This window comes from Sebastes fasciatus, chromosome 12 (assembly GCF_043250625.1).
Source record: "Sebastes fasciatus isolate fSebFas1 chromosome 12, fSebFas1.pri, whole genome shotgun sequence".
In the NCBI taxonomy this organism is placed as follows: domain Eukaryota; kingdom Metazoa; phylum Chordata; class Actinopteri; order Perciformes; family Sebastidae; genus Sebastes; species Sebastes fasciatus.
The window spans coordinates 23,252,577-23,324,665 of NC_133806.1; the positions used below are offsets into that span (position 1 = coordinate 23,252,577).

At 40.0% G+C, this 72,089-nt stretch overlaps 2 protein-coding genes across 2 annotated transcripts; both read right to left on the reverse strand.

Moving 5' to 3' along the window:
* Positions 1-1,898: 1,898 nt before the first annotated feature.
* On the reverse strand, positions 1,899-31,783 carry slc6a3 (solute carrier family 6 member 3). Its single transcript, XM_074654219.1, has 17 exons — positions 31,643-31,783; positions 31,360-31,530; positions 30,293-30,461; positions 29,642-29,849; positions 27,944-28,075; positions 25,218-25,434; positions 12,487-12,625; positions 12,029-12,163; positions 10,404-10,507; positions 9,485-9,609; positions 8,833-8,945; positions 8,281-8,409; positions 8,001-8,100; positions 5,598-5,698; positions 4,688-4,855; positions 4,424-4,495; positions 1,899-3,854 (listed from the first exon to the last, which is right to left on the reverse strand). Exons 3-17 carry the CDS (start codon positions 30,377-30,379, stop codon positions 3,831-3,833), a joined length of 1,854 nt encoding a protein of 617 aa, XP_074510320.1. The 5' UTR covers positions 30,380-30,461; positions 31,360-31,530; positions 31,643-31,783; the 3' UTR covers positions 1,899-3,830.
* An 8,774-nt stretch (positions 31,784-40,557) lies between these two features.
* LOC141779409 (lysophosphatidylcholine acyltransferase 1) lies at positions 40,558-64,452 on the reverse strand. Its single transcript, XM_074654220.1, has 14 exons — positions 63,987-64,452; positions 57,347-57,486; positions 55,899-56,113; positions 51,854-51,966; positions 51,475-51,535; positions 50,844-50,902; positions 48,393-48,427; positions 46,136-46,190; positions 45,690-45,772; positions 44,927-45,052; positions 43,630-43,783; positions 43,044-43,142; positions 42,362-42,503; positions 40,558-42,123 (listed from the first exon to the last, which is right to left on the reverse strand). Exons 1-14 carry the CDS (start codon positions 64,107-64,109, stop codon positions 41,891-41,893), a joined length of 1,638 nt encoding a protein of 545 aa, XP_074510321.1. The 5' UTR covers positions 64,110-64,452; the 3' UTR covers positions 40,558-41,890.
* Positions 64,453-72,089: the final 7,637 nt, after the last annotated feature.

Sequence of the window (72,089 nt, forward strand, 5' to 3'; positions counted from 1 at the left end):
ACGCACAACAGGTGGCTCGATTGTCCTCCCAAAAATAAATATGACTGGTTCCTTTTGCAAAAGGTCAATAGTGTATGAACCTCACAAAAAACTCAAGAATGATGGTCAGGCCACACGCTGATTAGAACAGATGTCAATATATCCGAAAGCTTTTTAGACGGTAATCATCCCCAAATGTTGTCTGCTGTGGATATCGGGTCTTCTATCTGTGCCGATTGTCCCTGAGACAGTGTGTTTTGACTCTCTGGTTACTGTAATGAACACTGCTGATTCAGGGTCATGCTGACCAATCTCAAAAAAGCTCACAACAATTATAGGTACTCTTCACTCCATTAGGACTGTCCTCATGTTTCCCCATTTGTGATTTCTCTGCTTGGATGGAAGACATGTGTATAGATCTGTTTGGAGGTTACACGACAAATCTCTCATTTTGGAATATTGAACACGATATCATGATGGACCATTAATCTGTATTTATTTTTCACATTGTAAGTGATGAAGAGCGTTAAAGACAGCGAGTAGATTTTTTACAGCTTCTACTGAACGGAACATGTTGTAGCATGCATTTTACAACTCTGATGATTGTTAATGGTGTAAGTACAGTGGTAGAATGAAGTAGGCCCTAATATGTCATTCAGTAACTGGATCTAATCTAAATACTGATTCACACACCGATGGAACTTTGCATTGGGTTAAGTGTCTTGCTCAAGGACACTTTGACATGTGACCGGAGGAACTGGGGATCGAACCGCCGACCTCCAGATTGGTGGACGACCTGCTCTACCTCTACCATTGTGTTTGAATGTGCAGTTATAATGTTAAATGCCCCCCCCCCACCCCCTTTTATTTTCTATTAACTTATTTGTTTATTTAATTTATTATTATTACCCTCTTATTTTTGTATTGTTTTTTTTTTTTTTTTATTCTTTCTTTTTATTATTATTATTATTTATTTTCTTAATTTTATTTCAATTTTGAATGTTGAAGTTGTTTTCTCTAGTGTACTTAATGAGTTCATCTATAAGCTCAACTACTGAAAAAAATGGTTTATAAACTATTGTAATTACGAACTGTTAATTGCATATATGAAAACAACCTTGAAAAAATATAGTATAAAAAAAAAAAGTGTTAAATGCATTTTTAACTATTTGGGAAACGAGCTTCTCATAATCGTCAAAATGTTAGAATAGTGATGAAATGTAACCTGACCTGCCAGATGGTTTGTGCTCAGAACCATTTGAGTAGCTGTCAGAATAAACTGTTTGGAAAAAGACAGGAACATAAAAAAAAAGGAATTGGCAGGTGATTGGATAAACTATCTGTCAATCAAACTGTTGCTGAAGCCAGTCGGGAGAAGAGCGAAAAGATCTTTTCTATCGAGAAAAGCCTTCAATGCCGTTTGGTTGCTCTTCTTTCAACTGCCATTGCAGTATCTATGCTAAACTCTTCAGGAGACGCCATTGTTGTTTAGAACAAACAGTCGCATCTCTGTGTCATCACACACCTTTAAGCTACGCCCGTAGCTGCCGATAGCTCCTCACATGACACTGATTGGTCCATGATCTGGCTTGCCGGACACAAACGCATTACTTGAAACCTGACAAGATGGATTTTCATGCGATATGTGATCCCGCGATTTTCACATTATTATGTGACATCGCGAGAATCCAGCTGCCGTGCAAGGTAAGATGAAATGTACTCTCCAGGAGAAAACACAAGTGGTCATTTAGTCTTGTTGGCTTAATGTTTTATATGTGTCCCCGTCTGACCTTCTATAAAACCACAGCAGTGCCAGAGAGAAAGGGGAAAAAGTGGCACAGAGAGTTATAATTGAATCACAAAATAAAAGAAAGAAAAGGGCAAAACAGAGAGGGACATTTTAAATGTAACAATTTAATTAATTAGACTTTATTCGACAGTACAAAACAAAGTCTTACAGTCAGAAACACCACAAGGCACAGTACAGCAGCACAGGCATACAATTTGGGACATAGTTAACCCTTCAGTGTGTTACATGTACCACAAGGTGACAACAAGTCATCGCTGACCAGTTTGAAAAATGTTTTATGGTCTCCGATTTAACAGAAAAAGTTCATGAGAAGAAAGTTTATATGGATTTTTTTATGGATATGGATAATTCTCATCAAGATCCTTAAGGCTAACATGTATCAACTTCACAGTAACAAAGCAATAATCCATATATATATAATCTTGTTGGTCTTGTTATTCAATATCATACAGTACAATACAATACAAGCCCCTCTACATTACATTTACTTACACAGATATATAACTTAAATCACGTCATATATTACATTACACACTATTCATTTGCAGTTCAATAAAAAGCAGCTTTTAAACAGTCTTGAAACACTTAATACGATTCTGTAAACGGTGAAATTAAAGCTTTATGCTTTCTGGAAATGTGACAGTCATAGCTTTCAAATCACCACCTGGAACTTTGTGGGGATAAAAACACACAACTAATGTTCAACTAAACTAAAATGAAATGTGCATTGGCACTAATTTGTTAACATGGGGAAGAGAGATTGATCCGGTACGATAAAGTTAACAATCAAGTGGTCTATTGATTAAAATTAAAGAAAATGATTGGTGTCTTTGGTTGATTAAATCAGCAGTGTGGCTGATGTTATTTTTGTCAGTGTGTCAGTGACAATCATTTGGAGGTTGAGAAGTTTAGAATGGAAAAGTGTTTGTTCACTTATTTTTAGGCTGATAGGGCTTTGGGACAGCTGTTTAAACTAAGTTATTTATGTTTTTAGAATATATTCACCCATGTGATGAAATGACTGTGTTACCATAAACCAACACTTGACACCACTACTTGGTACGACTGAGTTTTTATTGGTCCATCCAATGTGACTATTATACTATTTATGAAGAAATCAGACATTGTTTTAAGTTTATTTAAATTGTGTTATTTTGGTCTATTGATGTAGCAACTGGTATTTCCTGCACATTGTTTTGATGTAAACACAAGAAGGTGCCTTTTTCTCAAAGTCTGTAGGAATTGTGTGTATTATAACAGTCTTTAAAAAGAGCAGGTAAATAAATAAATAAATATATATAACAAACAAGACATGGACATGGACTGGAATTCAGTGAAACCTGTGGCATCCATTACATGTCTGACTGCTAATTTTGTTTGTCAAATATCAAATACAAATGTCAATCATTTGTATGTATATTGTTAATTGTTTTGATCCAGAATGACAAATTGAAAAATAACTACAAAAACAATAACACCTACTGCTTGACAATAATTGACTGAGAAAATATAGAATAAGTATACATTATCTTTAAAAAAAATTGATTTCCAAAAACAATCCAATAAACTCTTCCAGATGTTGTGACTAACTCAACATCTTCACCCCATAAACATAGACAAAATATGTACTATTTTTATTGTGCATCTTATGTCAAATGAAATCCCATTCCAATTCCATTCAGGAAGAGTTTTGTATTAATGGAAGAAGCAATCGGAACACCACATTGCGTGTTTGACTGAATCCCATTCACCAGTGTCAACACAATGGTGGACAGGGTCAATGCACAGCTTCACACACCCACTGTTGAAATTAAAGCACACTACAATGTCTATGGGTTTTTTGTCGGCACTTTTAAACTGCTTCCACCACCACCACCACCATCATCATCATCATCGATTTGAATGGCTATTTCTTTCTTCTTCTTAGTTTTTCAGACCTTTGCTGTGCATGCATTCATCCACCCAATGTCCATACTCTCATATTCTCTCTCTCACTCTTTCACTCTCTTTATCTCTCTCTCTCTCTCTCTCTGTGTACTTTTCAGACCACCAACCAGTGATGCAGCTGTTGGGGAAAATGGAAGATGATCATGAAATAAAACAAAGTATTATTTTACTATTTAATTGAACAAAAGGCTAAAAATCTGTAGTATCATTTATATGAATATTGGCCCAAAACCTGCAGACATGCAAGCAATAAAAAAGTATGAGGATACGATAAAAATACTTAATAAAAATAAGTTTCTATTTGCACCTGGGTGAGAATAGTCACACGGCAGCTATTCGGCTATTTACACCAGGTAATAGTAGTAGTTTTCAGTTGCAGTTTGGTTAGGTTTGGGCAACAAAACTAGTTGGTAAGGTTTAGTCAACAAAACAACTTATTTAGGTTTAGGAAAAATACACATATAGCACATATACACATACAGTATGTTATGTGTGCCCGGGTCGGGTGCAAATAGAATTGTTTGTTACGGACACCTGGGTGCTTATCTCTGCCATGCTATATACACCCCGGTGTAAATAGCCACATTGGCTTTTTCCGCCCCAGGTGCAAATAATATTTTTGTCTGCTGACACCTGGGTGCTAACAGCATCTACCTAAAAATAAATTATAATTAGGTCAGCACTTACTGTAAACTGCCGAACCTCCCCGTTGTCTACCAAATGATGCTCTGTCTCTGGGGTGATGGCGTAAGCCAGTCTCTGTTTCAGGAGAAAAGGAAAAGTTAAATTGACATCGTTTTAAAAGTTAAAAATAAATAATTAAAAAGAATACTGAAAGGTATCTGGCAAGACAAATCTTATTAGAGATGAAAGATCAACATTTAAGCGTGAAAATACAATAACTCATTCCCCCTCTCTCTACTCCATTTTTGCCAAGAAGCTCTGACTTACGTCGCAAAACTTTCCAGGCAGTATGCAGAGTTTGTACATGGCGTAGAGAGGCACCATGGACATTGAGGAAAGGGCGAGACACCATCCAACCAGGTTAGCCCACGGAGGAAAGAAGTAGGTGCCGTAGTTTGGAGGGTTGAACGTGGCAAAGCTCACCACCACCACAAACTATGGAAGAAAATGATTTGAATGCAGCATACCTGAGGCGGTATCAGTTCAAACGATTCACTGTTAATTTCATGTCCTCTTAGAATTTTGTAATTTTCTGCTACAGGATATATTCTACCAGCAGTAAAACATAGTGTCAATATTTCTGTTGTCAAACCATTAAAACTATCTGCAGTAAATGTTAGGAAGTGGTGGGTGTGTTGAATGCCAATCCATGTGTTCCAATTATCATCAAATCACACCTCTCAGCCTCACAGGGAAATACATAACAAAAATACTAGCATAAACAGGCACAAACAAGAGTCTGAGTGATTGTCAAAATTCTGAATCTTACCTTAGATCCTCTCCTTCCCTCAAATCAAGGATTGACGTTCTTTTCTTGAACTTGTCTATGTGTCTTGTGTGAACAAGGAGTGTTTTCCAAAATGTATCTTTTGGCCAAAGTAGTTCAGGCATCGAGTAAGAATGAACCTTACGATGGGTTTTCTTTTATACCAAAGATATACAGTAGCAGTGTATGTGTACTGACCAAAAAAAGTTGTTGGGGTAGGGGTGGGTGGGTGATGGATTGTTGGATACAAGGAAGACTGGAGTCATGGTGAAAAAAAATGGTGATTTTTGTTTGGCTGTCACTTTGTATGTGTTGAGGTTAAACTCAGTCTGAGTAGTTTCATCCTGCTATTTATTTTTAACTTGTCTTAGTTTGGGTTCTAATGTACAAAACGTCTGTGCACAGACTCACCAGGAGGAAGCAGGGGCTGACAAACTTCCAGCAAAGCCTCCAGTACCTGCCTGGTCGCTGGCCAATCATCTCCTCAATGTCATCACTGAATCGGTCCACTCCTGAAACACATGGAAATACTTGATATTACTTCCAAGTAGGGCTGGGTATCGGTACTCAATATCTTTTGTGGTATCAACCAAAATAGTATAGAGTAGTATCAAAACTTCTCCAGTCAAATGATATTATCTTATCTCCTGCTCCATCCTGCTCCAATTTCACTCCAGGACGGCTCACATTGTGAGTTTGAAACATGCCTGAGCAAGCCCGACCCAGAATGTATTTTTCTATTGCGCACAGTGGCTGTGTAAGACTGTTTCAGACTTGTGTTATCCAAACATTTCCAAGAACTCCAGAGCATTGTAAAGTCCAAAAGTCAACAGTTTTAAAAAAAGATAGATGTAATTATTTCCAAAATTTACAACGTGTTTTTATGTAAAGAAATATTCTGCTTCAATCCATATTTGTTGGCGTTTAGCCTTTCAAAAACATTTTTACTGCGCACTGGATGCACCTGTATTAATGGGCAGTCCAGCAGCAATCAAGCAAAACTGAAAAGTTATATTTATTAAAGAAAGATGACTTATAAAATAATAATAAAAAAATACATTCTGTAGGCTACAACCCTTATTAAAATACAACACAGCTTGTCTTTTTTTTGGAGAAATTTGAGTGGAGTGGCTCCATGAGCTAGCCAGTCGGACACACATACAGCTTCCATTCACATGATGGGTATCTTATGAAGTCCTCTACTGGTATTGGTATTGGCATCGTCATTTCTTAAACAATACCCAGCCCTACTTCCAAGGCATAGTTAAATACAGCCTTTGCTAAAATTGGTACTGAAAATATTATTAAGGCAATTGGTGCTTTTGCATATGGTCCCTATGCATGAGTTTAAATCAAAAGTTGGCCATGCAGAAACCCTTGATAGCTTATCACAACTTACTTTCTCTCCTAAACCTGGCTGTACATTTTTTTTCCTGCCTGGAGGGCATCTCTCACTGTAGAGGGATAGATCCAAACTGACAACCAGGTATTCAGCACAGCTAAACATACTTATGTAGTGGACAGCAGAACGAAAGACCACAGTGGCCAGGGGTCAAGGGTTCCTGTCAGGCAGTTATGAGGATGGGAAAAAAGGACCACTCAAGCCTTAGGCTTGATTTATCTGGCTTGCCAAGGTCGGGACCCACCAAAGTAGGGCAATATTCTGACCCCACCGCCTGGGGCCTGGTTAGTATTTAGCCCTTTATGGATCCCTCCACAGTCAGGTTCAGCAATCATGAGACAATAAACTCGATACGCAAGTTCAGGTCAACCATTTTCCATAACCTTAAGATTGTTTTTATAATACATGTATTTTGTGGCTGCTGGAGTTTCAAAACGTGGGTGAGTTTTTCACACTATTTGAAAAGTCATTTTTTCTTGTTTTCAGCTGATTGTGCTATAGGTGAAAATACATGCAGAGATAATTATCCATCTTAAAGCACTTGGACTTTAGCTATTAATTTACTACTACTGCTACTACTATTACTAAACAGGAAAGAAGGGAAAAGAGGAAAACCCAAATGGCTAACCAAACTGTAATTATTTACAGAACCATAATTGGTCACTAAACAGCACATGAGGGGTTGAATTCTGAGGCCCTAACATATAGTATAATGAGGTTACACATAATATGTATTCCAAGTTGTGTTGATAGAGTGCTTGAAAATTGCATTCATCATTCACTCCAGACTAACAAACTGTCTTATCTCATGCAGAGATGCACAGTAATTTATAGAGATGCTGTGTGTTTGGAAGAGTGATGCATATAACACTGTATATAGCAGTGTAGGGAAGATGGCAAAATTGTGTTAAATCAAGTGTCAATAGAATTTAGACATCTGGAGAGAAATTGACTTTGAGGTCACCCCCACTTGCCACCCACAACAATCTACAACCTAGCTATTAGACAGCTGATTCCTGTCCATGACAAATGGGAATTGCCTGTTCCCCAGCTGCAATTTTCTTTATGTGGTGGCTCACTACTGCCGAGCGAACACAGAGGTAATGCTGGCAGTGTTCAACATGCAGGCCATTTAACATTTAGCTGAGCTCTTATGAGCACCACAGCTACAGTATCTCCTTGTACCTTAACAACACATGCACAGGGACTGAAGTGGCCAACACCGTTAATGGGAATAGACTTTTCTAGCTGTGGTATCCTTACGTCTAATAGAACTATGCTGCATTGTGGCACAGCACGCCTATACCAAGAGATTTCTCATCAAACCCTTAATATAGCATCAGCTTTGCCGGCCATGAAAACATGAATCATCTGTTTTTCCTTCTTCTTTCCCAACTGTCCGTCTTTCTCACCATAAAACCATGAAATGCCGATGGCTTCAATAAGCACTCCAAAGAGAATCGATGTTCCTGCCGCAAAGTGGTCCAGCAGGGTGAACACATACATCCCACCCTAGAGAGACAGGAAAAATATAATGAATGTATAATAACTGTATTATTATAATGAGCTTTATTGTATGCTACAGTAAGAACAAATAGGAAGAAAAAAAATCTGATTATTCAGTTCACTGCATTTGCATTTGATACTTGTCATCATTTGATTAGTGGGACAGTGTTCCAACCAGATACTTACATTTGTAACACAGAAGAGGGATATGAGGAAGGTGGCAACAACGATGAAGAGGGTAAACAGCTCTCTGTGCTTGTGGAGGAATTTAAACTCATCAATCAGTCCCGTGATCACCGATTCCATCCCACCCATCTACAACAGAAGGCACAAGAGTTAGATTAAAGCACAAAGTCAGCGAGTCACTGTAGATGTCCAACTTGTTGTTGCATAATCGCCGCGCTGAAGCTCCAAAACATAACAATTTGAAATGAAAATTGTTTGCCAATGATTGTCTGAAAAGCATTACGGTACATAAACTAAATGCATCCCCATAAACACCAAAAAAATTGTTTAAAAATTGTGAATCACTGCAAACACGAGAGACCTTTGAGCATACAGTCATGAATGAGCACAGAAAATAATGAAAATAATGCTGATGGGTCCAGTAGAATGCAAGATTAGCTGTGGACAGACAGACAGATACAGACACACAAGACCAAACGCATGATCTCCCCACAGGCCTGGCGGAGATAATAATGTAAAGGTGTGTGTGTGGGTGAGTGGGTGCATACTCACAGCACTGTCAATGCCAAGTGTCAACAGCATGATGAAGAAGATAACCGCCCACACGGATGATCCAGGTAATGTTGCAATGGCTTCTGGGTAAATCACAAACACCAAACCAGCACCTACAGAACAACAAATTCAAGCAAAGGAAATAGAAGACAGCACAAATTAGCATTTGGAGCATTTAACATGGAAGCAGACATAAAAGAATAGATAGCTAAAAAGCAAAATGCATGACCATCAAGTAGATATAACTTACACGTTGTAAAAAAAAAAATCAGAAGTACAGGATAGTTTGTGCAACAGGTTTAATTTGAATCGACTTATACAGTAAGCAACACAGATCCAGTGGTATTTGAATACAGGTTTTCTTCGTTGATTACAGTCCTGCCAACTAAAGATAGTTCATCTTAAGTATCGTTGCCTTGTGGATGCACATTATCTTAACTGTCATTTAAAGCACCCGTCACAGAATAATGTCAAAAGTAGCCTGCTGTGGGTTATATATAGTAATATATGCCTTCTTTCTTATTTCACACACCGTATTACTGACGTATGAGGAGAACCTCCAACAGTAGGCTCGTAGTCAATTAACAAAGTGCAATAAAAATAAAATGTAGCTACATTGCTACATTACAAACACAGACACATAATATCATACCGTCTCTGGCAACTTTGTCCAGGGCTACGTTGTGCTTGTGGGACATGTACCCAAGGAAGGAGAAGACCACAAACCCGGAGAAGAAACTGGTCAAACAGTTGATGGAGCTGGTGATGATGGCGTCTCTGAATCAATAAAATCAAATGAGATGAAACAAATCAGTCATCAGCTAACAACGCAGTCAATATCAGCATAATTGGCCAGTCAGTCAATTGAAGAGTTTGTTATGTCGCAGAAAAGTTTAGAGACCCTGGATAGATTTTATGGATTAGTAAGATAGTCAATGATTTGCCTATTAGGCCCTATGTGACAGACTGGCAAGTCGTCCACCTGCCTTCTGTTGGGAATTAAACCTCATTCAAAATAATATTAGAAAAATATTAAGCTAGTAGATAACATTAACAAATACATTGATCAGTGTTGAATAAGGATTTGGTGTGTGAAATTGTGTGAAAGAGAAATAAAGAGACTAAATTTACACATGCAGTAGTAACGTTGCCCTACAGAAAAATGTGCAATTCAAAATTATTTTTCAAAGTCAGACATTTTTGGGCATTTTAGCGAAATATATTTTCAGTGATTTGGTGTTTTTGCTCAAGGAGGAATCCTCAAGGTGGACAGTGTCATGTGTCAGTTATCAGAAACATTAAAAAAGAGGAGATAAAAGCCTCCTGTGGGATGCTGACGATTTTCAAAGAGTGCGACAGTTTTGATTGGTGTTACGGCTGTCTGTTAAACAGCATGGTGTCAAAGACATAGCGGGTTTCAAGGAGCTTCAAAGGTTATTGTAATTCACCTGTTTATGTTGCGCGCGTGTGTGTGTGTGTGTATGTGTGTGTGTGTGTGTCTTTGGAAGCAACTCCTCGTCCTGTGTCCGTCTCTGTGAATCCCCTCCTTCCATCTGCGTGTGTGTCTTTACCTGTAACAGTTGTTGCTGAATTTGTTGTAGCTGGAAAAGGCAATTAGCACACCAAACCCCACTCCCAGAGAGAAACAGATCTGTGTCGCAGCGTCGATCCAGACCTGGGGAGCGACAGAACAAGCACACTTGTGTGAAGCGGCAAACAAAAGGCACAGGAGAGGAAAAAAGCCATTATTAGGGATAATTGCAGGAAACTCATTCAACGGCAGTAGATGAAAGACGCTAGTGAATACGGGGGGTAATTTTGCAAATTACTGCTCCATGAATCTATCTAATCTAATTCTCCAATTGCTGCCATGCATCTCTCTGTCTCTCTCCTCCATAACTGAGTCCTTTAGTCCTGCATGCTTAGAGCGGTTTTCACAGATAAGGAACATATTAGAAACAGGTTAGACAAACAATTTTCAAATTTTTTTTTATGCATCTCTAACGGTACTTAACATTGTAAATTAATCTGTTGAATTCGTTGATCTGCAACTTTTGTCATTCAACCCTGTTGATCAGAATGAAAGATGATTCGTTTCGCCAGGGTGTGTAGCGTGTGCTGGGTTTGTTGTGTGTCACCCAAGCATACGTTTTCTACTCCTTCTCTGCCCTGCTCTGTTGTTCTGTATTTTTAAATTTACTTTAACTCTTTCCTATCTTCTTATGGTTATCCGTTCTTATCCTATTTTTTTTTTTTTTTTCTGGGCTCACTGTTTGCCTGATATGGGATCCATATTTATCTTGAGCATGTGATAGTGAAACACCTACAGCAAAATCAACATAGAAAATAACGTCACTATTGGCTCCATTCCTGGCGTGGACATTTTCAAAGAGGTCCCTTGACCTCTGACCTCAAGATATCTGAATGAAAATAGGTTTTATGGGTACCCACGAGTCTACCCTTTACACACATGCCCACTTGATGATAATCCCATGCCATTTTGGGCAGGTTGTTGCCTGTTGGGCTTGAGTTTACCGTGTTATGATTTAAGCGTATTTTCTATGCTAAATGCATTACCTGTGAGGGTTTCTGGACAATATTTGTAATTGTTTTGTGTTGTTAATTGATTTTCAGTAATAAATATAAGCATACATTTACAAAAAGCAAGCATATTTTCCCACTCCAGTGTTGATAAAGAGTATTAAATACTTGACAGATCTCCCTTTAAGGTACATTTTGAACGGATAAAAAAATGTGTGATTAATTAACTATGGACAATCATGCGATTAATCACGATTGCAGAAGTTAACGAACGCTGTTAGCAATTTTAGAATGATCTAATGTCAACCTAAACTTGCTTTCTATTGTTGCTATTACTGGTATGTAAGGTGCACAGCTAATGACATAATGTTATGACGTACCATTGCCATTTTGAGTCTAGCTTAGCACATTAGCATGATATAGTCGATCAGATATGTTACAAGATACAAGCCAAGTCTATTTAGAGCAAACCCACTTTTTCAGGGGTTTTTTTACACATTGTTTGAAGTGCTAAAGTTAGGTAAAGAAAAGACAATTTAAAATGTCTTTCAGCCACAGTTACTTCTCCATGCCTCCTTTTCTTCTTCTCCTACATCCCCCCACCACTCTCACCTCACTTGTGTCCCCCCTCTCTCTCTCTCCTGACGACACTCACCTTGGCGTCACAGAGTCTCAGGAAGTCCACGGAGAGGTAGGCCTTAATGCCATCGATGGCTCCGGGCAGAGTGACTCCGCGGATCAGCAGCACAGTCAAGACAACATAGGGCATCGTGGCTGTGATCCACACAACCTGAAAGGGTCGAATGAGGTACACACACAGATACAGATACACACATACAACACGCATTTACACAGAGAAACAAAGGCCACACACAAACACAGAGTCACACATATGCATGAATGCAAGACAGTAAAAATGCAAATGCACATTTGTATACACACATACAGTGGTCTTAAACTGCTTAGTGGACTTAAACTGGACTAGAAGCATTTCATTTTTCCTTGGGGTCATTCCATAGCTTAAATTGAGTCACTTAAAGATTCTTGGATAGGATTCATAGTACTTTTGTGGTTTTTACATAAAGAAACTACTGGCTACTGTGTCATTCCCACCTTGCCAGAAGTCTTGACACCCTTCCAGAGGCTGAAGTAGAGCAAAACCATCACTACAGCTAGACAGGAAGTCAACTGCCAGCGTGGACGGCCCAGGTCATCGATACCATTACTGTCCTGGATGTGGAGCACCCCTCGTCTAAGGAAAAGAGAATATGCTGTTAAGAACCATGACCACTCCTGAGTATCTACTTACAGTTTACAAAAAACACAGTGATAGATATGAAATAGCTACATCTATATGTTCCACATGTTGATATACAGTAAAAGGCATACAGTACATTACATGGCACATATGTTGTCTCTGAGGCACATGTACAGTGCAGTACGCACCAGAGTTCAGGGTTGATTCTTTGACCCTATGTGTGGCCAGCGGTCAAAAGGATGACAGATGTAGTGGCATTCCTTCTGAATCCCAAAAATAAGCCACAAACGAGCTGTAGGCACAGTAACTTCAGTCTGACGCTAATCCAGTTTAAAACGTTTACTGAAAAAAGTTAAATATTACATAGTGTCACACGGTAGAAAAACTATGTGCTCCCGTGCCTAACGCAGCTCTCTGCCTCCTAACTCTAGCGCACACTCACTCTCTCACTATATTAAAGGGAGTCTAAATCGTCAAAATTAAATATACATGCATTTGTCTCTTTACCTTTTTACACATTACCTAAGTCAGTTACAATAACTAGAAATTATTAATTTTAACTTATATTCACACATTGTGGCTCTTACATATCCGGCCCCTAATGGTTAAGCGGAAAGATTAAGCAATTACAAAATAACTCAAATACTAAGAGCCATCAAACTGAAACAATTATCAACTAACTCAAATACGTCATTTCTCATAAATAGACTGCAATTAACATTTTTCAACTCTTAATTATCAGTTATTTTCTTCACATTTCTTCATCATGTGGTCCTCTTGTGTTTACATTGCTTCTTGCAGCAAGCACAGTTTATTTATAGGTCTCTCCAGGGTGCTGGTTTTGGTCTGCAGCTTCACCCTGCGTACTGTTCCACTGGAGTCTGGTATGGTTTGGATAATTCTTCCCATTATCCATGTGTTTCGTGGGAACGAACTGTCGACTACTAGCACCACATCTCCGGGCTCGAAGTTTCTTTTCAGTTTTGTCCACTTCTGGCGCTCCTGGAGTAGGGGCAAGTATTCACGAGTCCATCTGGTCCAAAATAAATCAGCAAGATATTGTACTTGCCGCCAACGTCTCCTAGCATACTGATCATCTTTGTTGAAAGTTCCCGGTGGCATGTTGGGCTGTACTTTCATCAGCAGCAAATGGTTGGGTGTCAAAGGCTCTAAATCACGTGGATCATCTGATGGGCTTGTGATCGGTCGATCATTGATTATGCTTTCAACCTCACACAACAGAGTTTGAAGACTGTCGTCTGTGAGGGTCTGTTCTTTCACTAGGGTGTTAAGGATCCTCCGTACAGTACGGATTTGCCGCTCCCAAACCCCTCCTTGATGGGAGGCTGCTGGGCTGTTGAAAATCCATTTTATGCCCTTCTTCTGCATAGCCTTTTCAATTTGTGACTGGTTCAGGTTTTCAATGGCCTCTCGCAACTCCTTTTCTGCACCAACAAAATTTGTGCCGTTATCAGAGCGCATGTTGGTAATCTGGCCTCTTCTGCTTATGAAACGGCGCAAAGCGTTGATGCAAGAGCTGGTGTCGAGACTGTCTGCTACCTCTATATGCACTGCCCTGATGGTGAGGCAGGTAAACATTACACCATACCTTTTTACAGTGCTCCGGCCCCGTTTGACATCAAAGGGTCCAAAGAAATCGACACCTACGTTGGTAAAAGGCGGCTTATCTGGTAAGAGTCGATCTTCTGGCAGGTTTGCCATCTTTTGTTCTCCAATTCGGCCTCGGAGTCTCCTACAGACTGTGCATTCTGATATAAGCTTCCTGATGGCTGAGGTTGCTTGAGGAATCCACATTTTTTGTCTTAGCTGCGACAACATGTAGTTGCGTCCGCAATGTCCAATTTTTTCATGAACATCAGTCAAGATGAGAGTGGCTACTCTGGAGTGTTTTGAGAGAATTGCTGGGTGTTTTGCATCCTCTGGCATGGAAGATCTGTCCAGCCTTCCTCCAACTCTCAAGATGCCATCTTGTAAAATGGGGTCAAGCTTGTACAGCTGACTATTTCTCTTGACAGACACATTACTGTAGAGAGCCTTCACTTCATCAGGAAACCACTGAGCTTGACTGTGTCGGATGATCTCCGTTTCTGCAGCCATTAGCTGTTCCAATGTAAGTGGTTTCTTTTCCATAGCAGATTTGTACTTTTCAATGTGCTGTTGCACAAGTACCCTCTGTCTCTCTGTATCTTTTTCAGACTGACTGATGGAGAGCTGTAACTCTTTTCTTTTGTTTTTCAGGTCAGTCAATGTTTCCTTGGCTCTCAAAATCCATGCAACTGCTCTTTTTAGTCGGTCCCAACTTGAGTAGTACTGAAGCAATTTGTTCACAGGGTCAGACTTTTCTTCAGCTGTGATGGTATTCACTGTGATGTTCTTGACCTCTGGATCATTTTGCAGATTTTGAGTCACATTATCTGGTCTCTGTGGCCATTCACTTTCTGGTTGTAACAGAAACTGTGGTCCATTTATCCATGTTTCTCCTTGAATCAGGCTTTTAACTTTCATGCCTCTGGTGGCTTGATCAGCAGGATTCTGTGATGTTCTGACATACCTCCACTGTGATGGTTTGGTAGCCTCACGTATGAGCGTAATCCGGTTTGCCACAAATGTTTTGAAGCGAGCCGTCTCGCTGTCGATGTACTTGAGAACTGTCGTACTGTCGGTCCAGAAAATGGACTGTTGAAGTGTGACTTGCATTTCTTCTTGCAACATCTTGTCCACTTTGATTGCGACGACTGCTGCGGTTAACTCGAGTCTTGGAATAGTGACTTGTTTTAATGGAGCCACTCTCGACTTCCCCATCACAAAGGAACAATGGGTTCTGCCTTGCTCGTTCACCAACACAAGGCGTTCTCACTTGCATCAGAAAAATTATGCAATCGTGCTTCGACTGTGCGCCCAAATCCTATAGGCTTAACACATCTGTCAATGCTGAAGTCTGAGAGGTGGTTGAGATCTTCCAGCCACTTGCATCATTTTTCGGCTTGCCGGCCACTGATTTCTTCATCCCATCCTTGCTTTTCTTTGCACAGGTCCCTCAAAAGAAGCTTCACAGGAAGTATGAGTGGTGCCAGGAAGCCAAGAGGGTCGTAGATGGCGTTTACAACAGAAAGGATACCTCTTCTAGTCAGTGGCTTGTCCTGCAGCTTGATGCTGTATGCGAATGTATCATTTTCTGTGCACCACTGTACACCAAGGGCTCGTTCAGTGGGTAAGACATCATGTGTGAGATCAAGGTTTTTCAGCTCACTGGCTCGGTGCTCTGTGGGTATGGATGACAATACCTTTCTGCTATTGCTTACCCATTTTGTGAAGTTAAAGCCTCCCTCAGCACACAAGTCTCGAAGGTTCTTTGCCAAGGCAACTGCTTCTTCTTCTGTAGGTGAAGATTTTAGACAGTCGTCTACGTAGAAATTTCGCAGAACTGTTTCAACAGCTTCTGGATCTGCAGTGTCTCTTCTATCCTCTGCTGTTCTCCGTAAAGCATAAGAAGCAACACTAGGAGATGAAGTCGCTCATAAAAGGTGCACTGCCATCCGATACTCTTTCATCGGTGCATCTAGGTTGCCGTCCGGCCACCACAGAAATCGCAATAGGTTGGCACCTGCTTCTGGAACTCTCACCTGGTAGAACATTGATTCTATGTCTGCCATCATCGCCACTGAATCTTCCCGAAACCTCAGTAAAGCACCAATGAGCGTATTGGTGAGGTCAGGTCCCTGCATTAGCTGACCATTCAGCGACACATCCTGAAATGAAGCTGTGCAGTCAAAGACCACACGAATTTTCTTTTTCTTCGGGTGTGGGACGTACCAGACCCTGTTGTCATCGCAGTTAAGCTGTTCTTGAGGAACTTCAACAGCTTAGCCTTTATCAAGTAGGCTCTCCATGAAGCCTTTGTAGTCTTCAAGAAACACATCATTCTTTCGTAGTTTTCTCCTGAGACTAGCAGCTCGCTGTTCTGTCACACAGCGGTTGTTTGGCAACTTAGCTGCTTCGTTCCTCAGTGGAAGCCCTATGTAGTAATGTCCATCCACAAACTTTGTTGTCTTTTCCACTGACAACATAAACTGTTTGTCTTCCTGAGACATCTCTTCCTTGTCATCATAATGACGCTCTGGAAAGTCTGTGTTGTACTGTTGGACCAGTAGCTGTTCTATTTCCACCACTGAGATTCGGTTGACACTGTAATGAGCGGTCTTATCCTTGGAAATTATGTTCTCGTTCTTTAAAGGTCCACACACCATCCAGCCCAAGACAGTCTTCACGGCGTAGGGCCCGTCATCTTGACTATTGATTATGTGCCACGGCTCCATTGCCTTTGGGTTGTTGGCTCCTATGAGAAGGCCCACATCAGCGTCAATGTGTGGTAAGGTTACTTCGCTCAGATATGGCCACTTTTCTAGTTGTTGTTGACTGGGGATGTTTTCTTTTTGAACAGGGATGTTGCTGTGTGTGAAAACCTTAGGTAACTGAATGTACTGTGTGTCCTCTAGGTCAGCGGTCCCCAACCTTTTTAGCGCCAAGGACCGGTTTAACGTCAGACAATATTTTCACGGACAGGCCTTCAAGGTGTGGCGGATAAATACAACAAAATAAAATGATACGACCGGCATAAAAACAGTGGTATATTGTAAATATAATAATAAACGTGAATGCACTGTGTACTCATATGCAACTTTATTAGCAGCGTCCTCTTAACATCGCGCCAACAACATAACATGAGTATCATCCTCTCTGCCCCCTAACGCTCTCTGGTCGCTATGGTAACGTTTAAACATGCCTACAAAAATAAGATACAGATACACCACAAAAACGAATATAAAGTGCATGAAAAAATTAACTCACCATAACGCTAAATCAATGTGAGCCCTGAGCTTGTTTCTCTGCAACGAGACGGTCCCATCTAGGGGTAATAGGAGACAGTGACACCCGAAGTGTGTTGCTTATGTCCAGTCTACTCCGTAATTTAGTTTTGGTTGCTGTCACTGCAGAAAACCCCGCTTCACACAGATAGGATGTCGGAAATGGCAACAGGGTTTTCAGTGCTGTTGTGGCGATCTCAGGGTATTCTGCCGAGACTTTAATCCAGAACACCGGCAGAGTTGTTGTCTCGAACACACTTTTAAGGCCGCCGTCATTTGCGATCTCCAGCAGCTGATCTTCTTCTTGCACAGACATGCTGGATTCTCCTGGTTTGTTGACAAATGGGTCGCGGATCCATTCCTTGGCAGTTCGTGGGTCTTTTGTGGTTGGGAAGTAGCGCTCGAACTCTTTTAAAAGCAAAGACAGGTGATCGTGCACCAGCTGGGAGAATGAAGGCTCGGGCTCAGTCTCACCCAAAATCCCCGCTAATGTTTGAAACATGTCCAATATGCCTCTGTTCACGCGCCGTCCCCACAAATCCAGTTTGGCTTTAAATGCAGCTACTTTATCTGCCAGCTTGAAGACTGTTGTCATTTTCCCCTGAAGTGACAGATTGAGCTCATTGAGCAGGTTGAATATGTCGCACAAGTAAGCCAGTTTTGCGACCCATTCCTCGTCACTGAAATGTGCTGCCAGCGGTGACTTCTTTTCTGACAGAAATCTCTGCAGCGGCTCTCGTAACTCAAACACTCTGGCCAGCGATTTCCCTCGGGATAACCATCTTATTTCTGTGTATAAGAGAAGGCGTCTGTGCTCCGCGTCCATCTCATCACAAAGCTGCTCAAACAGGCGCGAGTTAAGGGCGTGTGCTTTGATGTGGTTAATAACTTTAACAACATCATTCAATACGCTGGAAAGTTCTGGTGGCATTTTTCGGCTAGCCAGCATTTCCCTGTGAATGACACAATGCGTAGATTCACATTCAGGTGCAACCTCCTTAATCCGAGCAGTTAAACCAGACAGCCGTCCGGTCATGGCAGCAGCTCCGTCTGTGCATATGCCGACACAAAAGGACCATTTCAGTTTCCCTGACATATAATCATCCAGCGACTTGAATAGTTCTGTGGCTGTGGTTTTGGTTAGCAACGATAGTGCACATAACATATCCTCATGCACATCCTCCTGATAAAGATATCGCACATAAACAAGTAGTATTGCCTTGTTGTCAACATCTGTAGACTCGTCAACCTGGAGTGAGTACCACGGTGATGTATTAATCCTCTCCAACAATTGTGTCTCAATGTCTTCTGCTATTTCCTCAATGCGCCGAGTGACGGTGCTAGCCGACAGAGGCACCTGTGCTATCTTTTTAACCGCAGCCTCTCCTAGAAGTTCACGGCAAATGTCTTTAGTGGCGGGCAGAATCAATTCTTCACCAATAGTGAATGGCTTCTTAGCCTTAGCAATACGGTTAGCCACCAAGTATGATGCTCTCAGTGCACTCGCATTTGTTGATGTGGTGGCCCTCAGTAATTGCTTCTGTCCTTCTTGTTCCCGCTTTTTTCTTTCAAAATACTCCAAAGGCTTGTCTTTTAATGCAGGGTGCTTGGTCTCCAAGTGGCGAAGCAGTTTTGAAGGCTTCATTGCCTCATTAGAGAGCCGGTCGCCGCATAGTATGCAGAGCGGGCTTGGTGCGTGGGAGTCACCTGTCGCGATAAATCCATATTTTAAGTAGGACTCCTGGTATTGTCTGTTAAATGCAGCTTTCTTTTTCTTGGAAGTCGTTGGCCCTTCTTCTGTCTCTTCACTGGGCCTTTTCCCCTTCCCAAAGAAACTCTCCAAAGACGTCTGTTTTTTACTCATTTTGCTAGCTTGTGGGTTAAATTTTAGCGTTAACGTATCACTACGATGTAACGGAGAGAATCCGGTCATTTTTCAAAATAAAACATCATTCAGATTCAGATAATAAATAAAACGGAAATAATGTAAGTTATTTATTCTTTCTGTGCGGCCCGGTACCAAATGACCCACGGACCGGTACCGGTCCGCGGCCCGGGGGTTGGGGACCGCTGCTCTAGGTCACACACTTCCAGGTCAGAAAGCATGTAACTGGTAATCAGTTTCTGTCCACCAGGTTCATCTTGGCCCATTGTGCTCAATAAGATCTGAGTCGGTTTTCCTTTCATGTTCAGTTTCTTTCGGAGCTCCTCCGTGCAGAACGTGGCGGTACTTCCAGGGTCCATGAAAGCATATGTCTCTATAGACCGTCCACTCTTACGGGATCTCACTTTCACAATCGATAACATACATTCAGTCTCTCCGGCCCCAGTGTAGCCAACTATTTCCTGCGTAACTGGCTTCTGAGCTCCTGAGACCTCTTCCTTTAGAGTGCAGACATCATGTGTTGGAGCAGATGTATTTTTATATGTTTCTCTCTCTATATGAAGAAGGTCTGGATGTCTCTGTGAGCACTGTTAGCAAACCATTCTCCTCTTGCAGGTCCTACTGAGATGGCCTTGTGTTAAACATCCAAAGCATAGTCCCTTTAACTTTAGAAATTCAACACGCTCACCGTGTGTCAGCTCTTTAATCTTGAAGCAAGACTCCAACGTGTGATTCTTTTGACAGAAAAGACATGGTGTTTCAAAGGCATTAGCTGCTTTTACTGTGCTAGCCTGCTTCACTGTTGTATCTGGTCTTTTCCTCTCCACCGACACGTTGGTTGCGAAGCTGCTTCCTCTCATTCCACTTTTGAAAGGTTTTTCTTTTTCTTTGGTTTTGCCGGCTGTGGACATGCAGTTATCTTGGAGCTCTCCAAAGATTGGATCCATAGCCACATTTGCTTGACGATCAATGAAGATAACAAGGTCAGCAAATCGTGCTCTGTGTCCTCTCCTTTCCTTAATTTCAAATGCTGAATTGCGCCACCTTTCCCTCATTTTGTATGGTAATTTGGATACCACTATTCTCATGTTCGTAGGGTTATCCATTTCCTCCATGAACTCCACATCTTCCATAGTGTTACGACAGCCAGTCAAAAAGACAGCATAAGTGTTCAATGCTTTTGCATCTTCAGACTTGATTTGCGGCCACTTTAATGCTTTATCAATGTAAGCACTGGCTATCATTAGCTCATCTCCATAATGCTTTTTAAGCAGTCGTTTCGCTTCCATGAATCCTCTTTGTGGTGGCATGTGCTCACAGCTACGCACAAGTTCTTGTGGTTCTCCTGCAGTGTACTGTTGGAGATAGTGCAACTTATCCTGATCACTATCAGTTCTCTGTTCAATGGCTTGTTTGAAAGCTCTGATAAATGATCTATAGGTAAGTGGATCGCCCTTGAACACTGAAATGTCTTTAACTGGCAGCTGAGCCTGTTTCTGTTGAGTAACCATCATCTCTGTAATCATATTTTGCTTCTGCATTACTTGAAGAATGCCATCATTGCTTCTGTCACGCTGTTGTCTGTCAGTGTTGTCTTTGGGTCTTGACCTCACAACCTGTGGCTGTGTAAATTGCAACGACCTGGATGACATCTTACCTCCAGATACATGTAAGTTAGCGAGCGGATGTTGTCTCCGTTCCTCTTCCTTCACTCGAGCTCCACCTGCCACATGTGAGCGGACATAGCTGTTCATGCCATCTTCTGATCTCTCATAGTCTTTCAACACCTTTACTTGAGCTCTTTTCTCAGCAATAGCAGCCTTTAAAGTCAGTCTTTCCAGCTTGGCTTTAATACGTGCTTCTTCCAATTCAAGCTCTTGCTTCTCTTGTAAAGCTGCAGCACGTTCAACTAAGCCTGCTAGCTTTGCTTCTTCATTTACACAAACTGATGATCTGACAGACATGACAGATGAGCGTCCAACATTTGAGCTCTTTCTTTGTGCTGGTTTGTTAAAGCCAACTTGTGATGCACTATCTTCAGAACATACATCATCATCATCTTCATCATTACTACTGTCTGTCTCATCATCATCAGATGCTCTATTTTCTTTCTTTGTTTTGCTTTCACTTGAAGCATCCATCCATTTTTCAGTTTCTTCTTCAAACTGTCTGATAACCAACATCTTAGGCACATCCCAGTTGCTCACATCTGCATCCTTTTCTTCTTCAGGCAGAAGATCTTCTATTTGCATACTGAGCTTTTTAAACTCCACAATAAGAGGGTTGAAATCATTATGCATTAACTTTTGCACTTTTTGCAAATTGTCAGCATCACTCATCAAACTGTCAACTTCTTTTCTTTTACCAGTTATCCGAGCTAATACTCCTCTCCTGGTTCCAATCAGCCGATGCAGTTTATCCTCCAGTGCTCTCTCAGTTAACTTGCACATTCTTTTAGATTCCATTTCCACAGCATCAATTACTTCCTTATCTTCAGCCATCATATCAGCAAAGCAATGCGTAAATTGCGTGCAAATGAGTAAAAAGTATTTCCACTTTTCTCATCAGACAGGTGCATCACAACTTCTCAAAAACGCAGAAACTTCTTTGGCTTTTCCTTAAGGCAAGCTGTTGTATTTTCAGGCGGAGAAATCCACTGCGTTGCTAATTAACAGGTTGTATCAATTAGCATCATGAATCTTCATTAACTTCAGAGCAGCTGTCCGTCTTTCTTTTCTTTATCTTGTCCGACGTTTTTATTCAGTCAAAGACATACCGCGACGTTGCATTGAGCTCTTCTTCCAAGAGGTGCGTCACAGTAACTTCAGTCTGACGCGAATGACAGGAGATGTAATCCAGTTTAAAACGTTTACTGAAAAAAGTTCAATATTACATAGTGTCACACGGTAGAAAAACTATGTGCTCCCGTGTCTAACGCAGCTCTCTGCCTCCTAACTCTAGCGCACACTCACTCTCTCACTATATTAAAGGGAGTCTAAATCGTCAAAATTAAATATACATGCATTTGTCTCTTTACCCTTTTAAACATTACCTAAGTCAGTTACAATAACTAGAAATTATTAATTTTAACTTATATTCACACATTGTGGCCCTTACAACAGATATTGTCCTAGGAGCCATTGAATCTATCATTTTAATGTTCTGAAAATGTGATTTAACCAGAGAATCATGTGTAATTGCAGGTAAGTACACACAACCTCCTGGACTTGAACTAAGACATGTTCTAAGACCAGCCAGGCTGGGCAGAGGCATAGACTGTATATAAAGATGGACGACATGGCAGCTGTGACTGGCTGCAGTAGAGGTCATAAATCCCGCCCCCTCCATGTTAGTGGATGTGACAACGTAAAAAGTCAAAGTACATGTCCAATATTTTTTTTCCCCCAAAGATAGTTTCTGTCATTTTAGGTAGTTCTTATCATGCTGGTGTATGTTCAAGTGTTTTTTTCAAGTGCGTTTCATGTTTCTGATAAGTTGGTTTTAATAAGTTAGTTGATGTCATAAAAAGGGGGGGAGACGTATCATGATTGACAGCTGCTCTGAGTGAAGTAGTCGCGGAGCCTGAGCCTCGGGAATTGTACAAGAGAAGAGATGTATTTTTAACTTTCTATAACTGTAATAAGTCTGTGTAATAGAACATGTGTCAATTTGATCATAACTGTAGTTTTAGAGATGTTATGGTTAGTTGTTGTTGTGTCTTTCTAGCCAAACAGCTACCATGGTGCTATTGTAGCAGCTAGCAGGCTCATCTTAACAAGCTGTATCCGTGCTCGGCTCGGGCGGGTGTGTGGGTGGGACCTCGATAACACTGCTCCAGGACCCCGATCACTACTGCGCAGACTCTGTCTCCAAATGACGTAAAAATCTCAAGATGAAAGCTCCCGTAAAAGATATTTTGGCTTCACTTTTGTACAATGGGAGGACATGGAGACGCGTCGTCCATCTATATATGCAGTCTATTGGCAGAGGTAGAAGTCTTTGACATAGTGACCAAGCCAGAGACAAAGGTGCAGTTACGATCTGTGACAAAAATACATTTCTAGATTACCTTGAATGAACTGATTCTAGATGTGCTAATACCGGGTGCATTCAGGACGCAGGATAAATGAACCACATTATTATTCATAACGTCAGTTGAGCTTTACAGCTGGATCTGGATCTTGATATCCTGCATAAAATTGGCTTAACAATCAACTCGGTGACAAGAAACATGTAAGCCCCGAGGCAATCTGACCAGATGGATGCCACATGCAACATCTGTTGCTGCACAACTTTGCATTTTAGTAAATTAAAAAGGTCTCAATGATCATAATAGCCTGCCAAGACAGGAAAACTTCAATGGCATTAAAAAGTAACAGATTTGAAAGTGAGCTTTCATATTGCATTCTGTAAAGCTGAATTACATGTGTCACCTGAAAGACTGAACATAGCTGACACCTTGATTCAGATAATTTCAGAGACAGCCCGACAAATGAGGCTGAATAAGATCAGCCAATGCTCAACCGATGTGGTCAAATTGTCTGCAGGTGGTTCTGTGTAAATAGCACTCTGCCATTTCAACTAGCATGGATCAAATGTCTCAACTGTCACAACAGAACAACCCCTCCACTTGTTGGAAAAGAAGACACCTGGTCGGCCTCACAGGGTGGGAGGCTGCATGAGCTAAATGCATCCAAGCTCCGGATGCATTTTGAGGAAAACATACCTGATGTACATTTTTGAATATTTTCTTTAAGCATAATTAGATATTCTAAGACATTAGATTGAGAGCATCAAGCCTACTCCGCTCCATTACTGCATCAAACTATTTAGCTGCGAGTCAGTTGGTTGGACAGTCGGCCCACGAACCCTTTGGCGGCCAAAGTTGAATGTATGAACGCGTGGATGCATGCGAGTACATGGTCGCAGCTATTGCAAATTCACGCTTGTTTCTTGTGCACTTCCTGCAGTGGAAAGGTGTGGGTGATATAAAACCTTAGATTTACACCAATGTTTTAGTAGTTGGACATATATATGGGCTATGTTTGACTTTAACTACAGTGGTTTTGAAGTTTCCATATTTGCTGTAGGTTAAAAGACCTCAACAAAAGATAGTTTACAATAGAAAATTACAGTTTTAACTTTCATTTTGGAATAAAATAATGTGTTATAACCATAGACTGTATATAAGAAGTGGGCGTATAGTCAGCGTGAGGTCACCCTTTGGTTTGTGGACTGCCGTTTTGAAGCCTCGATTTCGGCATTTTGGCGGTCGCCATCTTGGTATTTGGCCGTCGCAACCAGAAGTGACACGAGAGGGTGGAGCCAAGTACAGCGCTGTTAATCACAAGGTAGCCACGCCCTAAAGCATACCCTGCTTTATGGTCCATTTGACTCTAAATGGGACCATAATTTACTAAATGAACATCATGCTGTATTGAAGAAAACTTGAAACTAGCGGCTGAGACCATAAACTCATGTTTACAATGTTTACAATGTTTACTGAGGTAATAAATCAAGTGAGAAGTAGGCTCATTTTCTCATAGACTACTATACAATCAGACTTATTTTTGCTTTAAGTTTAAGCAAGAAACTTTTCTTTTTTGTCACCTTACTTTTAGGTCCCAAAATTGACATTCACAATTAGCTGCTAAGTTGATATATACGTTTCACTGTGACATAAGTATTTTCAAGGGCATGGTGGGGCTCCAAACGGACTATAAATCTATGTAATTGCATTTTCTTAAATAAGAACTAACTATAGCAAACAAATAGTAATGAACAAATGTTATAGCCTTAGTTCAGGCCAACTTACTCAAAGTACTCTTGAGCAGGGGTGGCCTTGTAAATGTCGCTGCCTGTGGTGTTGTCAGCCCAGTCGGAGCAGTTAGGACTGTTCCAGGTGTTGTTGCAGTGGACCCACGGCAGCTCACCGGTGAATGAGGAAAAGAGGTAGAACAGCGCCCAGGAGATGATGACATTATAGTAGAAACCCACATAGAGGGAAATAAGGATCACTGTAAAGCCTACACCTGTTTGGGGCACACAAATGATTCATATTTATATGCATTAAAGACAGAAATACAGAGATAGAAGGAGGGGGGAATTGACTATGCTCAGTGTTGGAAAGTAACAAAGTGCATTTACTTAACGTACTTGAATGCTACTTTAAAACTACCTTACTGTATATAAAGTAGTTAAAAATAGCTAAACCTTGACCGGTTACAATAGTAAATTGCTGATACAGCAGTAACAAACATAATGTAATATAATGATAAATCAGTCAAAGGACCTGTAATGAAGTATTTAGATAGTGTTGTATTGAGACTTTTACTTAGGCTAAGTACAGTAAAGTATCTGAATACTTCTTCCATCACTGAAGATATCCAGGTGAGAGGATGCACATTCAAAAACACACAAAAAAAACCAACATAACACATAATATTATATGCCTTGTTATCTTCTGACGATGATTTAGCATTTTTTTCGTTTAAAATTTGCTCATAAACTGGCTACTTGCGAAACACTCCGGTCGTACATGTCATCACTCAACTCCAACTCCAGTCTCGCATCTCAAGTTGCTAATCGGACTGTAAACAATGAGCAGCGCGCGGAAAAATAAGTCTTGGCCCGGATATCCACTGGTTACACCGGAACCCCAAAAATATACCCCCTTGCCTCCAGAGGCTTATCCGTTGTCAGACCGATAGCTGATGGGTTCCGAAATCGTCTTCAAAGTTACAATCTCAAAGATCTCGGTCTCATTCTCATTCGGTCTCATTCGATCAGCGGTGATTGCAGGAGTGTTTTTGGATCTCACTTCCCAGAGATCGCCAATTGTGATTTTTCACGAGAATGTCTCCACAGACACCCAGTTCGTAATACTGTAAATACAAGGGCTTTCATCAGTGGGCCATATAGGCTCAATCACCATTGTGTTATTCGGCAATAGTTTGTGACTTAACAGACATTTATTTAAATGAAAATCTTTGAGATTATTACTTTAAATTGCAGGAAAAGCTAAACAAATTATGCTTTTTAGGTATTTGGTCATTAAGAACCACTGTGAATCAGTAGAAAAAGTAATATGCTCCACACACGGTTCAAACTTTCATATTGCTGTTCTGAACAGTGACTAAATCCTGACAGATTCCACCACACCAGGAAGCACAATCTCTCGCTTAGTGTGAGTACACACTAGATTATAAACAGGCCCGCGGCCTCGCAGAAAGCACCACATCTTCTAAAGATTGCCTCTTCATGCCTTCATTATCAACACATCTACCCTTTCTATAAATCTGAAACAGTGTCCACTCTTCTAAGGCAGAATGTAATTGTCAACCTTTGCTAAGAGGCATGACCACAAGTGGGCCTTATCGATTCCTTTTGTAATGTGGATGTGATATTTGTCCAGGGAGCGATGCCTCTTATTAGCGCCACATGCGGCCGTGCCATCTCGCCATCTCTCTCTCTCTCCGTCTGTCTTTCTCTGTCATTTTCTTCAAATGCATCGATCCCGAGAGGAAACCAGCTTGTTGATCAGAATAATTACTGTCAATATGGGCATGTGTATGTGTGTGTATTTGAATAATTACTGTTATCCCCCCGCTGAGAGACAGAGAGAGAGAGTGAAGCGTGTGATTAGAACGTCAACCTACACAGTGTGGTCCCTGACAGACGGCACATGTTCGCACATGCAGGAGGCAAACGCTCAGAAACACACGCAGAAACACCATGAGGGAGCACGTACAGTACACACCGTAAGGCCACCTTCAGACCAACATGGACGTGATCTAACAAAACACAGCGGTGCAGCATCATACTGTGAAGCAACAGATGGTCTGCTGGTAATAATGGTATTTGAGGCCGTATTCCGTTGCATCTTTAGGCGTTAAATATGGATTTAAGTGAAGCTATAACTTTATCAGAGCAGGACATACAGTGCAGAGACAGAAATGGATGAAAACACACACAAGTCACAGCTTGTAAACTCTGTATAGAGAAGAAAAAGTTGAACCAAACAAAGTGTATTATTATATTTTCAACCAATGACTTTGCTCAGAAATCGTGAATCGGTCTTAATGCTTCTTTCTCCATTAGCGCTTGTTTGGATGGCATCCTCCTGAACTGCGCTTTGCTTATCGATGTGTTGAAAAGTACCCCTACAGAGTGTTCTCCGCCACTTATTTGACAGAAGGATTTGGACAATCAGGACAAGAGTCTAAAAGCCCAATTTTCATTTGCTTTCCATCTGAGTTGCCAACAGAACCTGATGTTCTGGGGAGGATAAACAATGCCTGTCGCCCCGCTCCACACGGAGAGACAAGCAGACAAAAGAGACTGGCATGTGGACAGACAGGCATGTGGGCAGACAGAAAGACATGTAGATATTAAAGGTCCATTATCAGACAGACAGGCATGTACATACCATGACAGACAGATTTAAAATACACATGGTCAAGAGTTTGCATGTGTATGTTCTCCAGTGTGGGCATGTGTCTGTCTGTATATCTGAATATGTGTCCTACGACCACTTCCTACCTTTAAATATGGGGCAGATCTTCCAGACGCCTGCTGCCCCCTCTCTGTTATACTGTCCCAGAGCCAGCTCCATGTAGAAGAGAGGCATGCCTAATATCACCATGAAGAACAGGTACGGCACCAGAAACGCACCTGCACACAGACAGACAGGTCAAACTTCATCTCTAGATGAAAGGTCACATTCCAAAATGCTCAACACGTTCTCATCCCAACTCGTCATATACTGACGCTTTGTCAGACCCCTTTGCGTCACTTTTCAGTTGCAGTAAACACATATTCATTGTTGTGAAGTAAACAAAACCCTTTGTTTATAGGTTAAGGCAATAAAACCGCTATAGTTAGGTTAAGGTTGGTTGGGCTTAAAACTACTCCGTTTGCACAGTGAAAATGACGCTGTACGTTGTGAACACGGGACATGAATGAACAGCTGGACTCCTGGATGAAAGTCTTTTGCACTTTAAATGACGTCATCACTGAACTTTCCCTGAGATGGGTTTACTTTGTAGTTAATGGAAAGCCCGCTGCGTCTAATACCGACGCTAAAGGGTGCCTTCGGCGTCGGTATCTAACGCCGATGGTTGTGACAAAGCGTCTGTATTTGTCGCTCTGGGATTTGAGAACGGGCTGAAATGCTTTACGTGCATAATTCAAGAGAATATAAAAAAAAAATGTATAATCCCATATGCATTATAAAGTTACTATTTCTTAATTGAATAGTACTTTAGTGATATTTGTTCAGGTCCTTTTTTAGATTAGGTATAACAACCTATACGGGGTTTATGGAGATATTATAAACTACCACAAATGATTGGATTACAGTAGGGAATATTGGGATTATCAACTTTAAATATCTCTTTATCTCTTTTAAATAGTTTGGGTTCGGGCACCTCGGTGGTTTAGGGGTTAAAGTGCCGACCATCAACCACAACGTCCCTGGTGTGCACCTAACTGGGAACCTTCTTTGTTTCATGTCATTCCTCGTGTCTTTCTCCTCTAATTTACTGTCATCTCTCTACTGTCAGCTATCAAATAAAATAACAATTCAAAGTATGGCTTAATTGCCTCAAATTAAACTCAGTAATATTTTCCCTAAATACAGGTATGACAACGTGCGGGATTTGAGGGACATATAGTCAGCCCCGACTATGGCTATCATTTAAAGCTCTTGAACGTAATGAGAGCTCCATGTTAAACAGCCATAATTAGTGGCAGTGATTGTTAGAGCTAATCTATTCGGAGCAGCTGTGGTGGTTTTTCCCCTATTTTGATCTCTGTAAAGGGTTGAAAAAAAAAATCTCAAACAACAACCAGCGAGCACAAGGAGCTGAAACACACACACACACACACACACACACACACACACACACACACACACATCTGCATACATGTGCAAATAGTCTGTGCATGCATGTACATGCGCGTATTGGTCATACAGGTGAAAATATACAGCATGCAAGCATGTGTGGATTTTCTTTTTTCCTATTTTTCACCTTTTTTCTCCGTCTGTCCTTTCAACACAACCACGCACAAATGCTCCACCACCAACTCTTCAAATCCTTCCTTCACTACTCTCGTAGGAGAAGAGGACCGTCTCACATCCTACATCCTTCCTTCACTCCCTTCTCTATTCACTATCTCTGGTAAGGGACCCTTTAGACACGAGCTTCCTCCTCCCCTCACCCCTTTAATCCAACTCACCTCCTCCATTCTTATAGCAGAGGTAGGGGAATCTCCAGACGTTGGCGAGGTCCACCGCGAATCCGATCACAGACAGGAGGAAGTCAATTTTCTTCCCCCAGGTCTCCCTCTCGTCCTCCCCGGGGTGAGTCTGAGCAGGAGTCGGAGCCACGATGGTGGTCGAGGTGAACTGAACCCCATTCTGCTCCTTCACCAGGATCAGCTCCACCTAAAGGGTTAGAAGTCAAGGAGGTAATTGTCAATCAGATGCAATAGGTGGTGAAAACATAAAAGGGTAATTTATTGTCTCACCCTTATTTTATTATCATCTCACTTCCTATACAGTGACTATCACCTTCACTTCATCAATTCTTCACGCACCAGCTGAGGCTTTATACGACGCCCTCGGAGTAAGTTAATTGTAAAAAATTCTACTCAAGAAGTCATTAAGTCCATTTTAGCCTCCAGGAAATGTGGCTTTCGTTACCATTACGGTTCTTTTTCCCACCCAACGCTTTTTAGGTCTGCAGAAATTGAGTGAGAGAGACCAAATCAGAGAGAAATGAACTTAATTAAGAAACTTCCCTCCATGCTGTGATTCAATTAGGTTTTCTTAATCAGACTGAATTGCGTGCCATTAATCCAATACATGCGTGTCAGATGTGCACTGACCTCTTTAGGGCCCATTGTGTTGGAGGCGGGCTTTTCCGGGGCTACAACCGACGACATCAGGCCGACAGGGACTCTCTCTGTCAGCATGGAGGGGTGCACAGCCTTCAGGAGTGAACTGCCGGTGGTTGCAGAGGAGGAAGGAAGGAAGGTATAGGTGCAGCTGAAGAGTCTTGAGAAAAACATAAGGTGGAACTATTATTCCCTATTTGGGGAAATTGGGTTATCGTTGCAAACATAATCCGATTGAACTGGTTTCAACACAACAATGAGAAAGAAATTCAGCAATAAAAACGGTAAAAACATAAATAAAAATAAAGAAAACATTTCAAAATGTTAAGCAGACTATATGGGAGAGAAATACACAAAGAGAAAAAAATATACTGTATTAATTAATTTCAAGACTTAGAGTTGTTACATGAAATACAGAAAGAGCAACAGAGAGTGGGATCCATTCTGAGGGTAACATGAGGGAGCGTCTCCACCAGGCCATCACAGCGTGCTCATTTCATTTCACACTTGTTGATCGCCATTTTGCTCACAGATTTGTCCCGCTGTCGACTCACCCGGTCTAACCACAACATGTTGTCCACCAGATTATGTGCAGATTTCCTTTTTAGAACTTTTCAAAAATGATCTTTAGTAGAAAAAGTACCAGTATTAGGCCATGTTTATATTAAGTGATCAAGTGAATTTAAATTGCTTTAATAGAAAATGTGCATTTTTTTTCTGCATTTCCATGTTGCTGTTTTTTCATTTTTTAGATGAAAACACAACAGTGAGTCAAAAATGTGTTATTGAAAACTGAATATCCATCATTTTCAACATTAAAACAATGGTAACAACTATCCTCATATTATTTAAACCTTTGTTACTCCACTAAATTGCTAAAAAAAAATTGCCAAATGCAATCATTTATTCTGTAAATGTCAATTCACCATAAAACAATATATATCATCATTGATTACAGCCAAATGCTGTATTATTAGAAATAAAAATATAAAAATAATAAAATCATAAAATAATTAATATTATAAAAGGAACCTTTTCAAAGACACAAAAACACTCACCTTTGAAATATGACAGGTGAAAAAGCTCCTCCAGTTGTCAGTTTGGACAATTTAATTCCAGTTGTGCTGATGTTCTTCAGTGCGCTGCAAACTGATGCTGACCATATTTACGCAGACCGTCCTCGACAAGTTAGACTCGGACCCAGATTGATGCAAAAATGCTTAGAGGAACTGAAAGAAAAAAGAAAAAGACAGAGAGAGATAGAGTCAGAGATGAGGATAAAGACAGGAAAAGATGACAGGAACTGTTAATCTATAGGGAGTTGTAGAAAAGACCTCCCACCCTCCTTGGCTCCAGTGACAGACACACAGAGACCAGAGTACCCTGTGGTCTGGTATGGAGATGTGTCTGCGATACCACTCTTGTAAGAGAATCAATCAACAACACCCCCCATCGCCGTCACTCTCCTCCCTCTCTCCTCACCCTCCCTCCGTCTGTCTCTTCCTCCTCCTCTCTCTCCCATCATTGCAGTTTTTCTCACCTGATTTTCCTGGATGACTTTTCTTTTGAGTGAATGTAAATCTGGGGAGTAAACACAAACATAAACTCATAAAACATTTGATCATAACACCGATAATGAGATTCCTTGCAAATTAAATATTTGAAAAGTTTTCTTTTCTGTCTACACTATCATCCTGATCCAGATGCTTTATTCTAAGGTACGTTGTATATAGTGTAAGCACATTATGGATCTTTCTTCGCCCGAGGATATAACTGCTGTGGCAGAAGCTTAAAAGTTAGTTGGCAAGTTTATCATCTGTTCTTCATTGTGGATTCATATTCATAACATAACGACTATAGTGGAAGGTGTTCACAGCATTATATAATGAATGCTATTTTCTATACATACATCATGTAGAGAAAGTCTCGGTAGATTAAATGTTTTGTTAACGTTGGAATAAATAGAACTGGCAATATATTTAAAAAAAAATCTTACATCAACGGTAAGGAAAAAATAAACAATGTTATCTAATTTTCTCTCTCTAAAATCATTAATCCCAAATCCAACAACTACATTTTATGACAAATAGGAAATAGCAAAAGGTCCGATATGACATTTGTGTCTGTCTTTTGATTCAAACATATGCAAATTAATTTAATTGATATAAGATTATAATCTCTTGTTCTAGAAATGTTATTAGGGTCCGAGCACTGACTGAAGGTCTGCGAAGGCCCTATTGAAATTGGTCCGTTTATTATTATTTTTCTGCAAAATGAATCGCATTTTTGAGGGACTAAACATGCTCGAAAACGAACGACACTTTGCCCATGTATCAGAAGTGGTGAAAATGTATATATGTTATGGGTGTGGCAAAATGGCTCGATAGCGCCCCCTATTGAGTAGCCCTGGCGTTGGGTTTCACCTAGATTTATGAAATTTGGTAGGCATATGCAACATGTTGAGACGTAAAAAAAAGTCAGTTGGAGGTATATCGTAAACCCAACAGGAAGTCGGCCATCTTGAATTTGATGTAGTTTTTTTTATCATTTCCACGCGCCTTACTTTAACGAACTCCTCCTAGAGGTTTCACCTGATCAACTTCAGATTTGGTCATTAGTATCTTAAGACCATTGTGATGAAAAGTTGTTTAAATCTTCTTTTATCGAACTGTGTGGCCGTGGCTTGGCGGCGAAAAAGTGCCTTTAGCCAAAAAACAGGAAGTTGTTGTAACGTTGGCATACATTTTCCAATCTGCTCCAAATTCCGCATGTATGATAAGAGACCTGGCCTGAGGACATCCACATGAAAATTCGGGCTCCCAGTCATTGCGCCACCTACTGGTAACTGGAAGTTACATGTTGTGTACTTTTACAACATACTCCTTACAGATTATTCAGTTCCATCTCAAAATTTGTCAGAAAAGCCTTAAGACCTGGATAATGCTTCCCTGCGAAGATTGTCCATTTTTTTTCAACGGTGGTGCCGTGGCGGCATGGCGAATTTCGACTACTCGCCATGAACAAACAGACCATTGTAACTCAACTCCAGCTGGTCAGATCTTTTCCAAATTAAAGACTTTTGATGAGCGTCCAGGCCTGAAGACATCTACAGGCCCATTTTGAATCATACTCATAGCGCCACCTAGTGGCAACAGGAAGTTACTCGCTATATTTTGGCGTACAACTCTTAGCAGGTTAACCAGATCCACCTCATATTTGGTCAGCGTGGGGTTAAGCAGTCCCTGATGCCAGACCGCAAAGCTTTTTAGCTTTCGTTGAATGTATTTGCCGTGACGTTACATATACAGCTTCAAATGGTGCGAGTAAAGATGTGAAAACTATTTAAACCTCCTGAAAACTTAGTTTGAGTTCTTCAGTTTTTCTCAATAACTTTAAATATTTACGACTAAATAAGCAGTTAATGCAGTCCGCTCCATCAGGACAGTGCGCGTGTGGTTTGCTCTGATTTGATTGACAGTGTCCTGGCAATTTAAACAAACAGCCCAACAACTATTATCAGATTCTGATTCAAATATGGCTAAATCCCATAGACTGTCTATAAGAAGTTGACGTCGTCATCGTGACGTCACCCATTGGTTTGTAGACTGCCGTTTTGAATCCTCGAGTTCAGCATTTTGGCCGTCGTCATCTTGTTTTTTGCAACCAGAAGTGACACAAAGGGCGTGGCTAAGTACAACTGAACTCTGAATAAGACATTTTCAGGCAAAAGGTTATAATTAACTTTCATGAACTCAAAATACACTGTGAAAAGGTTAAAGTTGTAAGAAACGACAAGGACAACACCCAGACCAGACAACGCTGTAATAGCGACCTGTCAATCACAAGGTAGCCGTGCCCTAAAGCATACCCTGCTTTATGGTCTATTTGACTCTAAATGGGACCATAATTTACTAAATGAACATCATGCTGCATTGTAGAAGACTTGAAACTAACGATTGAGACCATAAACTAAATGTTTACAATGCTTACTGAGGTAATAAATCAAGTAAGAAGTAGGGTCATTTTCTCATAGACTCCTGTTCAATCTGACTTATTTTTGCAACCAGAGGAGTCGCCCCCTGCTGGCTATTAGAAATAATGCAAGTTTAAGGCACTTCATCATTGGCTTCACTTCTCAGACCCTGAGGCAGCCCACTGCTAAATCCTCATTGGTGACATCAACTTTTTCCAACAGAGCCACGCCCACGTCAAACCCATGAAAATCAGCACAGACAAAAACACAAATAAAAGAAGAAAAAAAAACTTGAAATAAAATAAACTGAACTTTCGCAGTTCAGTAGGACCCCATTCGTAGTAAGATGCTGATTGAGAAAATAAGTTTCCAGAGCCTTTAATTCCTGTGTTAAATCCACTAATTAATTCCACTCAGTAAAACATTAAAGTCCCTCCCTGTCACATTTTTATTTCTCTCTATTGTTGCTCCACCCCTCAATAAACCCAATTGACCCACCCACCTTGTCAATAGGCAGAAATCTCATTACCTGTAATGTTCGACAGGCCTAAACACAATCAGCCCTGACACCCAGACCTCTCCCATTTCAAACTCAACCAAAACAGGACCGGGGCTTTAAATAACCCAACCAGCCCGCTCCCCACGGACAGATTTATGACGCTCGTGTCCAGAATGACAGCTTGTTGTTTGCAAGCCAATCGCGGTGATCAATTGGCCACTAATCCCCAACATCGCTGCCGCCACCACAACGCACACAATCATCCATCAAGCCTCGGGCCTCATATCAGAAATTGTTGGGTCGATGTAGGCTGCGCTGGATATATGAGGTTTCCGATGGAGCTCGGACAACGATGAGGTGAACATAATCGAGTGTCTTGTTTTCATAAATGCAACAGCTGAGACCCAGAGGGAAGAAGGGCGAAGAGGAGGAGGAGGGGGGGCGGCAGGAGTTGGGTGAGGCAGGGGAGGAAGAGGACTAGGAGTGGGCTGAGGAATGGTATAATAATAATAATAATAATAATAATAATATATTGAATTTATATAGCGCTTTATATTAATCTCAAAGACGCTTTAACATAGTCGGGGGGAAAACGGTGTGAGACAGACAGACAGGAGACGAACTAAAGTATAAGGGGAAATGAAGGGGAAGGGCAAAAAGTGGTGGCAAAAATGAGAGTGCATTGTATATTGTACAAATTATGTAATCTTGGGCCTTTAAGAATCATCTTTCCTCCAAACAAAAGCAAATATGTTTCAAGTAATGTGATTAACAAAAGCTTTCCCTTCTTGCTTATACTCAAACAGTTCCTGCCGCTAAAAAGAAGTGACAAGCACATAGGCTACACTAGGCCTTAGATACTGACAACAACAATGTTCCACCTTGCTGTGGAAATTTCTTTTCCATTCTAATGTCTGACCTGCTCTGTCCAAGCTGTTAGATCTGGATCTTAAGCAGTAAATGTACTTTGAGAAGCGGTGTAGAACCACACGCTTTCCTTCCACACGCTTTCCTTCCACCCGTCTTGCTTTGTCTGAGCACTGGCTGCTTACTCCTGCAGGAACAAAAAAAAAAAACACAAGAGGAATGAGGGCAAATTCTTTGTCTATTGAGCTATGACCATAAACACTGATTCCAGACAATTAGACCCTCCCACTTCCCAAACGCAGACTACCATTTTACCTGCTGAGCAACTCCGTGGGGACTCGTGATGAAGTCTCATTCAGTCATAAATGATGCATAATAAGATCTGCAAGAGAGTTCTTGATTAAAAGAAAACATTTAATTAGCAAGTGCTCGCCTCAAACAAATTGTCTGTGGAGTTAATGAGAAAACGCCACAATCACTTTGTCTGAAGTTACATATGAGAGCGGCTAAGCCTCTGTTACACACAAGGCAATATTAGTGATCCTTATAGCGTAACACTTAATGCCTTAAAGAGTCTACAGCCATGCTAAGGGCTATGTGAGGCTGCAATCAGCAGTGCTTTGAGCTAAATGCTAACGCCAGCATGACAACATCTTCACATTGACGATGTTAACATGCTGATGTTTAGGGTTTACCATGTTCACCAGCTTAGGTTAGCACAAAGTAGCTAAGGTTGATAGGATCGCCTTTAGTTTATTTGGTCAAAAACCAAAGAACGATAAGAATGATGGTGCTTGAAGAAAAGGGATCATCAAAGATATTATAGTGTATCCTGAGGGGGGCATGAATATCTGTACCAAATTTCATAACAATCCATCCAATAGTTGTCGAAACATTTCACTCAACAAATAGGAACACTCATTGTGGCGCTAGAAGAGTCAGGTGATGACCAAAATCGCTAGGATACATCATCTGGGAACCATGAATGAGTCTCTACAAAATGTTGTAGTGTTCCTATACCTATATATATTTTTCAGGATAAGTGATAACTTTGACCTGCGGGGGCACTATAGAGGAAAAGTTAGGTGATGACCAAATTCATTGGGATGCATCATCTGGGAACCATGAACATCTGTACAAAATTTGGGACCAATCCATGTAGTAGATGTTGAGATATTTCTCAGGACAAGTGAAAACTTTCATCTGGTGGCACTATAAGAAAAGCCAGGGATCACCAACGTCTTTAGGATTCATCTTCTGGGCACCATGGATGTCTATATAAAATGTCATGACAAATTATCTAGTAGTTTTTGAGACAGTTCAGTCTGGACCAAAGTGGTGGACCGACCGGCCAATGCCGCTATAGCATGGCTAATAAATAGTTCAGAATATTGGGCCACAAAGTCTACCAATCGGTAAAACCTGCAGGAAAGAGACAGGAGTGTAACACAAGTTAAAAACAGCCAGGCAAGCAAACAAAAATTAGATCGACACATTCAGTGAAAAATAACATACTACATTGTTAGTATAAATCCTTCAATCACTGTCATAAAATAACCACCCAACGCTACACAACGGCCCTTCTGCGCGCCAGAGACACATCATCTATAGAAAACATGTAATCAATGACAGCAAAGACGGGCCTATAGCGCAGGAGAGCTTTGATAATGGTAAACTCAACTTGCCTATTAACATGCACATCATTTGTCATAGACTTTTCATTAAAGAGGTATTGATGGTCACATTCAATAATATTGATGATATGGATTCCTGCTGCCGGAGTCTTGCCAATACCACTTGCACTATGCACCTCCTGAAATAGGAATTAAGTGCAAGACAGCTATTTGAATATGAGTAAAAACTTGTAACACACCTGATGCAATTGCACTCAACACCCAAAACTGCATTACCACTATGCTACCTCAAGAGGGAAACATTAAGCCAGCAAGAGGGGAAGGGAATTTGTAGAAAACTGAGGATGTAGAATCACTTTGGTTTCAAGCCGCAAGATCACTAAACTTTCATTCACAACACAATGACCAAGCTATAGAAAAATCTATTTCAATTTGAACAGAAAGGAATCACTTTCTTTGTGGGTAAAACTCATACAACACACTCACATTCTAGCTCTACACCATGCTGCCAAACACACACACACACACACACACATCAAATCACCATTGTGACAGTGACACAACTGTGTGTTAACATTTCATTTTTTAATTCAATCCAAGAGTCACATTAACAAGTTATATCATAGCAGTCCTGAACAGACAAATTCAAAGTAGCTTGCAGTAATGACTCTTCATCATCAAAATGCATTAATAAAATAAAACCTGTTGAGTATAGAAAAAGACAGGAAGTAATGCGACAGAGAAAACAGAATGTTCAGTTTCTTGGTCCGCAGACAGTGAGCCATCAGAAAGACACTATCGCTCCTGTCAGAGTACACAAGTCTTTCGTCTTAGGCTCAGCTGCTGGACAAACTGGAAGCAGGCAGCAGTAGCATAAATACAAGTTTATCTCTTGCAGGTTTACATTTTGTCAGATTGATAACAAGTACAAAAATGAGTGTCACCTCTACGGAGGTATTTGAAATAAAGGGAAGTGAAACAAGTGTGAAAAGAAATGGACCCAGTATTTCCATATAGCCCCAACGCCGTTGTTCTGAATGTAAATATTGAATATATATTTATATAAATGTACATATTTGACTTGCTGATGAAATATAATATCATCCTTTAGACCTTCACATGGACATTTTGGTTTAAAGTAAACAAAGAAAGCTGCATGAGGGTGTCTCTGTGGCTCAATACATTTCATTCTGGGTCAGGTCTTGAAAATCAATCAGTTGAAATTCACATTCAGATTATCCACCTATGTACAAAAAACAGTATGGTTTCCCTCAGTGAATTGTATAATTAACCACCTGCTGTAAAATCACATCACTTAGGAGTACATTTAATACTTATTCATTCCACGGTGCAGTTTTTAGTCATTCAAATCAGAACGCTGTAGCCGAGTCCTACAAGTTTACAAAGTCCTTTCAAGCTACAAAAATTTCCACAATCCTGAGACAAGGCAGAGAAGCAGGTCTTAAAAGTGTTTTAGATGTTTAAACTAACCGAGCTCTTTCTTACAGTACAAAAACAAATGTGGGACAAGGTACAGCTTCCTTTAATCTGTGATCCCTAATTTCCTCTCTGCTCCCATTATTGCAGCTAATATATGAATGCAAAACATATTCATATTAACAAAATTGAGCTACAATACTGTAACCTACAAACTTAACATGCTTTACGGCAATGTGATATTTCTTTTTAAAAAAAAGAAAGAAAAGAATCTAAAGTGCAAGCACAAATACGTATAATTTAAAAAGGACAAAGTGGGGAATACTAAAAGATTGTGACTTAATATGTTATGTGCGTACAGTCTGGAGTGTTTGTGTGATGCGGCCCGTCATGTGGTGGCAGATATCACCTCAAGGCCCGACGCACTTGCACACACTCACACTTTGCTTATTTCAACCCGCATGCCTTAAACATGAAACATAAAAAAGTCAATGGAGAGAGGGTTCAAACAGGATATAAAGTGTACATTTGAAAACCATGATTTCTTCGTAAAATGTCCACTGGAGATCAGCGCTTTGAGTAGCTTCTGATTGTGACAAGATTGTCTATACATTCTCTTTTTTTTTTTTTAGCATAAAAATTCTATAGATTCAAGGCTATCGGCTTCCATAAGAAATCTGCATTTTTGTTTCTAAGCAGTCAACTCAGCGATAATAGTAATAATATAACAACAATAAAATTTTACACTGTGTAGGAGGAATACAGCACAAAACAATTGCGGTATTATACAAAGGAAAACAAAAATGTGGCTCATTTTTCACCATCAATACAATCTGCAGAGGAGAGAAGATCACAGATCTTTCGTCATGGCAGTGAAAATAAAAATCATTCATATACGTATATCAAAAATTCACAAAATGTCCTGCATTTGGAATATTCAAAATACATATCAGAACTCTTCAAAAGCATACATCTTGAGAAGGCTTGAGAGATGTGAACTATTGCTTCACCGAAAGCCGTAATGGGGATGCATGTACAGTATGCGTGGTCATGAATGGGATGGGAATGTGAGGCTCACCGACACGATGAACTTATAGAAAAAAAAAACAGGTATGTTGTAAATAATTATGTGATATCCATGTACAAAGAGTCAACAGAATCAAACCATGAATGCACAGATCCCGAGTATAACTGGCTACTAATAGATTCTAATGCATTTCATTTCATCTGCTCACAAGAGGTATTCCCTTTAACAATTAGTTGTGCTATACAATTACATGATGTAAAGCACTGCACATTTTGAGAGAAGTTGCAGCATAATCTAATTTTCATTTTGTGTTTCTGTCGTTTAAATATTTATTTATTAACTACTTAATGTATTTACCTTATTTCCAGAGTAAGAAAGAAGATGAAAAACAGCCAATTAATTGTTGGCAAATGATTGAAATGAGCATCATTATGTGTGATTTTTTTTGCCAATACATCCAAAATTTGATTGTAATTTCAGATCGTTTCTTGAATTAAAAATCAGACAAAACAATAACATAAAATACTGGGCAAATAGTCTTAATACAACTTTTACTTCCAGTATCAATCAAGGTAACGGTGTCCTAAAATATGAATAATTTAAAGACCAAAGACTAATGAACAGCTCCACTATTTGCCTGATTTAAGGTAAAATGTATAATCTTAAATAGTAATAATAAAGCATAAGCCCACCGGGCCTGTGATTAAAAAACACATTGTATGGCCACAAGCTGCATGTCAGTGCACTAAGAAGTAATTAAATCACATTCAGTGACAAATATGTGTGTGCCAATTAGAACAACATTAAAAACAAAAACAAACAAGGCATAAATATTACCACAGGTGGATATTTTCCAATTCCAAACTGGTCCCTCGAATGTGATTGGATGCAAAGGTGCTTGGATCTCCTTTAAAACATGACTCCGATAGTGAATAATAACAGTTGATTAAGTGGTCAATGTTTAAATATTACATCGTTTAACACCGGAACAGTAGGAGTTTCAGACAGACTGAGGTTATGCTGTGAAAATGGTTGGAATGAATAAAATTGTAGCAGTGTAAGACAGAAAGGGAAGTAGTATGACCTTGCCTTTAGAATACCCAACAAAGCCACCTTACTGAATGTGCTTTCAATGGCCACACATTGTAAATTCCCCCCCTTACTGCCATTACACCACTGACTGAAAAGGAAAGTAAAAACATGACGGGTGACATAACATCACCCAATGCATTTTTGGTCCACGTTGTGTAATTTCAATAATAAAAAAAGACACTTGAATTTGCCAACCTGAAATAAATCTGAAGTCAATGTGAATGAGGAATGCCTGGGCAGAAGAGTACTGATGTCGTAAGACATAAAAGACATGCACATAACCCAGTGAGCGCCAAAAATGATGACATCATACAAGTTAAATTTTTCATTTTTGTCACTGAACCCTGAGCTAAATCAAATATATCACTGTATATGTAACAGGCTCATAGCAATTATGACCGTCAACTCATAGAGGCCAGAGTTCACCTCGAATGTGGCTACTGTAGCTCACCAATTGTCACCGGTAGCCTCAGGCCTCCCCTTCTTTAGATAAATAATCCTGCTCAAAATAACATGAGCCCATGCAATTCTGCACTTTCAGTTAAAAAGGCAGCTACCATTAAAGAGAGGAAACAGATACAAGTTACAAATAAAAGAGAATCCAACAATGATCTCACTAAAAACTTCACTTTTCCAGGGCTTTTTCTTGCTTCCCTCATGTTGAAAACATGCACAGTTAGCACTATGTTGGAGGGAAAAGGAAAAAAGAAAATTAACATTTGCCCCCAGGAATTTGGATAAGTGCTTGCCCTTCAAGTATTCAAGCATTGTATCGGAAACCGCCATTGTTTGGCAAGTTGACGATCTTTGCAAGAAAAAAAATAAAATAAAAGGAATTTATAACAAAATAAAACTGTTACCCGGCTGAAAATAACCTCAGAAATTGCATGGACACAATACTAATAAAAAAGGGTAAGGTAAACTTTTTCATTTTTGTAGTTGTGGTTACTGAAATGTAGTCCCTTACTGTTCAAACAAGTTTCTAACAAACAACTACCCTCCACCCCTCCCCCCACACACAACACCATCTCACCAGGAGAGGTGTCATTTTTAAACCCTTTTAGTTGTGTTTTTTGAAAAGTCCATCTATTGTGCCGTCGTGGTCTTTGGGGCTGAAGTCGGGGCAGATACCGTTAGCTGTTTTGGTGGTGGCAGTGCCTTGCAGGTTCCGGAGAGTCAGGCCGGGCTTCGTTTGGTGACCGTGGCAGGGGCCGCTGTGGAGGCCTGCGTTTTCTGTGTACAGGTAGTCCTCAGCAAAGTCTGGGTGCTGCTCCATAAAGCATCTGAACTTATCTGTGGAAAGACCACAGGAGGGCGCCAGAGACAAAGACAACATGAGACAAAAGGCCTAAAAAAAATGACCAGAGTGTTAAAACTGAAGAGGCCTGGTTGTTGAATCTACTGCTCCTCATGAGAGGGAAAAAGAAAAGCCAGGAAAAAAAGACTACTGCTTTGATGTCCATGCAAATATCAAAAAAAATATTTAGGTCAATCACTGACCAGAGATGGTTTATTCTATTCGGCCTCTTACCAAACGTGATCTTCCCTGTGTCTTTGGGATCGATGGCGGTAAACAGACGTGACACGCTGAGGTGGGTCACCCCTAAAGCTGTCTTCAGAATAACTGCCAACTCCATCTCTGTGATGGCCCCGTCCTCCTCTGCCTCAAACATCTGGAAAAGATACAACGGGGGAGAAATGCAGGTGTCATCTCTTTGACTCCCCTCTGACAGGGTTGTCAGATTAGGAGCCAGTGAAATAGTTCTGTAAGTGGGTTCCCTTTTTCTGAAATAATTGATGGTATTCTAAATAAGACATTTGTATGGGTTTCATGAGCCCATACAAGGTCACAGAGGTTGCTCAACTTTCAGAACAATGAAAACCAATTCAAGTGAAAACATGACGATGACTCAGAATTTGGTTTCCATGCAGTCACACCAACAGATTGGTTGCAATGATAACCCACAAGTGCACTTCTCGTCTGTTAAGAAATGCAGATCTGAGCAAGAACATGGGGGTGGGGGGGGGAACAAAACGTGTAAACATGTGTCAGTAAGCTAGAACTATTTAATTACTCTGTTATGCAAAACACAAGACAACCTACAGTGAGTGGCATTTTAAGGGGAGCAAATGTCACGCTGATCCTAAACAAGCGCAGAGAACTCTATTCTGCCTGGTGGTTAGATAAGCGTAGAGCTTGAAACAGAACATACCTTGAAGGCCAATTTCATCGTTTCCAGAGTTTTGGCAGGTCTGCACACGACAGATAAGGCTATCACGTATTCTCTGATATCCATGCAGTTATCTTCACGCTGGGAAAAAGGAGAAGAAAAAACAACGAAAGATGAAGACAGAGGATGTGAGCGAGGCTACTTATTTATTTATTTCACAGAAGTAGCTGCGGGTGATTGTTGTTTTGGTCATGAACACATTGCTGCAATAAAACCTGTATTATTTGTTTGAGTAGTATACTGCAAATGTATCCCCGAATGAAGAGCAAGGTGCGGTGATTAGTTTCCAGAAAGCATCTGGTATTGAATCCAGCCTCTAGTCTTAACTGTGTTTTTTAATAGAAGCACTTTGTCAACTGACTGGCTCACTACATTCATATCACATCTCTAAGTTATATATTGTAACTACATTGTTGTATTGCATTTCTATATTTGCAGTGAATGCAAGTGTGACATAATGCGAGTCATAATGAAGTAAGAGACACAATGCGAGTTATTTGGTAGTGGGGTCACTGAGGAAGACAGTAGAGCTATCATGGTAGTGAATGAAAAAAAGCGTTTCTTTTACCTCATCAAAAAGAGAGAACATGTCTCGCAGCATCTCTGAAACTGGCACGTCGAGGAACTGAGCAAAGTCATCCAAGTCCAGCTTCTGACCTTCCAGCTTCCTGGCTCTGTTCCCATAATCCTGCAGAACCTTCTCCGTGTTCCGGGGTTTCTGCCTGAGACAGCGAGGGGGAATGAACTGTATGTTAATTATTAACTTGGCCATAGTGCGAACAAGGAAATGGAGAAGAAGCCACAATCAAAAGAGAAAAAAACAGTCAAAACGATACAGTCAGTACAACAGGGGACACTGTTTCTGTGTCATTTTTTTAAGACTATACCATGGAGTTGTATGAATTCCACTGAACATTTTTTAAACTGTAGTCTCTTGGGCTGCATTTCAAGGTTTCAAGTTTATTTGTCACATGCATTTAAAAGTACAGTGTACAGTGAAATGCAATGAAATGCATTTTACCCTGGCTCTCTCTCAGCCCTTAAAATCTATAAATAGTACAGTTGATAAATACTACAATAAATAAGACAATACCTGAGAATAAAATTATAAAACAACCTAAAACATCCATAAAACAATCCACAGCTCTGCATTCATTTAGTGCTACTGTTCAGTAGTCTGACCGCCTGAGGGTAAAAACTGTCTCTGAGGCGAGAGGTCCGCGCTCTAATGCTCTGTAGGCGCTTCCCTGAAGGGAGATGAGAGAGAAGTGTATATGCTGCATGACTTGTGTCCTGCATGATACAAAGTGCTTTCTTCCTGCAGCGAGTGGTGTAAATGTCCTGCAACTGTGGTAACGGGGATCCAATAATTTTAGATGCTTTAGATGCATTTTGTTGAACTGTTTGAGGTATTTTGTCCACACCATTTCCTATCCCTCCCCCCTGCACCATCAGTGGTCCTTATCACTGCCAACTGTTGGACTGGGGAGGGAGTAGACAGTCATGTGCCTCCACCAACACACATATTGCTGCCAGGTGCTTCTTTTCACCTGCCAGAGAGGAGTTTCACCAGGAAACCGAAACCATGTGTGGCGATGACACTATCCCCCCCTCTAGATACCATATTGTGCAGGCACCTGACCAACCAGTGGAAGTCAATAGCGCCAAGCGACAAGGACACAAACCACAAACTGCCTTCACCACCTGTGCACACGACCAGTTGCGTCTGCTGGAATCCACTGCCAGATATTGAATCCGGGGTCCCTGTGGTGCTTGGTGAGTATTCTGCCCCTGTCTCACCCCCCTTGCCCCTCACTTGGTTCTCTTTGATGGGAGCGTTGCATTGGAAGGTTTGAGTTACTCACCCCAGTCTCCTGACGAGCTTGGCAAACTCCAGCAGGCAGGTGTCGACTGGCAGCCTGAGCTGGCCTTCTGCCATGGCCAGCTGGCAGTCTTCAAATGAATAGTCTGTGATGGGTACCCCCAGGGCTCTGAGCATGGCACACAGGAGACAATGACGGGACATCAGTGTGTTGCAAATCAATACAAACTTCGCTGAAGGCTCGTGAAGGTCAATGTAGTAGCCAATATGACTACTTTGATGTTGAGAACAACGTGTGTAGTTTTTTTGTTTGTTGTCCATCTGTAGAACGTACATTTCCCATCCCTTGCTGCTTCAAGTAGTGAAGCACAGAGTGTGGGAGTGAACGGTAACACAGGTAGTAAGTATAGCCTCTGCAACCTGAGCACTGCATAACATGGTTTACATGTACAGCGATGTTGGGTGGTACAGAATGTGAATACCGGTTCAGGTGTTATACTCAATGCAGGATGACATTTGTGATCTTTCACATGATTAATGCTCATGCATTAAATCATGAAACAGTAAATCATTTGTATCTCCCTTTAAAACCTAGTCACCCCTTTCAGGCCAAAGCCATAGAGTGATGGAGCGCTGTGTCTAACTGCTCGAGACAAGACAAAATAAAAGTAATGTATGTTGTTGTTTGTTGTCTATAAGTGAGCTGTTGAGAGTTATTACTGGATACCTCATTCATTTTGGTTCCACTTTGCTTTTTGCACATTCAAAGGATGAACTGCCACAAATCATGTGAACACTGAACTCACTTGGCCAAGATACGTCTCACGTTGGTAGCAAAGAGAGCAGGGTTCTTTTTCTCCTCCTCTGAGGGTGTGTAGATGGGAAGGAACTGCAGAGAAAGAGAGAGATGGAAATTATTAATTAGCCAAATCTCAAACATGACAAGATATTCTATTATTGTATGGACATTAAATTATATTTACAAAAAAACATACATTTCATTTATTTAGGACAAATGAAAAAAAACATGTATTTCCCTGCATGAAATAAAAAAAAATGCATAAAACACAGAAAGGAGAACAAATTTGTAGTGTCTGTGCTGTTGCATGATGAAATCAATGATGGCTTTCTGTCACATAGCATTCATTCAATAATTTGGAATGCTGCAAGCGCAGCGATCATCATGAATCAATATGGCTTGATCTACAGGGACATTAAGACATGCAGTATGGAGAGACAATTTCACGCTTACCTCGACCACAAACTCGTTGTGCAACTGGCAGAGTGTCAGCCACAAGATTTCAAACCTGGATGATAACAGGACATCATCATCAACAACAACAACAAACAAATACAGACACATTTCCATGTCCATGTCAATGGGGCAAATGATTTAACACTGAGAATACACAGTACAGTCCATTTTAAAGGCACCACTTCACTTTTTTCAGAAATTTCAATTATGTTTTGCCATCATACAATAAATCATAGGGACGACAAGAGAATACTTTTTTCTGCCAATTTAGATTCAGGTTTTGCATAATTCACCCTTCGCTAAGCTCCACTGCTACTCCATCAAGCTGTCACTAGCTGCACTCCCTGAAGAAACATTATCAAATTTTTGGAAAAATTAAAAAGAGAGAAGCAGACAGAAAGGTCTACAACAGCTATTCTCAACCAGTGGGCCGGGGCCCACTGATGGGCCTCGGAGAGCCACCCAGTGGGCCGCGAAGGTGCTGCCTAATGTTTAGATTAACCGCTATTCTGTATTTCAGAGGTTATAGCGGGCTCACTTTTAAAGCTAGAGTGAAGATACTGGCATCATATGAAACTAGAAAAACCTAATGAATCCATTGTTACCAACCATGTCATACTAGCTTGTCGGAAAGGAGGCTAAATAACGCTCCAAAATTACGCTAAATTTTGGTGAGGAAAAACTGCCATGGCCATTTTCAATGGGGTCCCTTGACCTCTAACCTCAAGATACAGTATGTGAATGAAAAAAGTTCTATGGGTACCCACGAGTCTCCCCTTTACAGATATATATGTCACAGATGAGGTGACACAAAATTTATCATTTTTGAAACCAGTAAAAGTGTGTGGTGAGGAAATATGACCCTGAATACTTGGAATCATAATGGCAGGCAGTGATGGGTGAGGGTAAGCTGAATATCTATGTGGGTCATTACACCTGACAGTGGCATAACACATTTACAGGCCAGTTTGTTATTTATTTGGGAAGGTGGTCCTCGGAAATGTTTTAACAATCGGAAGTGGGCCTCGAGTTACAAAAGGTTGAGAACCCCTGGTCTACAATATGCGTTTGTTAGGAGGATGCCAAACTGATTCAGCAGTGAATACATGTTAAAAAAAATAAAGATAGAAGCTAAAGCCTACAGATCATAAGTGAACCACCACATAACCGATCAAGACAGAAGACAATGAAATTAAGGAACAACATTGTTCCTGTAAAGATCCGGGTAGGTCTTTTATTCACTGTTGCAATCATTGTAAAGAAAAAGCATCACGTGTATACATTCAGTATACCTTCAGTAGCTTGTGTAGCATTGTGTTAACACTAGTTAATGATGTGCTAACGTACTCTGCTAATGTAAATTCCACAGGTTTTTACATCGAAACGTAACGTTTTATGTGTCTAAACTCAATCCAGGTATGAATATAAATGTGGTATTACTCTTAAAATCACTTTGACATGTTTGGGAGGAAATGTCACTTCTACTACTACTCTATATGCACACTGTATGTTAGAGTCTGTGTGTGTCTTTTAGAGATTTAGTCAAACAATGTATAGCTCTGCTCTGCTGAGCTGGGAAGACAGCCAATTGCATTCAAAGACCCACCATAATGATGAGGACATAGTATTCTGAGGAAGCTACAGAGACCGATAACAAGGGCAGTCTCTTTCCTGCAGCCATAACTAATCTGCTTCCAGTCTATTTGAGACCTCATTGCTGAGATTCTAGTTCAGACCACAATGTTCGTTTCCAAAATAGTAGCCGGCACTTGAATTGTAGAATGTAATTAATGTCAACCTTGTGTGTAATCCATTCATATAATCATAGAATCATAAAAAAGAAGATATCCCTACAGTTAATTTCCTTGAGAAGAACAGAGACAGACACTATCAATAAGCACTACAAAAAGCTTTTTTATTTTTTCATTCATATTCTATTTGTATTCAGTAGTCAGTAGTTCTAGTCATTTAATCTAAATACAATATAATAATAATATCATATCTATATATAATTTTGGTGATAATTGTTGTCTGGAAGATCACAAAACAGCATTACTACATAATATTAAGTTTCAGCATTTCTGTATTGAACTTGAGCTTACTTTATTTATTTATTTATGAAAAATGTTGCTGTTACTTAAAAAACCACCAAAAAAAACCCCCACTGATGCAGATACATGTTCTACTGTATTTTAACAGCAACAGGTAGAAACTGAAGCACACCATATATGAAATGAAGAAATTGTGTACTTACGCTCCAGGCCCTTGCCACGTCCATGTGATTGAGTCCTGTAAAAAGTACATGACACAAAGACATTACTAGATAGTTTGAAATAAAACTTATTATAATATTTCCAGAATGCATTGTTTTCAATCAATTGTTAACTTCCTTCCTGCAGCTGTTCTTGCACTAAATAGGAGGCTAAAGCTTACATGCTTATTTTCACACCAAAAACCAGATAATTGTGTAATCAGGTTAAGGCAGGACGTCAGTTCCCATGCACTTACTCAAAATACAGTGGTTTAAATGTAGTTTGCATAACAACATTCCACAGCCACCTACTATAAAAAAAAAATGTATGCATATTTGTTTAGGATATTTAAATTTGAGATTATTTTAAATACAAATGTGGACATTTAAACTCTCAGCTCTGGGTTGACATGGCTAAGTGCTAAGGTCTCCTAAACAGAAATGTACTTGTGTTAACCGGGTTAGAAAACCTGCTTTCCTGTTTACATGGACATTTCTGAAATCAGGTTACTGCAAAAAGTGGGGAGTTACTGGAGTTAAGAAAGTTCATGTAAACACAGTGACTTAGCAAATGGTTGTTTTTATACTTAAGACATGTGTCAACCATGTGATTTCAATAACCTAACCACAGTTTAAGGACTGGCACCACTCATGTTTTGCAACATTGTGATTTTTATGCAACAGGCCTCAAATATTGCATAAACATCAAAGCACTACTTCCTTCAGTAAGAGACTGCTGGATTTAGAAGATCATCAAACAATCCCTTCTCTCACTGTCCTCTGTTGGTTTTTCCACAGCCTCGCTAACAACAAGCCTGAGCAATGCCTTGGACTTGCCTTCTGAGTCATATCATGATTAGCCAGATTCCCAGTGAGGCTATCAGAAAGTGGCTCTGCACGCTTCACTGAATTCTTCTCATAACCCGACTCAAACAACTTCAACTAAATCAGCCTCTTTAGCCTGCCAGTAGCTGAATCGAGAGTCCGTCGTTCTACACGGAATGCCAGGCACAAATGAGTTTAGTTGACAAACTCAGCATCATCTGAGCATCCAGAACTTGGAACAGGACAAATTGCTTTCTCAGTAAAAAGCTTTATTGATACTTATTGCCATGGGCTGTTTTGAAGCACAATGGGAAGTAAAGTTTGAATCATAAATTAAAAAATAAACAGATGTTAATGTTTCATAAATAAAACAAAACAATACAGTCACTCAAAACTGCTGCTGTGACCACATGAGTCCTATATGCACACGGCCAGTTGTATCTACATTAGGGCTGTCAAAGTTAACGTAATAGTAACGCGTCAGTTTTAAAGCTAGACTGAAGATACTGGTATCATTTGAAACCAGAAAACCCAAGGTATCCATTGGTTTTAAACATAGATTCAGACAATTTACTAATAGCCACTGTTTGTGTCCGCCAATTTCTTTAACTTTCCAAAACAGACAATCTGACATTTACACCCACATCACGCCGTGATTGGCCAGCTGTGCGAAGCGGAGAAAGGAGCCAGGGTTTGAACTTTCTTTCTCTCTAACCCTTTTTTCATTTGGTACACAACTATTTATGTCACATTTCATGTGAAAAAAAACTGAGTGCAACACTATGAATGCCTTCCAGGATGGACCGAGTCTGACAATGTGCACCGCTATCCTCATATTTAAACAACATCGCTGTCTAACCAGACCCTGAGGGCTTAAAAAAAATTGCACAATATGACCACGACACCAAGTGTTGACTGAAGGAGGATCTCACAGCACCTTATATTATTCTGCTGAGTTTGCTGATATTTCTGCATTACTCGGAACATTTTCTCCTTCGTGGATACTATATATAACCGAAATATCATTCTTCCCACCATGTGACCGGCAAGATCTTTACCTACCCACTGAGTGAGACTCTGGTGAGGTGCCAAGCGGGCTACAGGGCATGCATAGTATACATACAGACACACACACAATATGGCCCATGCAAATGCCTCACGGAACTAATACAGAGTGCTAGTATTTTAGTACTGCAGACCATTCATGTAATGTAATCTCCTAGCACTGCCACAATTGCATAACATGCACCTCTCATATGTAGATACAGTTGGGATACCTGGCTGATACGTACTCCTGGTACTCTTAAGTGTTTAGTTTGTATTATAGTCTATCTGCTAAATGAAAGAACAGGCTATAGAAGGGGTTGTTGATGGGAATCAGTGAGCAAATGTTGGGCTACTGATTATTCTTGAGGGAAACCTGTGTGACACCAATCATGTTTGCAATTTATCACACAGTTTAGCTGCAAAAAAGGAGACACAATCTACCCCCTATCTGTTTGATATTAAGTTTCAATATCAAACAGATATCATTTAATTGATTGCGTAAAAATAAATTGTGACTGAGATTTCCTACAAATAACCGTGCCATTAAGCGTGTGTTACTAATGTAACCATAACCAATCTTACCAGCTTATTAGGGTAACGAATCACCACAGGCTGCACTGGTACAGCTGGAATGAATGCCCCTGCAAGAGTAAAAAAATATTTATTTTAATTTGATTTATCTGCATTAACAATAAATTGGGTTAAGAACAAGAGCACACAAATCAGAATATTAATAACATGTTTGAAAAAGTGCACACAATGAAATTTTACTGTCAAAAACACCAGTGAAACCAATGCAGAAATGTAAATCCACTCATTTGGTTATTCAAACATCTGCCAAATAAAGCCCATCAGCCATAGATACAGCCAATTGCCCAACCCTAGACCTATTTGTTATTCGTCTATCTAATCACAAATGTTCTTATTACAGAAAATCAGTCACAAGGCAAATGTCAGGTTCAACTTTCACATCATAATTCCAACCTTGGGAATGCCAGCAATGACTTTAGTTCCTCGACGATTAAGACCACACATCACACTTAAAGCTAAATTGGACAATAATTCAATAGGTGATTTAATTTAAATGAGTGCTCACTAGGTTGAGTATGACATATTGTGTGCATGTTATAGCAAGCTAGCAGTGTGACTTCAAAAGGAAGAGAATGAGAGGAAAGCTGAATAAGAAGAAAAATGGTGAGGGGGAGAGCTTTACCTGGCTTAAAGGTGATTAGGCAAGATCTATTGGTGCATGTTCCCTCGGGAAAAATCATTATCTGGGGGGAAAGAAGGGATGGTTACAAAAATCAGTTACCATTTCCTAAACAGAATGGTACAAAGAATAACTATGTGTACTGTATTCGCTTGCATCGTATTGCAAGTTGCTATAAGTCAGATGCTCAGTATGTATGGCCCCCATACCTCAGGAAATCATAGTTAAAAATGGATAATTGCTTGATATTGTCCTCCGTTTGGCATAGATGTTATAAAACAATCCAAATAAAGTCCATTAATGTTAAAATCAGGTTCTGTTACGTGTATGCGTGGTCCACAACCACATACACAAGAGTGCACCAGAGTTTCCATCTGTTTACCTGAGGCCATTCCCCTCCAGAGTGGGCTCTGCGTTTGATCTCCTCCACAGTCTTCTTCCTGGAGTCCTGGTCGGACCGTGATACAAACACTGGCCTGATGTACTTAATCAAAGCTGGAAGCAAGAAAGCAGAAACAGAGAACAGAAAATGCAAATGAATACAGAAACTGTTATTCTTTTTTTAATTTCTTTAGACAGCTACGCAACTAAAGCTTCTCTGCATTATCTGTATCTGCTGCATTTGTTGGTTTAGTGGAGGGAGAGGGGTAAACTCTGACTTCTGCTTCTAACTGGAATTTGCAAAATCTGAGCCATTTTCACTTAACCTGGTAATACAGGCCATGTCTGTATTGCCAAAAACAGTAAATTATTTTGAAATTAACATTATGATCATCAGATCATGACTTTAAAACAATCTGATTCAGTAGCATAAACACTTCACTGTACCGGCTAAGAAAAGCCAGCCAGAGAAGAGAGCATAGCTCGTCTTTACAGACTTTTAAAAAAGTCTCTCTGGTCTCCTGCACAGAGTTGAGTCTCGCACACAACACACGCTTGTTTGAGGGGGAGAAGAAGGGTCGTCATGGGTTAGCCGCGGCCGGCAAGACGTCACCGCAACCTGCTTGGAGGCAGGTCGGGTGCACTTTGGCCAGACTCCGGAGATGGTCTCGGGCACCGCGCGACACAGCTCGGTGCGCTAAAACTGGCAATGGAGATGCAAATCAGCGCGGCGTGGTTTAACTCGTCGCTGCCATAAGTGCCAATGGAAAAGCCCTATTATATAGATGATGTAACTTCTCTACCTAACACAGGAGCATGTGTTCCTCAATGCTGGTTCCATAAGTCTGAATGAGTCTAACATGTTGATCACAAATGCACGAAAGGTCGGGATTCCCTCTCTGATTACGGGCTAGAAACATCATAGTTCTAGTTACAATGTTGACAATCCAGTCAGTGTTTGGGCGGCCGATGGGGTTTTAAGAAATAATTTAAGGTTCAAGAAATCCAAGTGACACAGCAAAACGTAAACGATAGCAGCGGTGGAGTCTGGCACTGCTGGGCTGGGCTGGTGATGATCAGTTATTAAGAATTTAAAACTGAAATTCATAAATATATACACATATTCTAATGCGAAAATGGCCGAGCATCAACAGACTAATTCTACATTGATTGATATGAGCTAAATGTGCTCATGTATTGTGGGGCTGGGCGATAACTCAAAGTCATCTTTTAGAAACTTTCAGTGGAACTTTTTACACACATCAATATCATGATTGATACTGACCCATTACAAAAATGTGATTTATATTGTAATATTAATTAAAAGTTACCACCAAGCCAAACTGTATTTGCCTCAAAAGTTTAACAAAAACAACAAAAGCACCATTGCAACAAACCTGATTTCTAAGTGACACACAACAGCCCACTCACCACTATACAACTTCTATTTTTCTGAAGAGCAATGTGACAGCCTAACAAAAATGTTCTCACGGGAGTGACACCATGTCAATTTCACTTCCTTTCCACAGCCACTTAATTGTGTTAGAGCAAGACAACCTTCTTGAAAGGTCGGACAGAGTAATGCAATGAACACAACGTGAGTGCACTATGAGAGGACAACTCAACTAAAATATATCTGCAAAGTGTACAATTTTGCAGGGCAAAGACTGAGGATGTCTCCTGCATTTGAGACCTGGTCAACACAGCTGAACTACTGAGGAAAAATGTACAAGGAAATGAAAGAGGAACTGTGATCTGACAAAGACTGGGTTCAATATTCTAGGTTAAACTTGCAGAGGCTTTTTTTGAGATGATGGAAGCATTTTCCTGTACATCCCATCTTTATCAATACACAGAAAAGCCCTGAGACACAGAGTCAAACAGAGAGAGAGAGAAACACAACAAGTTAAGGAGAGTGGGAACAACATAAAATGAAGAAAGAAGAGAGTTAGGCTATGAAGAAATTGATTCCAACTGTGAGCTGTCTGCCGACAGGAAGGGATTAGGGCTCTAGCTGGTACCCTGAGAGACACTCTACACACGTCACTGTGGCTGATCAGGTCTTAATGCTTATTCTGGATTCCACTTGCTTGGCCAGGCACTGGTGCCTGGTTCCTACTGAGAGGCCAGCATGACTAATCAAACTAAAAATGAGCAGACACACAGGTGGATAACCTTTTAACCAAAAATAATACTATAAATGAATCCTGAAAATGTAAGATCTATAGTATGTCCATGTATCCATATGCTACTGAGGTTTCTTCAAAAAACATCATGTTGACAATGATGACCTATGGGTAAAAGTGTCCAAATATGGTCTCAATCCTGCAACACAAGCAAGATAAGGCTGCAGTAACTTGGCAAGCTTCACTCAGCCTGGAGGTAACAAAGAGGCCAATTACTGCCTTGTTGGCAGAGCAGGAGGAGGAGAAAGGGAGGTTAAAATAACACACACCTAGGCCTTTCACTGCATGTCCTGCTGCTGCCAGGGGTATACGAACAAATGCTTAAACTGGCAACTAGACAGGTAACTGAACTCGTGGGCTAGTTAATAGGATCTGCTGTTACACTACTGTGTGTACTGACTGCAACGGAACAAGGCCTGCTTGACCTCTGCATGTGAACCGACAATAAGTCCAGGTAGCTATCTGAATGATCCTGCTGCTTGGCGGGATCCATCACCGGCAGTGGTGATATGATAAAGTCACAATAAAGTCTTCCTTTAACAATTTAATGGCAACAACGGAAGTGGATGATTTCATTTGAGATACCATTTTCTCTAACATTATTAGAGCTGCAACAATTAATTGATTAGTTGTCAACTATTAAATTAATCACCAACTATTTTGATAATGGACTAGTCGGTTTGAGTAATTTTTTAAGAGAAAAAAAAAGTAAAAATTGTCCGATTCCAGCTTCTTAAACGTGCATTTTTTCTGGTTTCTTTATTGCTCTATGACAGTAAAGTGAATATCTTTGAGTTCTGGACAATACAAAACATTGAGGACGTCATCTTGGACTTTGTGAAACAATGATTGACATTTTTTCACAATTTTCTGACATTTTATAGACCAAATTACTAATCAATTAATCGAGAAAAAAGTCAACAGATTAATCAACTATGAAAATAATAATTTGTTGCAGCACTAAACATGATTAATTGATTGGTAGGAACTGAGTCAGAGATGCAGGTTGAAACAAAACATACAGAGACTGTGAGGTTCAGGTAGGATTTCAGTCCCCATGGAGCCCTGGTTCAGGTTCAAAATTGAGGCTCGTGAGCCAGCTTACAATTCTGTCAATAATGTAAAATAAAAGAATTCCTTGGCTATTATGTCTGATAGACTAACTTTTAATCTTTAGATCCATGGCATTAAGTATTTTCAGTTAATACTGAGATATTTTCCTTCCCCAGTCTGAGTGTGATCACTCAACCAGAGAAGTGCATTTGATTTCTGCTTCCTCAAGTCATGGATGGTTTTTATGACTTTAGCAACGTCATTAGGACCGTGTAACAAAACCGCAGAAGGTTGAAAAGTCATAATCATTTACAAAATGAACTTGCTGAGTCAGAGTTGACAAGTCAGTGTTCATATTTTTGGAAATATCATCTGCTTCCTCTTCATCAAGGCATGTGTATTTTCCGTGTGTTTACACATTTGAACATTAGCCAAGCTGTAGTTGGCTTCAACTCTTGCAAAGAATTTCTGCAATGTAGATTGGGCAATCCCCTCTGTTTACTGATACAGCAGCAACAAATCACAGAAACTGGTGTGACCTGCCCTTTACAAAGTGGTACATCACAACATAAGGGGAATACTGTATATACTTAACCTTCCCTGGATCCCATAATAAGTGGCTGAACAAGTTTGGGTAATAACTGTGCCTATGCATAGAGAGATTCTGTACTTCAGTCAAATAGATTATGTGATGCTGTCATGAAGAATCAGATCACTTCTTTTCAGACTGGAGTCCTTAGATCGCCTGTTCGCCCCGCTCACAATATAGGTCATAGTCATAGATAGTTGTATGCGTTTGTTACTTACTGCCCCAGACAGGTATGTCCTTGCTCTCGGCCTTCATGACAATTGAGGCCATTGTCATCGTGACTGGGATGGCGTCGAAGTAAGAGGAGTGGGGTGCCAGGGTGAGGATGGGTGCTTCTGCAGGCAATGCCCTTCGCCCTTTCACAGTCATCCAATGGAAACCACCCGCAAACCACATGGCCCGCATGATGCTCTTCAGAATTATGTCCACCAGTCTGGAAACAAGATCGTGCATGTGTGAGGGTCACTCTAAAACTGCAGATGGGGGGTAAAATCTCCAACACCAGATAGTATAATAGATGCATATGCCCAATGACATGACATAGTTGAAATAGAAGATTAATGCTGGGTAGTTTTGGAGTAAACTTGTGGTATCAAATAAATGGGGTCAGTGAGTCGTGACAAGAGTTAAAAAAAGACATCATTATCAGTGAGGAATAACACTGTTAACATCATGTGAGGCACTTTTTCCACTGCATATATAGAATTAGTGTAGTTGACTCTGTTCTGCCTCTACCCAACTGGACGCTCCTCTTTCTTCGTGGTCAACTTAAGTCACATGCTAAACTGTCATCACTTTAGACCAGTCGACATCCTGGCCAGGACTTTGGATTTGCTAAGAATGCCATTAAGTAGCTGGCATTGGCACTAAAATAGACCTGATAATAGACACTTTGATATGAAAGTTTTAAAAGATCCAAGGGGGAGTGATAACTTAAAAATGTGCAAAGAAAAAAAAATAATTTCACTCAGTGACGTTGAAGAGTAGTTCGGCATGCTCTTTGTCCAACAGGACATAATTTTGTAAATGTATTAAACTAGTCTTACTCTTATCCCTATCTTGGTTGGTACCCACCTGTGTCTTCTCTGCATTCCACTATCTTATCTTTTTTCCTCCCTACTTGACCTTGACTCAGTCTAAAAAAAACAAAATAAACAAATCTTCTTTCTCGACCTCTCTCACCAACCCACCCATACATTTAAATTACAAGCATCATCCATACCCAAGTCTCCTATATGAATATGACATTACTCAAACTGAATGTTCATTAACCTTTCAGGTTGTATTTTTAGTATTTAAGAAGAGGAGACCTGTAGCTGCTGTAGGAGTTTGTTGGACAGACTATTACACAATCAGGCAGTACGGAGGACAAGACTGAGACATAGGGTCAAACTGAACTATCAAGAATTATTCAGAATAAAATGAGATAGGTAACATCATATGATGATTTCTTTTAACCTAAAACTCATGTCAGACATTTCATGTGCCTTGTCACAGTTGCATTCATACAATCGCAGGTGTAAAGGACTACTAGAAAAGAGATAGTTACAATTAATGTATCAATTAACTAAATCGATAGGTGGCCCATTGCATACAAAATAAAAAAATGTTTTAATTCACCATCAAACAGACAGACACACACACAAGTGCAAAACAAAGCACTCACCTCCTACAGAGGCACTGGGGTTCGACGGTGGTCTCCGAGCGCCCTACTGACGCCAGGAAGGCAAAAGGCCAAGCCAGCAGCATCATGAATGCAGCCATGAGTAGACGGATGGGGAACAGTGTGACTGTCATTAATGCAATCTGGAAGAGATCGAGGAAAAGAGAAAAGGAAAAGCGTTAAAGAAATATGTCCAACAGTACACATTCTACCGTCACAGTCTCAGTTTGACTTACATCGGCTTCACAATGAATGCCTTTTAATGTGAAGTCTTAACCGTGAAAGCCAAAAATCACCAAATTTACCAAAAGTTTACTCTAAAAACAGACTGACATTACGCAAGAACATAACTGATTTTATTACATCTTTGAGAAAGCACAATAAAAGGAAAGCCCATCAAAAAACAATGATGGCGTCATCTTATGAGAAGCAATTAACTATTAGCATCTGGTGTAAAGAAAAAAAAATGCATATGTAGTTTAACTTCCAGCATGTAATGAAGCTGAGAAAGAGGCTTTCTTTTTCCCCTTATGTGCCGCCGGTCCTACACAGTACAGAGAGCAGCGGGCCTGCAGCATGGCCTGTACTAGACGATTTAAAATCGGACGGGGGTGTCTGCTCTCCGGTCACAATATGGCTCTTATTCATATGTATATATCCTAATCATGTAAATGCTACATTTGTTCAAGCATGTGTTCTTCATTCTTGAATGCTCTAACAAAAGGAGCCTTGCATTGTCTGGGTCAAATGGTGACTGTTTACTATACAGCTTTTTATGACTGCCTGAGAGCAGCGGTTATCTTCTGTCAATATTTGTCTTGATCGCAACCTCAACGGGGCAGCGTGAAGCATATCTACACTATCTAATCTGAGGAGAGTTCTTGTCTGACAGTATGGTCCATTTAAATCAATCAATTTAAAGCCTGCTTGTTAAACTACTGACAATAAGCAGTAAACACATTTTGGACACTAATTGGAGTTTTCTTCTTATAGTAACACTTTTTTTTATAGATGTGGTTTGTTGGGTTTTGGGTGAGGAAGTTGCAACGTGACATTACATACTACTCCTGCCACTGTTATCGCAGTGACACACCACGCTATATTCTCTCTCTTTTCATAGTCCTCTAAACTGTTTACTTTCCCCCCCAAGATCCCTCCACAGATACTTAAATTAATTATACATGACTACCACACAGTTTTCTTTTTTTATACAAATGTGAAGTACACAGTTTTGCACAAGAAAGAACAAACAACTGAGTAAGTACTTTTTTTCCTTATAATAAAAAGGGGTCTTGCCAGGAATGCAGTGAGAGAGCCACTGTATAATGCATTTGTTAAAAGATTTATTCAGACCCAAAGCATGAGAATGCATGAATGTCACTTGGAATTAAAATAAAAGCAATGCTACAAAAGCAGAGAGGCTTTTTTTAGGAGTTGGAGTGAATTCCAGCATTGCATTATAAGGCATCTTAAATCCATGCAATAAGGCTCGTCACAGCCTTAAAAGTGAACGCGGAAACAAAATAAACATTTATCTGGACCGCTGCAACTTGGGAATTGTATTGTAGTAGGGCCTAAATTGTAGCAATACTGTAAATGTACAAAATGAACTTGGGCTTCTTGGTATCAGAATCACAGGCTAGTCTAAAACTGCAGAACTCTACTCCATGTTGACAGTGTAGCCATTTCTAGGTATTACTAACAAGATGTAAACCAGTCAACCAGTCAATCGTGAACCAGATGTTACCAGTCCGTTGTTATTATCTCTGCACTGATGAAGAAGATCCTGCCAGGTCGAAACCAGTCTGCATCTTTAACCATCAATGTGCAACCAAAGGTCAGGGAAGTAGATACAAGCATCCGTTTCAGTTTCACACTCAAGGTGCATCCTTTAATTCTGAACGCATTGTCAAACCAAAACGACTTGCTTTTTCGAAGCCATCATGTAGCTGATAGTTATTTATCCTAATTTTTTTCTTTTTACTACGTGATCAGATCTATAGGTCTAAATGTTTTTACGATGACAAACACACAACCATGGCCACAATCCGTGCCTTCTATCACGTTGTATTGTCTTTTCTTGACTAGAGCCACACTGAAACAGGAAGTTGTGCTAAATAAAGCAGAGAAAAAAACCTCTAACAGATAAAAAGATTGAACTGTAACCTTTTTTATTGGCAGTAGAGACGTGTGTATGAGCTTCCTGTTTTCAAAATTCAGATGCAGTTTCACACTTACTAAAAGCTAAACACCTTCTCAGACTGTGTTTAAGGTCAAGGAGAATATGCAGCACAGTCTTTAGTTTCTCAAACTCATTGATACGGTTGTACTGTGTGGGGCATATAAACAAAATGAACACTTAATAATAATCATTAGTGAAATCTGTAATATTTTACGGTGTCTTTGCATAAAGTGATCATACTTTGCGGGGCTGGAGCTCAAAAGACTGTTAGCTGGAACTCAGGCCAAAAATAGCAGTGTCAAAAAAAACAAAGGGTCTGTGTTGGTGTGGACGTTTTGCTTCAGGTACCGGGGAGAAGATGAAAAATAGTAATACTTCCATGAGTTTGAAAGGCTTATAAGATGAAAAACAAATCAAAATAGAAATAGTAGAGACCAATGGAGTGCTCCAGGGATGACGTATTTTTGTAGGCCAACCAAATCCAATGGGATTGTTCCATTGGGTTTTGGAATACTGCAGGAAATAAGCTCTGTGGCAAACACACGTTTATGATATTTACACGTTTTGTTCAGCAAGATAATCGCCACAAATGAACACCACTTTTATGGTTTTTGAAGTGTAAATGCAATCGCCGGAAGTAAAAAGCTAACGTTAAGCTATAAATGAACTACACCACGGTCCCATGAGCTCGAGTATACGCAACAAGGCAGTAAAGACGGACGAGTTGGCGTGATGATGTTTAGTAGTCTCATTTAGCCACTTGTTAGCAATTGCCTTTTTTTAAGACACATAAAGGCTTCAAAATCCAAGAGTGGGGTATTTATTGATGTATTTTATATTGTAGAACAAAACAAAACAAAATCTCTTCAGCTTTGTGTTAACCAAAGACCTTATTTCAGGCATCTAACTAAAAACCCATTGACTTCCAGACGGGGTGACCAGAAGTACTAAAATGTTAACTAATTTCCTGGTTTTAGGACTCATTCCTGTAAGACTCTATTTAGGCTTTGCTTTAACTACACCCTCAGGTCTCAATGACAAGCAATGCTGTGTTATTGACACTATACTGAGAGTTATTGAACCTTTTTCAACCTAAACTTCTGTCTGAAGAATATGTATGATGTGAGGAACACATCATTTGCCCGTTTCGGATGCCAATACACAGACATACTGATCTATAGATAGTGTGGGAAATAAGCTATTGACTCATTACTGCTTTGGCAGGATCAAAACAGATTTAGGTCTTTGTGGGGTTCCCCAATAAAAATCACACAAGGAATGTAAATTAGGCTTGTCTAACCTAAACTGGTAATTGAATCAACTTTAACATTAGCAGCTTGCCCTCTGACACATTACCGACTTCTAGGCTTTATGGCTAGATTAGGGCTGGAATGTTTGCTGATACACCTAAAATCTGAAACAAAAAACACTGCACTGTGTTCTCACATTAGGTCCATACTAATCAACTCTGTAGATCAATTCATTAGCTCATCAAGGTGCAAAACTGCAAGAGCATCTTTATATGGATTGAAAGGTCAGGCTACTGAAATACAGTACAGCCTACTAATGAGAATCTGCAAGTTGCTCCAAGATTTGGGTCAACTGACAAATGTGCGCCTATTAGGAGGACATATCCACGTTACTACTATGCCCCCTTTTCTTGACAGCAACACTCTGTCACAAAAAAGAAGTAAAAGTCACAGATTAGCAAAGAAATCTCCAGCTCCTCTCAATTGTAGGGTCTACTGCACAGACTCCTGCACTGTGAACAACAATACCAATTGGGCTCGTTACAAATAGGATGGTATTTAATTTAAGCCCATAGGCTAAGCTTTATGTAGTCGTATGTAGCTTTATGGTCGAACACCAAGCATGCCGTCATGGCATGGGTTAATCCAACACAACTCATCTGTTCCTAGTATAATCTGTAATCCCTCATAGTGGCCAATATGGGAGATTTTACAAATTTAATATAGCCAGAACAGATTTGCTTGTTTGCTTGCTTGTATTATCCATCTGGCCAATAATTGCAACACAAACAAAACAAAACCTTCCATGCATAGGTTTCATTACAGTAATTGTAACACTGGTGAAACAATCCTCATCTCATGCCAATCAGTGACAGTCTGTCTCTTAGCACTGTCATTTTACAATAGAACAGAAGCACATACAACCAATTGCTTTTCTCTTTGAACCCATAAAAGGACTCTGTGGGTTCATCTGTCTGTCAACTGGTAGATTGTATCTTCCTCGTGTTGCTGCGGATGCGAAAGCGAGACACACCAGCTCAACATGCTGAAAACCGTTATCCTCAGTTACATCAGAACAACTAGGAAACTCATTTCCATCATGTCATGGCCCACTTTTACTTCAGCACATAGGCCTAGTGTTTACAAGAATCATCTTTAATGTAAAGTTACAACATGTGCATGCGTAAAAGAAAAAGAAAAAGCTCTGTTGCCAAGAACATGACTTATTAAATTCCACTGTAGGGGAGAATGAAGGAGTTGTGTGTAATATGTGTCCATTTATTCATGGCAAAGTTATCAAAATCAAACATCATTTTGCAATTGTGACTATAACTTGCCCTTATAAATCACAAAGTGTGGTTAACAAGCTTTCACAGGGCATATTTTGCAATTTGTCTAAATAAATGTAATATGTGTATTGCTCCACTGATAACTTCCTTGATTTTATTTCCTTATATGAAAAAACAGAAAACCTTCCTTTGTTTATTCCCTTGGCTTTGATCCACTTGACATTCTACCTTTTTCCCCTTCAGTCTCTGTCAAATGAGCCAGAAGGAAAGAAAGGGGTGTGAGCCTCCCTAGGTCACTTGTAACAAGATACTCGCTCATGCCTGCTATGCCAGAGTAACGCCATTCATAAAACTGAAGCTGAACTCTGTTACTGAAAATATCCCACAGCTGTGTCCCAATTCCACGATGTTTACAAATACTTTACAGTATACCATATTGTGCAGACTTAGTACAGTACATGTAGGCTATGTATTTGTTTATCTTAGAGCTATGGATGACCAACAATGCACTCATCTCAAACTATTTTAGAATACATGCTTCAATTTTTAATTTTACTTGTTAGTATTTTTACTTTTCTCTGGTGTGAATTGAATGAACTACGTACTCAAACATCACAAGACATTGACGCAGCTTCTTAAGCCCATGGACACAAATAAAAAAAGAAAATCCTCCCAAACCTCATCTGAATCTCTATGTTGCTGAAATGTATGTGACATTGAACCAGAATCTATTAATCGATGCACTGATTAAGGCTAACACATGGTTCAGGGTTGACGTAAACACACACACACACCATATTCAGAGAGTTCATATGAGATGAACTACACAGATCCCACATGTCCCTCCAAATATATAAGCAGCACCAGTTTCAAAGAGCAAGATAATCTAATGCTCACAAGAATACATGGTGGGTGGAGGTTTCTATGCATAATGCAAACAAATGTTTGCACAAAAAATACAATTTTAACTGTTAAGTACAATTCCAATCTGGTAATAAGTTTTTGTCTTGTTATGACTCTACAGGCAGCATCTCAAGCATACATTGTAATAGTTTTTGAAGCAGTGAAGCTCTAAAATATAAAACCAGTGTATGCAAGCCTGAAGTATAGCCTGCAAGTTAACACCTTTTTGCAGAGAAGCCTGGAAGCTCTAAATCTGATTATCAGCACCAATGAGGGATAACTGGGCTGCATATCTGCTCCATGCTGCAAAATGAAAAAATTGAATCATGCAACTGATGGCAGAAACTAAAATATTTAAGTTATAACGTTAAATTTGGGAAAAATTAATAATTTTCCCATCCCATTCTGCCACCATCCACACACGTGTTGTTGCTGATTGAATGAGACAAACCAACAAAGCTATGGAGGAATTAAAGGGAACCTGTGTATACAATAAATGGCACATTAGTAAAAAACACCAAATCGTGGTATAAAAGATACCACACACACAATACTCTCTGATGTTTCTGATAGGTGATCACAGTTAAAAAGAGCAACAAGCTATAGGCCCATCCTGTACAGGCGGCCATGCTCCAATAGCTTTATTTTTCTAAGTGGATTGTTAGCAGATTCCTGAGAGGTGAGAAGAGGTGTTTGATTTCCATCTTTCATATATCCTATTGTTGAAATAGCCTAGTTGCTGCAGCTAAACGTCAATTTTTAAAGAAAAAAAAACACCCTCAGCCTTTTCCCAGCATCATTAAAGCAGCAAAGCAACAACAACACAGGATGGAGAGAGAAAGCAACATGTATGTTGCTGCTCCTGCTAGCACTGCTAACACTAGCTCAGCTGACTCTACATGCAAGTTAAATGATGGTGACAGCCTCTCCACTGTGCTGCAAACTACTACAGCAACATGTTAACACAGCTGCACAAGAGAAATGTGTTTAATTAGCATGCAAAATATATCTAATCTCACCTTTGCTTTCTCCAGAGGGCTGAATCTCAAGACGTGCACAAAAGGGTTTCTGAACGGAGGAGCTTGGTCCATCTTCTTCCCGTCTCCTTCCATCGCACAGTGTCTGTTACTAGGTAACCTCATTCTTTAACAAGAGGCTGCAGATATATTCACAAATATCCCAAACAGATAAAAAGGTAAAGACTCCTCTTCTCACGCAGAAACGCAGTTCCCCTTTATCAGCGCCTTTGCACGGTGGGCTAATTGAGGTGGCAGTGGTTTATTATTACCGTTATCTTCTTTTCCCGGACAGCATGGAGGGATAATGGTTAGCTCAAGGATTAGCTGGGGATATTTGCCGATATATTTGTGCCCTACAGTGCGCAGGACGCCTTCCTTCCCTCCACCACACCGTGTTGTTCCTCCTCCAGCAGCAGCCCGCTAGCTCTGGATGCTAAAGGGAGCCACGATTCCGCTCTCCTGACAGGGCGCATGCGCAGCAACATCCTCATCCATATATATCAGTGTGTCCTGGAAACCTGTGATGATGCCTTCAAAAGCTATCCAAAAATATCGTAATTTGTAATAGTAGTCTTAGCCACCAGAGTGCTTTACTATAGATAGATACACTGTAAACAATTTCTGTTAATTTACAGCAGGATTTCAACAGTATTAACCTGTTATTGCTAAAAACAGTGCTTTACTGTTAATACAAAAGAAAACCTGTTAAATTACGCTCATAGTATTCTTAAAAAACAGCACTTTACTGCTGATCAACTGTCTAAAGTATCATCAGTAACAGCTTCATGCAGTATTTTTTTTAATTCTGGGACCTGATCTGCACATGTGAGGCTTGTACATTGTACATGATTGGAAAATCAGTGAATTAGCTTTATTGTTCTTCACTCACATGTTGTTCTGGTTTGCATTCTGTGCTTGTAGCCAGCTATAGACAGACATTTTTGGGAAAAGTGTCAACAAGTCTATTATAGCCTTTTTCCTAACAAGTGCCTTTAATTGTATTTAGTGTGACTATTCCTATGTCTGTAACCTGCTAAGTCTATTCATCTAGGCAAAACATAGTGTTTATTAAAATGTATGTAAAAAATACAACCTAAATAGTGCATAAAAACAAATCAGTAAGATCATGTAAAAGAAAGGTGAAAAACAGCTATATCTTTAAACAGTAAATTAACTGTAAAATAATGTGAAATTAATAAAAAAAACAGTTCAAACTGTATTTTTCATTAACAGTACAAAGCTGTAAATTTCAGCGACAGTATAAAAATGTTAATTTTACAGTAACATAAAGGCAACCCTGCTGCCAGTTCTTTACTGTTATTTTACTGGGAAATTCTTAACAGTGTAGATAGATAGATAGATAGATATTTCAGAGAGTAATGGCAGAGATACAGTAAGCTACACAAGTTGTAGGCCTATTGCGGCAACATACACTATTTTGTCCATGTAGTCTGTTACATCTCCCATTGCAATAGAGATTATTTTCTCATACGTTCCCTCATAAGTATAACAATGCAGGGGAATTCTAACAGAGAATAAAACAAATGTACAAATTTATGTATATATGTATTTCAAGTATTCTTTAGGAATACAACTTGTATTCATTCATATTTACTGTAACTTAGGCCCTATGCTCCCTTTCCCCTGAGGATTACCATCTCAGAAATTCACAAATTCATTATTCGACATTTGCCAGTTGCAGTAATACTTATAGTAAACATGACAACAACCAGCCGCAACATTGGTATTAACCATAGGTATTAACATAGGTATTTTAATTTTTTTTAATTTTTACAATGCTGTCTGTTGTAGTGTCCTGTCAGAACACAAAATAAAAACAGCATCTGTTCACTAAAACACAACCCAGCACTGCAAGAAATCTTAACTTTTTTAATTTATAGTTGAATTAAGGTTACATTTCCATTGAGACAATAAAGGATGTTTTAATCCAAGTGTTGTCTTTTGTTTTTGTTTTGTTTTTAAGTAAAAAAAACAACACAGAAATAAAAGTTTCAAAATATTTAAAACATTAACTTCGCAAACGTGTTTATTGTAGGGCTATTGTATTTGTTTAGCCTATCTTGTACATGAGTTCCTGATATTTGCCTCGGCCAAAAGTAGAAAAGATTCAAGATTCAAGATTCAAGAGTTTTATTTGCCATTTGCACCTATAATAAGTACATTGGAATTCTGAGCAGTTTACACCGAGTCAGCTTTAAGAAAAGAAAAAAGGTAGAAAAGGCACAAAATAAGTAACACATTCAACTCAACACAATAAATAAATTAATTATTAAAATATAAAACGTCGTCAGTGTAGTCAATAAATAAACTAAACTACCCTCTGCATAGGAACGATACCCCCAGAATACAAATATACATTATACATATGCTCCATGACCATATTAAAAGAAGCTTGTGTAGCTTACTGTATCTCTGCCATTACTTTCTGAAATATCTATCTATCTCTATCTATCTATAGTAGAGCACTCTGGTGGCTAAGACTACAAATGAGGAGGCAGAACCGCCTGCTTTGCTCAGAACAAAAGGGAAGGTTATACTGTTCCTATTAGTGGACTAAAATTGGTGTCCAGCTCTTCAGAAGAGTGGGAGTCATAAAAGCCAGTGGTTATTATTGGACAGCTAGGTAAAAATGTACCAACCACAAGAGCTATATCTGCCCTTTGTGTATATGTGTGTGTGTGTGTGTGTGTGTGTGTGTGTGTGTGTGTGTGTGTCATGTATGCGTACACATAAGTAACTGAGTGGGTGTAATGCTCTGAATGCAGTCATGGGCTCTGTGAAATGACTCACAAAAGCCATGACATCATAAACATTATATTTATAGATAACATATATCAATAAGTAAAGAGTTAAGCCTATATGTCATCATTGCATTATTGTTGGTAAATATATATATAGTATACTGCTACAACTGAACAGCGATTTTAGTGAAAGAGGGCAATATACATATGTCCAAAGCAGTTCCTTAAGTCCAAATGTTTAGGTTATTTGTATTTGAATGATATTAATATAGACAGACATTTTTTTGCAGAATGGGCCCTGTGAAGTTATTGCCTTTGTGGAAACCATTTTTATTTTGTAATTATTCAATGAAACCCATAAACTTATAAAAGATAAATACGTTTTTCCATATATATGGGCATTTGAGTTTGATCCATTGCACAGTAAATGTGTGTGTAGTTGAAAATATGATCACATTCAGCACTATGGTTTTAAACATATGGAAGATTAATTACTTAGTATACTATAAATAGAGCATAGGACATCTGACAATTTTGCACTCATCTCTCACAGTGGCCTGATACCTTTTAGCATATGACTTACTTTATTAGGCCTATTGTGTCCTGTTTCAATGTAATGGCTCTCCATAACTGATTATATGCTTCCCTCTAGTGGCTAAAACCTTACAGTGCATTCAGGGGTACTGTTTTTCAGAATGAAAAAAAACTGGAGCATTACATCCACTCAAATCACTTCTGCAAACACACACATGCATGCACAGACACAAACACACACGCAGAGTTACAGATACAGCTCTTGAGGACGATACAATCCACTTGGCAAGACATTTTTCATCCACTCCACAACAATTGTATTCCGCTAGTAATAACCTTTCCTATTTGTTCCAAACAGAGCAGGGACTACCGCCTCTTTATTAGGAGCCATTTTCATCAGAGAAGACACCGGAAAATAGATAACGTTTATTCCAAAGATCAACAATTACATTTAAAGCATCCATTCTACTGTCTTTTCAATGGATAAGAATACTGACTCATAACTCATAACTTAATCACAGATGAAATATAGAGATGGCTTGCATGTGACTTGTAAATAAACTTGTAGCATTTATGGCACAAGATGTTGAGTTGATTGATTTCCATCCTCAATACAAAAGAATTGTAGGCTCATCGATAATCAGAAAGATATTACAGAACAATATCCAACCAAAATGCTGTTATTCATTACAAGTCCCAGCAAGAATTTTATCTTTCTTTGAGTGGATTGAAACGTTAATGTCAGCAGTGACCTCATTTGAATTCTTCAAAGTGAGTCTCAATCACAACATCCTGCCTTACTGACTCCCTTTTACACCATGCCAAGTTCCATTCTCATTGAAATATGTGAGAGGAGGAAGTGTGAATGTGTGACTGCAGCAGGGTGTACGCAGAATATAAAAAAAATTAAAAATAAAAATAGAATAAAATGTTCTATGTTAAACCTACAGTAGGCAGAATGTTTTTTGGCATCATTGGGCAAAATTTCCATAATAACCTTTCAGCATATTGTAATTCAAGTGTTCTGAGAGAAAACTAGACTTCTGCACCTCCTCATGGCTCTATTTTCAGGCTTTAAAAAATCTAGCCCGTGACGGGAGACTTTGACCAATCACAGGTCATTTCAGAGAGAGAGCGTTCCTATTGGCTGTTCATTCAACGGAGGCAGCTGTCAATCACTCTCGAACTCCGATCAAACGGTCAAACTAGGCAACGCTGATCAAATATGAATCAATATTTTGTTACTGTAATGCCTATTTCTCACCTCAAATGTTTTCAGAAACATCTTGTAGTGTACTGTTTAACTGCAAAATGAGAAAGTTTGCTCCGGCTGGTGGCCGGTGCTTATTTCCTGAACTGATCTCAATATGGCTGCCGGGTCACAAACTTTCTCATATTACAGCTAAACAGTACACTACAAGATGTTTCTGAAAACATTTGAGGCCAAAAATAGGCATTACAGTAACAGAATATTGATTCATATTTGCTCCACTTCCACCCACTGCAGCCTTAAGAAAGCATGTCATTAAAACTCATGACAATATAATAAAACACATTTATTCCATAGTGTTGTTTGGCCAATTTTCAACAGACCACAAAAACCTGGCTGTCACATTTTATTTGGCTATTTATTTTTATTTGTCCACTGTCTGAGTATGTGATGAAGTAATAACTATACTGAAGTACTGTAGTTCTGTAGGACAACTTGAAATCATAGTCTGACTTTTGGGAAATAGAAGTTTCTGGAAGACAAAGAAAAACTAAAAGCAGCACACATCTTTACCAAAGTGTTTTACTCAACTGCTTATAAGCTGTATTGTGCGTGCACAGCAGATTTTAAAGTCCCCCCATTCACAAACCCATTGATTGGACTACATGTTCATATAGGTACTCAAGCATGTGGTGTGAACAAAGGCGCTGTATTTTGGAAGCCGTACTTTATTTATCACACTTGATTTCTCCTTGTCCTCTCAGCAATCTTGCTTTTGCTTACGGTTTTTGTAATTGCAAGTATGTCAAGATCAGCCAGTCAAACATGTGCACAAACACGCGGTGCCGGCATACATTTTACAGGCACAGACACGCAAACACACACACACCATTCACACACTTCATATTTTAATTTGGGTGTGGAACATGTAGTCAAAGTGCCCCGTGGGCTGGCCATATCAGGTCGTGACATTTGCATTTGACAGGAATCACATCAGACAGGGTTAATACTGGAGAAGATGGAGGGATAGAAAAAGGGGAAAAAAATAGTGGAAAAGGTTTCCCCCATTCCTCCTCCATCCCCTTCTCTCCCCCTTTCCCTCCCTCAATCCCATAGCTGAGGTGCTTAAATTAAAAAGGAAGAAATGCAATTTAAAGACATGGGGTAAACAATCACAAAACACTTGTTTCTGGAGGAGACACAATTTCCTGGTGCCTTGTCCAATTTCTTATGGCCCGGAGGGCTGCCGCATGCGTTTTAACACCTGGTTCTACACCGCTGATTAAAATTGTAATGCCAGTGTTGAATCAATCCATATGACATTTTGGAAATACACAAGTATCAGGTCGTTTTATATATACAGCGTTTTTTCCTATTGTTTTCATTTGGAGAGAGAAAGGTGCAAGGTGGTGACTCGCACTGGGTGTCACTACTATGCCTTCCAACTGTTTGAAGGGAAAAAAGGAAGTTTCAATATCCTAAACAAGTAGAAGTACGTCACTATCATTGTTGTGCATGGTATTTACTCAAAAGCCACACGTTTGATGTGCTGCCAAACCAAAAATAGGACAATTATCAATGTTTTAATGAGGTTTTGTCAACATTACTGTGGTGATCATCATTAAAAGTGATATAATGGCGTTGTGAGCACCAGCTCACTAACAGTATGTTAGCTCACATTAGCAATATAACCTATATCCTGGAAATTCAATGACCAAAACCAGACAATATAATATTTCAAACTACTGATACTGCCAATAAAATACTCACTCTGTTCATTTTTCCATAAAAAACTTACACTACTTACACCTGAAATGCAGACTTACATAAAATGTTATGATGTGCCCGCCGGTCGCGGTCGCTGCCTCTAATGCCGCCAGAAGTAGTCCGAGCAAAGGTCAAGGTCCCATAATGCAATTTGAAATGTAAATAAACAGAAATATGCCCGTGATTCACATGCTATGGATAATTTCTGTTAAAATATACAGTCATGCTAGTGTTAATACACAGATATTTCCCAGAGTGTGGTTTAAGATTGTGTTGCTTTAGGGAAAGTCAGAGGACAATCTGGTGTACTTCCACTTCCCAAGGGGCATGTGAATGACGGCTAGCACTTTGGGTGCCTACCATCATTGCCAATCTGCCTTTACGGCTTCTTGTACTATTTAAAATTGACCATGGAGGAAAGGAAGGCCGAATGTGTCTTGCTGAAACAAAAGAAAGAGGTGGCAGAGCATACGAGAAAGTCATACAGCCGATCAATGCAGACGGTCAGAAGACCAGGTTGAGAGTTGAAAGATAATTTAAGGGCAAACATACAAATGGGAATGCAGCAAGAATGAGTGAAAGGAAGAAAAGGGAGGAGAGAGAGAATGAGAACAAGAGAGGGAATGTCCAGATTTTTGTACCACTATTATACCAGTATACCCCCTCAGGCCAAACATCTGAGGCAGTGTGACAGACGGACCGTTGTTTGCTTCACACCACAGTAATGTTTTACCAGCCCCTGCGCCCATGTCAATCAATGGCCGGCATGTTCCAAAACATATTCAACACACAAAGAGAACACTTTGGCTTGAGGAAATGGATTGTGCGCAAGATTGGCAGGGGACTCTCTGGATGTGTCAATCACCAAAGGCCCTTTGTTTTACCGCTGTCCCGAGCTTCAAGAACAAAGACGTTTCCTTTTGTGTCATTTGTCTTTGTGCGCGATATAAACACATGGATTTTGGGCTTCACATTTGGCTCCAAGAGAAACCACTTTTTTTCTACGCTCAAACAAAATGTATAATACTGTAAGGTTTATTCCACAGAGGGGGATTTTGTCCAACAGGTAAAAGCGGAATTTACAATACTCAGCTCTGTGCAAGGATGCTTTTGTGAAAGCGCTAATCTACACATTTCATGATATGCTGATGATGAGAGCAGGATGAGGGTAGTCAGATTGTTAGCGTTTGAAACCACAATTTCACACAACGGACATTTGAAATCTGAGAAAGCTGCCGGTCCCTTCTCTGGCATCAAATCCAAGCGGCTTCTCTCTGGTTTTTTTTCTCCCCCTCATCTCTCTCCTCTGGTCTCTTGTCCTTTCTTCCTGTATGGCCTCTCCAGGTGCCGCGCTATCTCACAGCTAACACAGGAATCCATGAGCCATGTACATCCGCGGCCCTTTGAAAGAGGAAGCCACTTTGCCGCTCATCTTGGAAAGCACCTTCCGTCGTCCTCTGTGTTCCTCAGGGAGATGAAGGGGGCTCCCGCTAGAAGAGCGGGTTTTGTAACCAAAGCCACACGCTGGGCAGGACAGCCAGTTGTAAGACAAGAAAGATCTTTGTGGCGAACACAAGTGCTTGGCTGTCCTCTTGCGTGCCTGTCTGTCGGCATCGCTTTGCCGGCTGGACACCTGTACAACTGTAATTTTACACAGGCAAAAACAAAGACATGATACACAGTGGGGGGAGCGTGTAAAGAGGGATTATGCAGGCGTGTGTTTGTGTGTGTGTTTTCTTTGTAAAGAATTCAGTAAGTGGTGCTGAGTGCCCTCTTCTGAAGGGTAATGTTTGATGGGGAAAATCATCACCCTCCATCGCAAAAAAAGAG

Coding starts and splice junctions, on each gene's coding strand:
- LOC141779409 (XM_074654220.1), bottom strand. CDS start 64,109: ATGAGGTTACCTAGTAACAGACACTGTGCGATGGAAGGAGACGGGAAG. Junction 50,903..51,474: donor CCTAATCACCTTTAAGCCAG/GTAAAGCTCTCC, acceptor TTACTCTTGCAG/GGGCATTCATTCCAGCTGTA. Junction 42,504..43,043: donor CGATGAAATTGGCCTTCAAG/GTATGTTCTGTT, acceptor TATCTTTTCCAG/ATGTTTGAGGCAGAGGAGGA.
- slc6a3 (XM_074654219.1), bottom strand. CDS start 30,379: ATGCTGACAGAGAGAGTCCCTGTCGGCCTGATGTCGTCGGTTGTAGCC. Junction 28,076..29,641: donor CTGCTATAAGAATGGAGGAG/GTGAGTTGGATT, acceptor GTCTGTGTGCAG/GTGCGTTTCTGGTGCCGTAC. Junction 8,410..8,832: donor CACTTGGCATTGACAGTGCT/GTGAGTATGCAC, acceptor CTTCTGTTGTAG/ATGGGTGGGATGGAATCGGT.